General features: G+C 50.0%; 1 protein-coding gene across 1 annotated transcript; it reads right to left on the reverse strand.

The window, feature by feature from the left end:
- Positions 1-679: 679 nt before the first annotated feature.
- On the reverse strand, positions 680-56,217 carry LOC140399864 (phospholipase A and acyltransferase 3-like). Its single transcript, XM_072489328.1, has 6 exons — positions 55,966-56,217; positions 50,618-50,851; positions 28,203-28,308; positions 18,658-18,926; positions 7,530-7,682; positions 680-900 (listed from the first exon to the last, which is right to left on the reverse strand). The coding sequence occupies exons 1-5, from the start codon at positions 55,990-55,992 to the stop codon at positions 7,575-7,577; spliced, it is 744 nt and encodes a 247-aa protein (XP_072345429.1). The 5' UTR covers positions 55,993-56,217; the 3' UTR covers positions 680-900; positions 7,530-7,574.
- Between the last annotated feature and the right edge of the window lie 15,872 nt (positions 56,218-72,089).

Raw genomic sequence — 72,089 nt, forward strand, 5'->3', positions numbered from 1 at the left:
TCAGTGACAGAATCAGAGGGGGGGGGGTGTGTGAGGAGAATGTTTTTTTGACACAGCGAGTTGTTGTGATCTGGAAGGTTCTGCCTGAAAGGGCGGTGGAAGCAGATTCAAAAGGAACTTCCAAACGGGGGGATTGGGGAAATACTGGGAAAGGAGGAATCTGCAGAGCTGTGGGGGAAAGGGGGTAGTAGAAAAAAATGGATGTGTCTTTCAAAGGGATGATGGGATGAATGGCCTCATCCTGTGTTACAAGATTCTCAGAGGTGATTACTTTGTCACATCTGGTCATCCATCAATCAATATCCATCCAAACCCCATCCAACTAGTTCGAAAGCTAGAAATCTGCATTAAAAATAGAATTCTCCACTGATGCTGCCAGACTTGCTGAGCATTTTCCAGCATTTTCTGTTTATATCCCACCCGATTGCTGTTGTTTGTGGATTTCCTGCTATAACCCAGAAACCCATCCCCGGGAGTCACCGTTCCTTCTTGTGAATTGTAAACTCTCCGTGTTAGTTTCTGCTCCCCCTATTTCCTGGTTTCTCCCTGCGTCCCAGTGTCCTGTTGCTTTATTGTGAGTTAATATTGTTCCGGACTCACCTTTCCAATTCCCCGCTCTGTCCTTCTGTCCATCCCTGTGGTGTACTGACCTTATACGGATAGAATCCCAAAGAAATGGTTCAACTTCAGAAACTCTCCGACTGGGGCAGATCGGGAGAAATCATCTTTATTGCTAAGTAATTATTGAGAGATGTGTTGGAACAGAGTTTTTGCACATTTTCCACAGTAACTTCAACAGTGACAGGAGCAATACAAACTGCAGAGAGAGCCAGGGAAACAACAGCAACACCGCAAGCAGCCATTGACAGACTGTGAGCCACAGCGCAGGGATTTGGCGATCTGTGGAAAGAGATTGTATCAGTTAGAGAGACCGAAACAGGACTTCCGGGTGCGGCGATGACCAGCTGAGTCGCACGTTTCGGCAGCTCCCTGTGAAACGGACTTTTGGGCTCTTGATAGGAGCCCCAACGGCAATTTTAACGGCTGAAAACACCGTGCGGTAAACCAGAAGGGTGTTCCCCCTGGACACGGATGGAAAAAGGAGAGGAAAGTGGCCGGATTGCAGCGGATCCTTTGGAACAACGGCAAGGAAGGCAAGCAGAAACCAAGATGGCGTCGGAAGGTGGCAGTTTCATATGGGGCCCTGAACAACAAGAGTTTTTGAAACGCTGCGTGGAGGAGATAAAAAAGGAAATGAAGAAAGAGTTGTTGGCCCCGATATTACAGGCGATTGAAGGGCTGAAAGAGGAACAAAAGACCCAGGAGCAGGAGCTTCGGGTCGTGAAGGCGAAAGCAGCTGAGAATGAAAACGATATACAGGGCCTGGTGGTGAAGTCGGAGATACAGGAGGCACACCAGAAACGATCTGTGGAGAGGTTGGAGGCACTGGAAAATAACGCAAGGAGGAACAACTTGAGGATTCTTGGCCTTCCTGAAGGTGTGGAGGGGGCGGACGTCGGGGCATATGTGAGCACGATGCTGCACTCGTTAATGGGAGTGGAGGCCCCGACGGGTCCGTTGGAGGTGGAGGGAGCATACCGAGTTATGGTGCGAGGACCGAGAGCAGGAGAAGCTCCCAGAGCCATAGTGGTGAGATTTCTCCGTTTTAAGGATAGAGAAATGGTCCTTAGATGGGCGAAGAAAACTCGGTGTAGTAAATGGGAGAACGCGGTGATCCGCGTCTATCAAGATTGGAGTGCGGAGGTGGCGAGAAGGAGGGCGAGCTTTAATCGGGCCAAAGCGGTACTTCACAAAAAAAAGATAAAGTTTGGAATGCTGCAACCGGCAAGACTGTGGGTCACATATCAAGGGAGGCACCACTACTTTGAGACGGCGGATGAAGCGTGGACTTTTATTGTAGAAGAAAAATTGGAATGATTGGACTACGAAAATGAACGTTTGGACAAAGTGGTGGGACGAGTGGGGAGGGGGGGGGGGCGAAGAGGGATTGTATTGTATGATTAATCCTGCGGTATGGTAACTTTTCTTTCTCCCACAGGTGGTGATGGGGGGAGGTGGGGAGGGAGAGGAGATGGGGCGTTGGCCATGGGAGGCGGGGCCGAGGGAGAGGCGCGGGCTTGGTTCCCGCGCTATGATAATTATGGCGGGAATAGAGAAGCAGGAAGGAGGGGGCACCGCACGGGGCGAGCCGTGATCACGGGGGGAAGCCGAGGTCAGCCAGAGTTTGCTGACTTCTGGGAGCAACATGGGGGGAGTAATTACGCTAGCGGGGGGTCTAGCGGGGGGGGGGGGGGGGAGGGGGGAATTACTGGGTTGCTGCTGCTGGGGAAAGGGGGGAGTGGGTGCGGGAAAGGATGGGCGGGGGGGCACCGTCTGGGAGAAATACAGCCGCGTGGGAACTGGGCGAGAAGCTGGAAAAAGATGATGGCTAACCAGCAAGGGGGGGGGGGGGGGGAAGCCCCCCAACTCGGCTGATCACGTGGAACGTGAGGGGGCTTAACGGGCCGATAAAGAGGGCACGAGTACTCGCACACCTTAAGAAACTTAAAGCAGATGTGGTCATGTTACAGGAAACGCACCTGAAACTGATAGATCAGGTTAGGTTGCGCAAAGGATGGGTAGGGCAGGTGTTCCATTCGGGGCTGGATGCGAAAAACAGGGGGGTGGCTATATTAGTGGGGAAGCGGGTAATGTTCGAGGCAAAGACTATAGTGGCGGATAACGGGGGCAGATACGTGATGGTGAGTGGCAAATTACAGGGAGAGATGGTGGTGTTGGTAAACGTGTATGCCCCGAATTGGGACGATGCCAATTTTATGAGGCGAATGCTAGGACGCATCCCAGACCTAGAGACCGGAAAGCTGATAATGGGGGGAGACTTTAACACGGTGTTGGAACCAAGGCTGGATAGGTCGAAGTCCAGGACTGGTAGGAGGCCGGCAGCAGCCAAGGTGCTTAAGGATTTTATGGAGCAGATGGGAGGGGTGGACCTGTGGAGATTCAGTAGACCTAGGAGTAAGGAGTTCTCGTTTTTCTCCTATGTCCATAAAGTCTATTCACGCATAGACTTTTTTGTGTTGGGTAGGGCATTGATCCCGAGGGTGAGGGGAACGGAATATACGGCTATAGCCATTTCGGATCATGCCCCACACTGGGTAGACTTGGAGATAGGGGAGGAAACAAGAGGGCGTCCACCCTGGAGAATGGATATGGGACTAATGGCGGATGAGGGGGTGTGCTTAAGGGTGAGGGGATGCATTGAAAAGTACTTGGAACTCAATGACAATGGGGAGGTTCAGGTGGGAGTGGTCTGGGAGGCGTTGAAGGCGGTGGTTAGGGGGGAGCTGATATCAATAAGGACACATAAAGGGAAGCAGGAGAGTAAGGAACGGGAGCGGTTGTTGCAAGAACTTTTGAGGGTGGACAGACAGTATGCGGAAGCACCGGAGGAGGGACTGTATAGGGAAAGGCAAAGGCTGCATGTGGAATTTGACTTGCTGACCACAGGCACTGCAGAGGCACAATGGAGGAAGGCGCAGGGTGTACAGTATGAATATGGAGAGAAGGCGAGCAGATTGCTGGCACACCAATTGAGGAAAAGGGGAGCAGCGAGGGAAATAGGGGGGGTGAGAGACGAAGATGGAGAGACGGAGCGGGGAGCGGAGAGAGTGAATGAAGTGTTCAAGACATTTTATAAAAAATTGTATGAAGCTCAACCCCCGGATGGGAGGGAGAGAATGATGGAGTTTTTGGATCGGCTGGAAATTCCCAAGGTGGAAGAGCAGGAAAGGATGGGATTGGGAGCACAGATCACGGTAGAAGAAGTGGTGAAAGGAATTAGGAACATGCAGACGGGAAAGGCCCCGGGGGGACCGGACGGATTCCCAGTTGAATTTTACAGAAAATATTTGGACTTGCTCGCCCCGCTACTGACGAGGACCTTCAACGAGGCAAAGGAAAGGGGACAACTGCCCCCGACTATGTCAGAAGCAACGATATCGCTTCTTTTAAAGAAGGAAAAGGATCCGCTACAATGCGGGTCCTACAGACCAATCTCCCTCCTCAATGTAGATGCCAAGGTCTTGGCCAAGGTAATGGCAATGAGAATAGAGGAATGTGTCCCGGGGGTGGTTCATGAAGACCAAACTGGGTTTGTGAAGGGGAGACAGCTGAACACGAACATACGGAGGTTGTTAGGCGTAATGATGATGGCCCCACCAGAGGGTGAAACGGAGATAGTAGTGGCGATGGATGCCGAGAAAGCATTTGATAGAGTGGAGTGGGATTATCTGTGGGAGGTGTTGAGGAGATTTGGGTTCGGAGAGGGGTATGTTAGATGGGTGCAGCTGTTGTATAGGGCCCCAGTGGCGAGTGTGGTCACGAATGGACGGGGATCGGCATATTTTCGGCTCCACAGAGGGACAAGGCAGGGATGTCCTCTGTCCCCATTACTGTTTGCACTGGCGATTGAGCCCCTGGCGATAGCGCTGAGAGGTTCCAAGGGATGGAGGGGAATACTTAGGGGAGGAGAAGAACACCGGGTATCTTTATATGCGGATGATCTGCTACTATATGTGGTGGATCCAGCGGAGGGGATGCCAGAAATAATGCGGATACTTGGGGAGTTTGGGGATTTTTCAGGGTATAAATTGAACATGGGAAAGAGTGAGCTGTTTGTGGTGCATCCAGGGGAGCAGAGTAGAGAAATAGAAGACCTACCGTTGAGGAAGGTAACAAGAGACTTTCGTTACCTGGGGATCCAGATAGCTAAGAATTGGGGCACATTGCACAGGCTAAATTTGACGCGGTTGGTGGAACAGATGGAGGAAGATTTCAAGAGATGGGACATGGTAACATTGTCAATGGCAGGGAGGGTGCAGGCAGTTAAGATGGTGGTCCTCCCGAGATTCCTTTTTGTGTTTCAGTGTCTCCCGGTGGTGATCACGAAGGCTTTTTTCAAAAGGATAGAAAAGAGTATTATGGGTTTTGTTTGGGCCGGGAAGACTCCGAGAGTGAGGAAGGGATTCTTACAGCGTAGTAGGGATAGGGGGGGGCTGGCACTACCGAGCCTAAGTGAGTATTATTGGGCCGCTAATATTTCAATGGTGAGTAAGTGGATGGGAGAGGAGGAAGGAGCGGCGTGGAAGAGATTAGAGAGGGCGTCCTGTAGGGGGACCAGCCTGCAGGCTATGGTGACAGCCCCATTGCCGTTCTCACCAAGGAACTATACCACGAGTCCGGTGGTGGTAGCTACACTGAAGATTTGGGGACAGTGGAGACGACATAGGGGAAAGACCGGAGCACTGGGGGGGTCCCCGATAAGAAACAACCATAGGTTTGCCCCGGGGGGAATGGATGGGGGATATGGAATGTGGCAAAGAGCAGGTATAACGCAATTGAAAGATCTATTTGTGGATGGGAAGTTTGCGAGTCTGGGAGCGCTGACCGAGAAATATGGGTTGCCCCAAGGGAATGCATTCAGGTACATGCAATTGAGGGCTTTTGCGAGGCAGCAGGTCAGGGAATTCCCGCAGCTCCCGACACAAGAGGTGCAGGACAGAGTCATCTCAAAGAAATGGGTGGGGGACGGTAAGGTGTCGGATATATATAGGGAATTGAGAGACGAAGGGGAGACTATGATGGACGAACTAAAAGGGAAATGGGAAGAAGAGCTAGGGGAGGAGATTGAGGAGGGGATGTGGGCAGATGCCCTAAACAGGGTAAACTCGTCGTCCTCGTGCGCCAGGCTAAGCCTGATTCAGTTTAAGGTATTACACAGGGCACATATGACTGGAACACGGCTCAGTAAATTTTTTGGGGTGGAGGATAGGTGTGCGAGGTGCTCGAGAAGCCCAGCGAATCATACCCATATGTTTTGGTCATGCCCGGCACTACAGGGGTTTTGGATGGGGGTGACAAAGGTGCTTTCGAAAGTAGTAGGAGTCCGGGTCGAACCAAGCTGGGGGTTGGCTATATTTGGGGTTGCACAAGAGCCGGGAGTGCAGGAGGCGAAAGAGGCCGATGTTTTGGCCTTTGCGTCCCTAGTAGCCCGGCGCAGAATATTGCTAATGTGGAAAGAAGCCAAGCCCCCGGGGGTGGAGACCTGGATAAATGATATGGCGGGGTTCATAAAGTTAGAGCGGATTAAGTTCGTCCTAAGGGGGTCGGCTCAAGGGTTTACAAGGCGGTGGCAACCGTTCGTCGAATATCTTGCGGAAAGATAGATAGGGGAGAACAAAGAAGGCAGCAGCAGCAGCCCAGAACTTGGGGGGTGGGGGGTGGGGGTGTGGGGGGGGGGGGGGGTGGCCTGAGACAAGGCAGTTGCCAATTAGGGCTAGTTTTTATTTTTGTTATTTAATATTTATTTATTTGTTGTTGTTTTCTTTTGTTCTTGTTTAAATAAAAAAGGTCATTATTATCTGTATTGTTATAATGTTGTGTAAAGGATGCACAATGTACTGTGTTGGTTGACCAAAAATTTTCAATAAAATATTATTTAAAAAAAAAAGAGAGACCGAAACAGACAGCGCAGTGAAGATGATTTCAGAGACTCTGGGATCCAGCGATAGATAATCTCCCGAGTCATTGAGTACATGGACCCTAGTGACCTTCCCAGTCTGCCTCTTCCAGCTCACATGTCATCACTCTCCATTCTCTGGAATAACCAGGGAATTCTAACCTCACCCCATTTCCCCAGTCAGGTTCCTCAATTCCCTCCTGGTCAAACTGATAGAATTCTGCCATTCACCCCACCGCACCCCCCACTGCGCTCGCCCACTCCTCTCACCTGCTTCTTTCAATATGTTTCAGACTCTTGGATGGGCAGCTGCTGACTCGAAGACGAAAGGAAGACCAGATTCCCGCCAATCTATAATTCCCTGTGGATTTTGGGATGTACTCACCTGATGTGATACGATTGTACCATATTGAATGTCATGGACAGAGAGTGTTCACAACACAGTCTAATCCCAACACCAGCTCCCTCGCCACGAACCCTTTCATATCCCAGCCAGACTGATGCTGTGGAAATTCTCCGGATTGGTGATCAGTATTGGAGCCTAAAGGAAGCTGTCACATTCCCTTCATTACAAACAGTTAGTACACATCAAAACAGCGCCATTAACTGAACCGCTGGGGACTGGGAGGTTATGAAAGGCACTCGAGAAATATCGGCCTGTCTTTAATGGAGATCATTTATTCACATTCTTCAATGAATAATTACAAAGAATGTTGATTTAAATGGGAACATGGAGTTTATGAAGCAACTTAATGGCGGCGCAATGGTTAGCACCGATGCCTCACGGCGCTGAGGACCCAGGTTGGATCCCGGCCCCGGGTCACTCTCCGTGTGGAGTTTGCACATTCTCCCCATGTCCGTGTAGTCTCACCCCCACAACCCAAAGATGTGCAGGATACGTGGATTGGCCACGCTAAATTGCCCCTTAATTGGAAAATAAAATTGGGTACTCTAAATTTTTAAAAACAAAATGAAGCAACTTAATACATACGGTTAATCATCAGTCAGTGCTTCTGTCAACGTTCAAGAGGACAACCTAAGTTTGCCGCATCGCGGAAGTTATAATGGCCGCGATAGCACCAACAATACCAACAGCAGCAGCAGCAACACCAACAACACCAGCGCCAGCAACAGCATTTTCTGCCTGTGGAAAGAGATTGTATCAGTCAGAGAGACAGAAACAGACAGCACAGTGAAGATGATTTCAGAGACTCTGGGACCCAGCTATAGATAATCTCCCGAGTCACTGAGGTATGGCCCCTAGTGACCTTCCCAGTCTGCCTCTTCCAGTTCAGATGTCATCGCTCTCCATTCCCATTCTCTGGAATAACCAGGGAATTGGAGCCCCAGCCACCATGGCCCACCATTCCTCACATCACCATATCATGGAATCTCTACAGTGCAGAAGGAAGCCATTCAGCCCATCGAGTCTGCACTGACCCTCTGAAAGAGCACCCTACCTAGGCCCAGCCCCCCATAACCCGGTAACCCCACATAACCATTGGGCACTAAGGGGCAATTGATCATGGCCGATCCAACCTAACCTGTGGGAGAAAACTGGAGGACCCGGAGGAAACTCACGCAGACACGGGGAGAACATGCAAACTCCACAGAGTAACCCAAGGTTGGAATTGAACCCGGGTCCCTGGCGCCACGAGGCAGTAGTGCTAACCACTTTCTCCAACAACACATCCATTCATACAAACACAAATAAGCTATTGTGCATTCCCTTAGTGCCTGTCTGCTGGGTATTCTTGTGAGACAAGTTGAGGTCTGTTGTCACTTACCAGTTGTTCAGGGAATCCAAAACGATTAAACACTTCTAACTTCTCGATAGTCTTCTCTGATGAATTAGATTTCATCACGGTGACCTCTGGCCACTTGGTGTGAGCATCAAGAACATGTGTCCTTCAAAAGGTCCTGCAAATTCCACATTCACTCATTGCCAAGCCTCTTCAGGCCATTCCCATGGATGCAGCGTTGCTAAGGGTGGCAGTTTTCTTATCTTTGCACAAGAGGAACATATTCCAGCTTTCTCTTTAATTTCTGCTTCCAGTCCAGACCGCCAGAAATAACGCCTCGCTCTTTCCTTCATACGTAAAACTGTGCAATGGCCCTCATGTAGCTTCTCTAACACTCACTTTCTCAATGGTGGTGGAATGATCACTCTGAGCCCCCACAGCGGACATCCTGATGGTACTGACAGCTCTATTTCCTGGGGGAGGAGGGTTTCAGGTTAGGCGCTAGTTTTAAAGTCTTCCCTCGTAATACCATATCCATCATGTCTGGGAGTATCGGATCGCTCCGAGTGTATTCCCTCACTTGCCTAGAAGTGACTGGTGTATTGTCTCCTTGTTCAAAGTAGAAAATGTTCCTATTTAAGTAGTCTGACAAACTACCTGGTACTAATCTTGAAAGTCCATCCGTGTTCCTATGTAGACTTGATTGTCGATACTTCATGGTATAAGTGTGCAGACAAAAGCAGTGCCTATCTTTTGTAAGGGCCACGAAGAATCCAGCACGAGTTTTAAGGATACAAAGTAATAACGTTTATTTACTATAATAATATATACACAACAGTAGCAGTAACTTCCCTTGCTACCTTCTCCTTCCTGCTGGTTCCTGAACTGGCCAGCTTATTTATACTAGGAATTTCTCCGCCCCCCCCCCTCATTGGGGAAGCTCATACTCCCACAGGATTGTGGGATAGTCATTAGTCCCCAGCCAATCGTAAGTAGGCAGGTTATAACATCCCTCCCCCCCCCCAAAGTCCAAGGAATCCACCGAAGACCCTGGCGAAGGAAGGCGTCGAACTCGTTTGGCCGCAGGCCGGACGCCATTTGCACGCGGCGCTGGATCAGGCGGCGTGTAACGAGACGGAGACCGGCGCTTCCGTGATGAACGGCGCGGTTGTACATCCACGGCCTGTGGACCCGAGGATTCCCCCTCTGATGCATCCTGTGTCTCCATCTCGGAGTCAGAGTCTGCTGCCTCCGTCATGTCAGCGTCTCTATCTCCATTCGGTCCCGTAACGACCTGCGCAGGCTTCGAGTGAGGCACCAGTGGAAGATTTTGAGGACTACCTTCCCTTGTCTCTGGTCTTTGCGGCTGTTGAAATGAGCTCCGGGGACGGGGAATCTTTTGAGGGGATGATCTTCTGGACCGGACGTGGTCTACGTGTTTTCGCTGGAGACGACCCTGGGCTTGCACTTGGTAAGATATAGGGCCCGTTTGGCGAAAGATTACACCAGGAACCCATTTGGCACCACCAGCAAAATTCCGCACGAATACTGGGTCACCGGGTGCAAACTGCCGAATCGGACGATGCCGAGACAATCCCTGTCCCTGCCGTTCTTGTGTGCGGCGTACTTTTGCGCCAATGTCCGGGAAGACCATACTAAGGCAGGTGCGAAGTCTTCGGCCCATTAGGAGTTCTGCGGGAGCTACCCCAGTCACTGCATGGGGGTTAGACCTGTACGTAAACAAAAAGCGAGCCAGTCTCGTGTCCATTGATCCGGAAGACTGCTTCTTTAGGCCTCTTTTGAATGTTTGCACTGCACGCTCTGCCAACCCATTTGAAGCCGGGTGGTAAGGGGCAGTGCGGATATGGCGGATGCCGTTCATCTTTGTAAACCTAGCAAACTCCTCACTCGTGAATGGCGTGCCATTATCCGTGACCAGCACCTCGGGGAGGCCATGCGTACTAAATGATAAACGCATTTTTCAATTGTTGCGCAGGACGTTGTCCCCTGCATCTTATGCACCTCCAGCCACTTGGACTGGGCGTCAATTAGTAGAAGGAACATGGATCCCTGAAAAGGGCCTGCGAAATCTGCATGTAAGCGTGCCTGGCCATTCCCAGTGATGTAGGGGCGCGGCCGGCGGAAGCTTCTGATGCTCCTGGCAAATGGAGCAGTTTTGGGCCACCTTCTCAATGTCGGTGTCGAGGCCTGGCCACCAGACATAACTCCGGGCCAACATTTTCATCTTGGTCACGCCCGGGTGCCCATTGTGCAAGTCTGATAATATAATCTCCTGGCCTTTTTCCGGGACAATCACACGCGTCCCCCACACGAGGATGCCGTCTTCCACGCTGAACTCTGACAGCTTGGAGGAAAATGCCCGCAACTCGCCTGGGAGCTGTCTATGCTGCCCACCATACAGGACTATGTGCCGAACCTTTGACAAGACTGGCTCCGTCTGGGTCCACTCACGGATCTGTGATGCCGTGACAGGCAAGGTGTCCATAAAATTTAGGGTTGCAACCACCTCACCGGTCGTGGGGGTCGACATGGGGCCGGTCGATAAAGGCAATCGGCTCAGTGCGTCGGCATTTGCTATCTGCGTACCTGGTTTGTGCTCCAGAGAATACTCATATGCAGCAAGCAACAAAGCCCAGCGCTGGATCCGTGCAGAAGCAATGGGCGGTATTGGCTTATCCTCTCTGAAGAGTCCCAGCAGGGGCTTATGATCAGTCACGATAGTGAAATGGCGGCCGTACACATACTGGTGGAAGCGTTTCACCGCGAAAACCACTGCCAGGCCCTCCTTCTCGATCAGCGCGTACTTTTTCTCCGCTGCAGTCAATGTGCGGGAGGCGAAAGCTATCGGTCGCTCGGCCCCGTTCTCCATCTTGTGGGACAGGACGGCCCCAATACCATACGGGGATGCATCACATGTGACGAGTAAAGGCTTTCCCGGATCATAGTGGGTTAGTAACCCAGACGACGACAATTGTTGCTTTACCCGCCAGAAAGCGGTTTCTTGCGGCTGACCCCAAACCCAGGTGTGATATTTCTTTAGCAGCAGGTGCAAGGGGGCCAGCGTAGTTGCCAGATTGGGGAGGAACTTCCCGTAATAGTTTACGAGACCGAGAAAAGAACGAAGATGCGAAGTGTCAGTCGGGGTGGGGGCATGTTGAATTGCACGCACCTTCTCTGCGACGGGGTGCAGACCCTCGCGGTCCACCCGATAACCTAGGTAGACTACTACTTTTGCCTGAAATACGCACTTTGTGTGACGTAAACGGACTCCATCCTCCGAAAGGCGTCTTAAGGACAGCCTCCAGATTTTCCAAATGCTCTTGCTCCGACGTCCCTGTAATCAACACGTCATCTAGGTAGACAGCCACACGTGGTAAACCTCTCAAAATGCCCTCCATAACACGTTGAAAAATTGCGCAGGTAGAGGATACTCCAAAGGGCAACCGTGTATATTCATACAGGCCCCGGTGTGTGTTAATTGTTACATATGGTCGGGAGGCAGGGTCCAGCTCCAACTGCAGGTAGGCGTGACTCATATCTAATTTTGTGAATGAGAGTCCACCTGCAAGTTTCGCGTAGAGATCCTCTATGCGAGGCATTGGGTATCGGTCGAGTCGGGAAACTGTATTCACTGTAAGTTTATAGTCGCCACACAAGCAAACTGTGGCATCTGGCTTCATTACTGGTACAATTGGTGCTGCCCAGTTAGCAAAACGGACGGGCCTGATAATACCCAAACTCTCCAAACGAGTGAGCTCCCCTTCTACCTTCTCGAGCAAAGCGTAAGGCACTGGGCGCGCCCGGAAATAGCGCGGCGTGGCTCCTGGTTCAACTTGGATACAGGCTACGGCCCCTTTTATTTTCCCCAAACCAGGCTGGAATACCTCTGGGTATCGTCCTAGCACCTCAGTCAACCCTCCAGAAACTGTTTGGAGGATGTGCTGCCATTGCAACCGCAAATGGCGCAACCAGTCCCGACCCAACAGGCTGGGCCCATGGCCACGCACTACGATAAGTGGGAAACTCCCCTCCTGGCGTCCATAGACAACAGGGGTCATTGTAGTTCCAGCAACGTCCAGTGGTTCCCCCGTGTAGGTGGCCAACCTGGCCTGTGAGTCAGTTAATGTAAGGGTCTGTATACCCTGCTTGATGCGGTCGAATGTCCTCTGGGCGATCACGGAGACCGCTGCGCCAGTATCCAACTCCATCTCCAGCGGGTGGCCATTGACCCGTACTGTCACCTTAATGGGGGCCACACGGGGAGCTGCCACACAATGCAGCTGCAGGCAGTCGTCCTCCATCTCCACGTCCTCAGGAGTGGTCGCCACAGGTTCATCCACATGGAAGGTACGGCCTCTGGGCTGGTCCCAGTTACGGCCCCTGGGCTGGTCCCAGTTTCGGTCGGAACGACGGCGCCTCTGGCGTCCCCAGGACCGCCGTCCGCGACGGGGTCGGCGCCTACAAGTCTGACACGGACATGGCTCCTCATCCATTGGCTTTGGAGAAGGCTCCCTTCGGGGAGGAATGTCCGATGGCCACTGGCGTCGGTCCGGTCGTTGCCTCGCCCAAGGTACCGCAGGAGTGCGGGGGGGTGTTTTTGGGCGGAAAGGGTTGCGCCCCAAGGCATGCACTTCCATTCCCTGTAGCTCCTGTACTCCTCGCTCTGCGCTCTCTCGGGACAAGACTATTTGTATTGCCTGTTGAAAAGTCAATGTTGGCTCCGCTAACAACTTTCTCTGGGTTGCTGCATTGTTAATACCGCAAACCAAACGGTCGCGTAACATTTCTGACAAGGTCTCACCGTAGTCACAGTATTAAACCGGTAACGCTGGACTATCGTGGACGGGGTTGGGTTAAAGTGTTGCCCCACTATATTCACGAGTTCGTCAAACGTTTTGGTGTCCGGCGCAGCTGGGTACGTAAGGCTCCTAATCACCCCAAACGTATGCGGCCCGCAGGCGGTGAGCAATATGACCACCTGGCGCTCGTTTTCAGTGATATTGTTTGCCCGGAAATAGTAACGCATCTGTTGTGTGTACTGGTTCCAGCTTTGCAGCGCAGCATCAAAAATATCCAAACGTCCGTACAGAGGCATGGTATAATAGAAAACAACTTCCAACCTGTATCCAACAAAAATCCAGGGAGGTGGCTTCAGCAGTGTAGACAGCTATTCACTTTTACCTTCGTCGCCAGTTTTGTAAGGGCCACGAAGAATCCAGCACGAGTTTTAAGGATACAAAGTAATAACGTTTATTTACTATAATAATATATACACAACAGTAGCAGTAACTTCCCTTGCTACCTTCTCCTTCCTGCTGGTTCCTGAACTGGCCAGCTTATTTATACTAGGAGTTTCTCCGCCCCCCTCATTGGGGAAGTTCATACTCCCATAGGATTGTGGGATAGTCATTAGTCCCCAGCCAATCGTAAGTAGGCAGGTTATAACACCGTCTCTGCATTCTACTTGCTACAAGTGACAGATCCCGTGTGTGGCCAAAAAATGTTTGTTAATGGGCGATGGTCTGGCAGCAAGTTAAACGTTCTCCCATATAGGAACTGAAGGAATTTCTTTACTCCAAAGATGATCTCTAAAGCTTCCTTTTAAATCTGGGCATAGTTCCTTTCAGCTTCTCTCAATGTTCGAGACCCAAAAGCAACGGGTCTTTCTTCACTCAGCAGCATGATGTGGGCGAGCACGGCCCCTACACTGTAAGGGGACGCATCACAAGCTAACAGTAGGGGTAGAGTAAAATCAACATGCGTAAGAGCTTCAGATTTAAGTGACGCTGTTTTGGATTGCATGAAAGCATTATTGCATTGATCTGACCTCTTCCACTCCTTGTTCTGGCACAAGAGGTTATGTAACAGTTTCAGAATGGTTGCCAAGTTTGGAACAAATCTTCCACCGTTGTTCAACAATCGCAGGAAGGAATGTAACTGGTGAACAATATGAGGTACAGGCACCTCTGTGATAACCTTAACCTTTGAATGAGATTTGTGAAGACCCATGGAATCAATCACGTCCCAAATACTCATTGGAGGATTGGAAGAACTCACACTTGTCCTTACGGACTCCCAGACCATAGTCCCCCAATCTCTGGAGAGTGGCATTCAAATTTTGATCAGACAGGTGGTTGATGAGACGGTGGGGAAGCATTTTAGTGATAGCGACCACAACATGGTACAATTTCAGTTTGTTATGGACAAAGAAATAGACAAATTGCAAAGGTCTTGGATTGGGGAGAGCCGACTTTAGTAAAATAAGGCAGGATCTGGCCAAGATAGATTGGAACAAGTTACTGGTGGGGAGATCTACTGAAGAGCAGTGGGAGACGTTCAATGTGGAGGGTACAAGCCCAACATGTTCCCTCTCAGGCAATAGGAAGGAGTAACAAACCCAAGAAACCAGGGATAACCGGAGATATTCAGGATACAATGAGAAGGAAGAAAGAGACTTTTAATAAGTGCAAGGGAAGGAAATCAGCGGAGGCATTAATGGAGTACAGAAAGTGTAGGATGGAGCTTAAGAAAGCAATTCGGAGAGCAAAGTGGGGATATGAGGAATCTATCTGGTAAAAGTAGGGAAAATCCCAAGATATTCTAAGAGTATATCAGTGGGAAGAGGATAACTTGAGAAAAGGTAGAGCCCATTAGGGACCATGGGGGGAATCTGTGGGTGGATCTAGAGGACATCGGTAGAGTGTTAAATGAATATTTCACATCGATCTTCACCCAAGAGAATGAGGAGGCAGATTTGGAGCTCGGGAGAGAGACTGTGAGGTTACACACACGCGTATCTGTGTGTTCATACGTTTTAGGGTCTGGCTTCTCAGGCTGCACTAAACTATGGAGGAGATTAAACATTTTCCCCCCATCACGCTCAGGAAAGTGGGCAGCAGAACATCTTCAGCTATTTTGTTTGCCTGCGTAAAATAGTCAAAATGCTCCGTATAGGAGCTCCATTGCTCCACATTTTCATCATAGTTAAAAACTCCCGCCATTTTCTCTACGAATGGAGGTTTTCTGTATGCACACTTTGAAACGCGTTCCCAGCAGCTACCTCGAGTGTTCTTTCACACACGGCAAGAACCCGAGTTTCAGCCTCTTTTTTAACATACCCAGCTCTATAACTGCAGCAGAGTATGGTTACTCACGTCCACCTCGCCCGTTCGGTCTGGAGCACATGCAAAAGCCTTCTTCTCTAAATTTTCTTTTCCCAGCTTTTCTTTGACAAATTCCTCTTCCCAGGCAGCTGGCAATCATCATTTGAAGCCCTCGTCGCCAGTTTTTATTTTGTATAGTAAGAGTCTTCCAACATCAGGTTAAAGTCCAACAGGTTTGTTTCGATGTCACTAGCTTTCAGAGCGCTGCTCCTTCCTCAGGTGAATGAAGAGGTATGTTCCAGAAACATATATATAGACAGATTCAAAGATGCCAGACAATGCTTGGAATGCGAGCATTAGCAGGTGATTAAATCTTTACAGATCCAGAGATGGGGTAACCCCAGGTTAAAGAGGTGTGAATTGTGTCAAGCCAGGACAGTTGGTAGGATTTTGCAGGCCAGATGGTGGGGGATGAATGTAATGCGACATGAATCCCAGGTCCCGGTTGAGGCCGCACTCGTGTGCGGAACTCGGCGATTCTGCGTTGTCGCTCCTCCTGAAGGCCGCCTTGGAGAACGCTTACCCGGAGATCAGAGGCTGAATGCCCTTGACTGCTGAAGTGTTCCCCGACTGGAAGGGAACATTCCTGCCTGGTGAGTGTCGCACGATGTCCGTTCATTCGTTGTCGCAGCGTCTGCATGGTCTCGCCAATGTACCACGCTTCGGGACATCCTTTCCTGCAGCGTATGAGGTAGACAACGTTGGCCGAGTCGCACGAGTATGTACCGCGTACCTGGTGGGTGGTGTTCTCGCGTGTAATGGTGGTATCCATGTCGATGATCGGGCACGTCTTGTAGAGATTGCCATGGCAGGGTTGTGTGGTGTCGTGGTCACTGTTCTGAAGGCTGGGTAGTTTGCTGCAAACAATGGTTTGTTTGAGGTTGCGCGGTTGTTTGAAGGCAAGTATTGGGGGTGTGGGGATGACCTTGGCAAGATGTTCATCTTCATCGATGACACGTTGAAGGCTGTGAAGATGTCGTAGTTTCTCCACTCCGGGAAAGTACTGGACGACGAAGGGTATTCTGTCGGTTGTGTCCCATGTTTGTCTTCTGAGGAGGTCGGTGCGGTTTTTTCCTGTGGCGCGTTGGAACTGTTGATCGATGAGTCGAGCGCCATATCCCGTTCGTACGAGGGCATCTTTCAATGTCTGTAGATGTCTGTTATGCTCCTCCTCGTCTGAGCAGATCCTGTGTATACGGAGCGCTTGTCCATAGGGGATGGCTTCTTTAATGTGTTTAGGGTGGAAGCTGGAGAAGTGGAGCATCGTGAGGTTATCCGTGGGTTTGCGGTAAAGCGAAGTGCTGAGGTGACCGTCCTTGATGGAGACGAGTGTGTCCAAGTATGCAACTGATTTTGGGGAGTAGTCCATGGTGAGTCTAATGGTTGGATGGAACTTATTAATGTCATCGTGTAGTTGTTTCAGTGATTCTTCGCCGTGGGTCCAAAGGAAAAAAATGTCATCGATATATCTGGTGTATAACGTCGGTTGAAGGTCCTGTGCGGTGAGTAGGTCCTGTTCAAACTTGTGCATGAAGATGTTGGCGTATTGGGGTGCGAATTTGGTCCCCATGGCTGTTCCATGCGTCTGGATGAAGAACTTGTTGTCGAAGGTGAAGACGTTGTGATCCAGAATGAAGCGGATGAGTTGCAGAATTGCGTCTGGAGATTGGCAGTTGTCGGTGTTGAGCACTGAGGCTGTTGCAGCAATGCCGTCTGTTGCTAACTTGGCCTTAGTTTAATTGCTCTGTTTTATTACCTTTGCTCTTGAGTCGCCAGGTATCTTTATGATACCGCCACGTGGTTCAAGTCCGAGTAATGATCAATAATCCAATACACCGCTTAGTAAGATTTAAATCAAAGCACATTTATTATACACAGTAATCACTACTCATGCATAAATTCTACGTCTAAGCTACTTCTACGACTAACAGGCCTATACTTAACTTGGAACTGGCCCACCAGGTCAGGGAAATGAATGGCCTTTCGTTCGGGTTCTGAGCCTGCGGGATTCGAAGTTGGTACAGGTTGGTAGCTAGGAGCGCCTATCTCGTAGCGAGCGTTGAAGTAAGACTTACTGTTTTAAGCGGCTGTTGAAGAGCTGAAGAGCAGAGTGCTGGTGGAGGGCAGTTGAAGAGAAGAGAGCGACTTGAACTTGGGCTCAATTCTTATAGTTCCCAGGGGCTTCCCGCCTTTCGGGGCGGACCCTGTACCTGGTCCCAAGTGATTGGACTTTGTCCCAATCACTTGGTTCGATTTTCTCCAATGCTGGAGCGGTTCCCTGATCGATGGGCGGTCTTGAGGTGGTCGTTCACCTCCCTTTGTGTCGCCTTCTGCTGGCGCCCAAGAGTCTGGTTTGGCTTTGTGTGTCTAAATGTTGCTCATTGTTCCCGGGGATTGCTCATTAGTATGCAGATGGCTGGTGTTTTGTTATGCTGATGGTTACTGGTATCGATCTTGTCTGGCCTTCCCAGAGGTGAATACACAGTCAACCTGCAGCTGCTCGTTTTTGTCCTGTTGGCTGATTTTCCCATTAGCCTTTGCCGTTCGCCATTTTGAATCGGGAGTTAGCCATTTTAAGTGGCTACACGTCGTCATGGGGGATGCTGATATAGAGTGCTGAGACGTCCATTGTGACGAGGAATGTTCCTGGTTCAACTGGTCCATGGGTGCTTTTGTATATCAGAGAGTGACACTCGGGAGCACCGAGGGTTAAAAACAACGAGCTTTATTTACAGGTGTGTGTTCACTTAGGTGGCTGCTTCATCTCAGCCTCTTTCCCCGCGCGAGTGACTGCTGACATCATTTCTGGTGAATACAGCAATACATAACAGAGCAGAGCTTTGTGAAGCTCAGAGGAATAAATATAAATACATAACAAGACCCCGTCTGCAACCTCAACCTTCAGCGATTTGACACCTTCCCGATCTTCCTGTGGTCGCTCATCCCCTGTGACCCACACAGATCCTGACTACACTACCTTCTATAGTTCACACAGTGCCAGTTATCTGAGCTGGAGTCAGATTTAATAACGGGGTTTCTACATCAGTGGGGTGGTGTCACTCTCACCCTTCCTCCTGGGGCTGCTGTAACTGCTCAGATGTCTCCTTGTTCAGCAACAGATGGAAGAATGTCCATGACCAGAAGATCCTGCTAGTCTATAATTACCTGTGGATTATGGGATTGACTCACTCACCTGCCTCGATTCAGCTTTCCCGTAACAAAGCCATTTGACAAAGTGTTCACAGTTTGCTGCTGTTACGTTATACTTCTGTCTGTTTCCAACTTGCGCTTCGGCATTTTGTAGTATCTGGCGAACAGGTAACCTGTTCCTGATCTGATCAGCCGTGTTGTTGACACGGTATTTACTGGATCCAGCTACTGCAGAGAGACGCTCTTTTTTAACCACAGCAAATATTGTAGAACTGGACATTACATTGCTCGATGTTTCACCAGATCCTCCATCTAGAAAATGTATTAAAGCAGCAGTTTATTGAGACTGTTTTGATATATTAATGGAACAGTTTATTGAGTTTAAAAACATTCTGCAACAACTCATCAGGTCTGGCAGCATCTGTGGGGAGAGAAAACCAAGCGAACACACACAGAAAATAGAAGCAGGAGGAAGCCATTCAGCCCTTCGAGCCTGCTCTGCCAGAATCGAACGTTTCAAGTCCGTTTGACTTCGCCAGAGATAAAGATAGAGAAATGTGTTGGATTATTTACTGTACAAGAGAGGGTGGAGCAGAGTAGAATATCAGTGATTGGTGGAAGAGGTTGAAACAAAGATGTGTGGTCACGAGACAGATGAAGCATTCATGCCAGAGGAAGGTGCTAGGAGTTGCCAAAATGTAAGATATCAGAATGTGTTGACGGGAGCATAAAGGTCAGTGCCCAGTGAAAGCAAAACTGAGGAACACGTGACAAATGGCCCCAGTAAAGTGGAGGCGATTTGCATTGCGGCAAAAATTGTTTGGGATATTAAAGAAAATGTCAAGATGGAGGAGAAAGTTCCTAGTCTAAAGTTGTTGAGCCCAGGGGCTGTAAGGTGCCTAATTGGAAGATGAGGTGCTGCTCCTCCAGTTTGCGTTGGCTTCACTGGAGCATTGCAGCAGGCCGAGGAGAGACACGCGGACAATGGGAGCAGCGAATCCAGTGTACCAAATGGAGGGAGGTGCAAACAAAGTATTGCTTCACCTCAAAGGAGTGTTTGGGGCCTTGAACAGTGAGGAGTACGGGTGTAAAGAAGTGTTGCTCTTTCTAGCTTTAGTCTATTTGCTCTGTTTAGGTCACCTTTGCTCATGAGTCGCCAGGTATCTTTATGATACCGCCACGTGGTTCAAGTTCAGGTTATGATTAATAATACAGCACACCGCTTAGTAAGGATTAAAACAACGGTCATTTATTATATACAACAAGCAATATTAATACCCTAATACTACTTTCTATATAACAAACCAATCACTACTGGCCAATACTTAACTTAGGAAGAGCCCACCAGGTCAGGGAAACGAATGGCTTGTCCAATCAAATCTGGCCTGCGGGATTCAAAAGGGCTGCTACAGGTCGGTGGCTAGGTGTCTCTACCGGATAGCGATCGTTGAATTCAAACTTACTGCTGCCGGTGGCTGGTCTTCCGAAGGTCTCGAGCAGGCGAAGATGAGAGAGAGAGAGATCTGAACTTGGACCTTTACTTTTATAGGGCCCAGGGGCTTCCCGCCTCCCGGGGCGGGCCTTGACCCTGAGTCCCAAGTGATTGGATTCTGTCCCCAGTCTCTGGGGTCGATGTGTCCAATGGTGAGGCGATTCCCCGATCGGGGGGGGTGGTCGCTCACCTGTCTTTGTTTCGGCCACTGCAGGCGCCGACAGGTCTGGCCCGATATTCAATTGCTAATATGTTGCAATTCCAGGGGATAGCCGATTTAACTGGATGTCTGAGTTGATTAGGTGTAAACAGTCCTGAATGAAACTGCAGATACCTGTGTTGAAGGGCTGTTGATAGCCCTGAGTATCGATCTGGGCTACGTTCCCAGAGGTGAATATGCAAACCTGTCTGCAGCTGCCTTCGTGTGTCTTCTTGGCTGCTTTTCCCAGCAGTCTTTCGGGTTAGCCATTTTAAACTGGGTTTTGGCCAGATTAATCGGAACGCAGCCATTTTACATGGCTACAGAAGAAGGTGTTGCACCTTCTGAGATTGCATCGAAAGTGCTGTGGGAAGGGGCTGGGGTGTTGGGGGTGATGTAGAAGTGGACCAAGGTGCAACGAAGGGAGCGGTTTCTGCAGAATGCTGACGAGGGGGTGAGGGGAAGATGTGTTTGGTGGTGGCACCATGCTGGAGTTGGCAGAAATGACGGAGGATGATCCTTTGAATGTGGAGTTTGTTGGAGTAGAAAGTGAGGAAAAGGGGGACCCTATCATGGGACCCTATCATCTGTCAACCACTGTGGTGTGGGGGGTATCTCAGTTTAAAAATAGGGAGACATGTTAGAAGCTCCATTTTCAAAGGTGGCATCATCAGAACAGGTGCGACGGAGGCAGAGGAACTGGGAGAAAGGGACAGAGTCCTTACAGGAAGCAGGATGTGAGGAGCTGTAATTGAGGGAGTGTGATGAACGGTTACTGCCTTATCATCATGTAAGGTGATGTCCCCTTTAAGACCAGGCTTGGAACCCTGGGGGCTCCGCCCATCTGGGAGCCATACATAAAGGCCTGCCTCATGGTCTGTATAGCAGTCAGCTCTCGTCCAAATCTGTAGCATAGTTATTAGCCTAATAAAGCCTTCTTTACAGTTTAATCCCAAAGCATCATTATTGAGGGTACCTCAATTTATTAGGCTAAACTAGATTCAGGATGGACGCAGGCCTAAAACCAGAGAAGCTCAATCTAGAAGCACGAACGCCGGAGGCATAGGAAATTTTTAAATACTGGCTGCGGTGCTTCGAGGCCTACCTGGACTCCGCAGAGACTCCCATCCTGGGGCCACGCAAACTGCGTCTACTCCACGCCCGGGTGAGTCACAGAATCTCCGCCACGCTCGAAAAGGCGACGATTTATGAGGAAGCGATTGAGTTGCTCCGCAAGTGGTTTGTCAAACCCGTCAATGAGGTGCACGCCCGGCATCTGCTCTCTACCTGCCGGCAGCGCTCGGGGGAATCGCTCGACGAGTTTGTTGAGAAACTCACCGCGCTGGCCAGGGACTGTGACCATCAGGATGTGACAGGGTAAGTCCATATGAACCTGCACATCAGAGATTCTTTCGTGTCCGGCATCCGCTCAACCTACATCCGGCAGCAACTGCTCGAAAACGGGGCAAAAGACCTCCAGGAGACGCTAACGCTCGCCTCCTCGCTGGAGGTGGTCCGACATAACTTGGGTTCGTACCCCGCGGACTCTGCCAGCCCCCCCCTGGACTTCCTCAGACTCGCCCGTATTACAGGCCTGCGCCACGCGGCGACCCGCTCACCATGGGGGCACACCTTGCTACTTCTGCGGGCAGGGTCAGCACCCACGCCCACGCTGCCCAGCCCGCTCCGCGATCTGCAGCGACTGCGTGAAGAAAGGGCACTTTGCGAGGGTCTGCCTGGCCAGACCCAGGGGCCAGAAAAACAAAGAACAGCCGGCCCGAAAATCAGGCTCTCAGGCCCGTAGGCCTCGCAATGCTGCTGCGCACCGACCCAACACGTCCTCTTCTGACGCGTCATCAGCCTCGTGCGAATCATGGGAGCGGCCATCTGGTCGGCGGCCATCTTCTCGACCCGACACGTGCGACCAACGGCAGCGGCCATTTTACGACTCCAACTACCCGCGACTGGGTGTGATCACCCTCGATCAAACTCGGCCGAAACACCTGCAGAACTCCATGATGCAGGTCCAGGTCAACGGGCACGACACTGCATGCCTCTTCGACTCCCGGAGCACGGAGAGCTTTATCCACCCTGAAACGGTAAGGCGCTGCTCCCTACGCACCCATCCCACATCCCAAACCATAGCCCTCGCATCTGGGTCCCACTCGGTACAAATCACTGGGTACTGTATTGCGGATCTCTCGATCCAGGGTGCCAAATACACCCGTTTCAAATTTTATATCCTCCCTCACCTCTGTGCCCCCCTGCTGCTCGGACTGGATTTCCAGTGCAGCCACCGAGCCTGACACTGAAGTTCGGCGGACCCTTGCCCCCCCTCACGGTGTGCTGCCTTGCGACACTGAAAGTCGCACCCCCCTCGCTATTCGCTAACCTCACTCCCGACTGTAAGCCCGTCGCCACCAGGAGCCGGCGCTACAGTGCCCAAGATATGGCTTTTATCAAGTCAGAGGTCCAGCGTTTACTGGGAGAGGGGGTCATCGAGGATAGCAACAGCCCTTGGAGAGCGCAAGTGGTGGTAGTCCGGTCCGGGGACAAGAAACGGATGGTCGTGGATTATAGCCAGACCATAAACCGATTCACGCAGCTTGATGTGTACCCCCTTCCTCGCATCGCGGAAATGGTAAATCGGATCGCCCAATACCGAGTCTTTTCCACGGTCGACCACAAATTTGCCTATCACCAGCTCCACATCCGACCGAAAGACCGCCTCTATACTGCCTTCGAAGCAGCCTTCCGGCTCTTCCACTTCCTCAGGGTCCCCTTTGGTGTCACAAATGGGGTCTCCGTCTTTCAAAGGGCGATGGACCAAATGGTGGACCAGTACGGTTTGCGGGCTACATACCCGTACTTGGACAATGTCACCATCTGCGGCCATGATCAGCAGGACCATGACGCTAACCTCAAAAAGTTCCTCCAGACCGCCCGAGCCCTTAACCTGACCTATAACGAGGGCAAATGCGTTTTCCACACCACCCGGCTGGCCATCCTCGGCTATGGCGTGGAAGACGGGGTCCTAGGTCCCGACCCCGACCGCATGCGCCCCCTTAAGGAACTCCCTCTCCCCCGCAGCCTCAAGGCCCTCAAACGGCGCTTGGGGCTTTTCTCCTATTACGCCCAGTGGGTCCCCAAGTATGCGGACAAAGCCCGCCCACTCCTAAAGACCACCACTTTTCCCCTCTCGGCTGAGGCTCAATTGGCCTTCAACCGCATCAAGGCCGACATCATCAAGGCCGCCATGCACGCGGTGGACGAAACCATCCCTTTCCAGAGAGAGAGCGATGCATCAGACATCGCCCTGGCTGCTACCCTCAATCAAGGAGGCAGACCAGTAGCGTTCTTCTCTCGAACCCTCACCGCCTCCGAGATTCGACACTCTGCAGTCGAAAAGGAGGCACAAGCCATTGTGGAGGCTGTGCGGTGCTGGAGACACTACCTCGCCGGTAGGAGGTTTACCCTCGTCACCGACCAACGGTCGGTCGCCTATATGTTCGATAACATGCAACGGGGCAAAATAAAAAACGATAAAATTTTGAGGTGGAGGATCGAACTCTCCACCTACTCGTACGATATCAAGTATTGTCCAGGGGAGCTCAACGAGCCCCCAGATGCCCTGTCCCGCGGCACATGCGCCAACGCGCAGGAGGACCGCCTGCAAGCCATCCACAATGACCTCTGCCACCCGGGGGTTACCCGGCTCGTCCATTTCATTAAGTCCCCCAACCTACCTTACTCAACCAAGGAGGTCAAGGCCATGGTCAGGGCCTGCCAGGTCTGTGCGGAGTGCAAACCGCACTTCTATCGGCCAGACAAGGTTCGGCTCGTGAAGGCCTCGGGCCCCTTTGAGCGACTGAGCGTGGACTTCAAGGGGCCCCTCCCGTCCACCAACCGTTATGCCTATTTCCTTACCGTTATCGTTTCCCATTCGCCATCCCCTGCCCCGACATGACCTCAGCCTCCGTAATCAAGGCACTGCACAGCATCTTCACCCTGTTCGGTTTCCCTGCTTATATCCACAGCGACCGGGGTACATCGTTCATCAGCGATGAACTGCGTCAGTATCTGCTCAGCAAAGGCACCGCCTCGAGCAGAACGACCAGCTATAACCCACGGGGAAACGGGCAGGTGGAGAGGGAGAATGCTACCGTGTGGAAGGCTGTCCTTCTGGCCCTGCGGTCGAGAAATCTCCCAACCACCCGCTGGCAGGAGGTCCTACCCGATGCCCTACACTCCATTAGGTCACTCCTCTGCACGGCCACAAATGAGACCCCTCATGAGCGATTGTTTCTCTTCCCCAGGAAGTCTACCTCCGGGGTCTCGCTTCCACCTTGGCTGACGGCTCCGGGACCTGTTCTTCTCCGGAGGCACGTGAGGAGCCATAAAACGGACCCCCTAGTTGAAAAGGTCCGACTGCTCCACGCCAACCCCAGTTACGCCTACGTGGAGTACTCCGACGGCAGGCAAGATACGGTTTCCCTCCGGGATCTGGCGCCCGCTGGATCCTCCACCACAGACGCCCCTTCCCGCGCCGCTCCCCTGCAGGACCCGTCACCCCCTACAACACCCACTTCCGGCCCTACCACCCGTTGGTGAGCTCCTACCGTGCGCCCCCCACCCTTTACACACCCCGCCGGCGCCGGCTCCGCTACCCCCGGCCCTGCCTAGTTCCCCTGCCCCGACCCGGACCGAAGCTCCGACCGCTGTGCTCCCGGATGTGCCCTCAACCGGGACGTCCGTGACCGCCGCACCATCGCCCGAACTGAGGAGATCGAGGAGGACGATCCGGCCGCCGAGACGGATGGACCTATGATGGCACTTCATCCCCGCCGGACTCCTTTTTAAACGGGGGGCGAATGTGATGAACGGTTACTGCCTTATCATCATGTAAGGTGATGTCCCCTTTAAGACCAGGCTTGGAACCCTGGGGACTCCGCCTCTGGCTCCGCCCATCTGGGAGCCATACATAAAGGCCTGCCTCATGGTCTGTATAGCAGTCAGCTCTCGTCCAAATCTGTAGCATAGTTATTAGCTTAATAAAGCCTTCCTTACAGTTTAATCTCTAAGCATCATTATTGAGGGTACCTCAGGGAGACTAGGAGTTTCTTGGGCACATTGACATTGGGGGTGACAAGGTTTCGGAGGTGCTGGCAGGCTTAAAAGTGGACAAATCTTCAGGTCCGAATGAATTGTGTCCCAGGATGCTGTGGGGTGCGAGGGAGGAGATTGCAGGGGATCTGACCCCAAATCTTTAATTCCTGCCTGGCCACCGGGGAGGTGCCAGAGAACTGGAGAACAACTAATGTGGTCCCAGGGTAACTTGATAAGGTGGATTCAAATTGGCTGAGCTGTAGGAGACAAGAACGGTGATGACAGACGTCTGCTTTAGTGACTGGAAGTCAGTGTCCAGTGTCGGACCACAGGGATCTGTGCTGGGCCCCCTATTATTCATCATTTATATAAACAACATAGATGACTATGTGTGGGGGGGGGGGGGGGGGGGGGGGGGGGGGGTGATCAGTAAGATTGCGGATGACACAGAGATTGGCCGGGTGGTTAACAGTGAGGCTGAGAGTCCCGGGCTACAGGAAGATACAGACGGGATGGTCAAATGGGCAGAAACGTGGCAGATGGAATTTAACCCAGAAAAGTCCGAGCTGATACATTTTGGAAGCAGCAGTTTAACAAGGAAATATTCAATGAACGGCCTGACACTGGGACGTTCCGAGGAACAGAGGGAGCTTGGCGTGTTTGTCCATAAATCTCTGAAGGCAGAAGGGCAGGTTAATAGGGAGGTGAAAAAGGCTCATGGGACACTTGCCTTTATCAATCGAGGCATGGATTACAAAAGCAGGGAGGTCCTGTTGGAGTTGTATAGAACTTTGGTGAGGCCACAGCGGGAGTACTGTGTGCAATTCTGGTCGCCACATTACAGGAAGGATGTGATTGCACTGGAGGGGGTGCAGAAGAGATTCACCAGGATGTTGCCTGGGATGGAACATTTAAGTTATAAAGAGAGATTGGATAGGCTCGGGTTATTTTCTCTGGAGCAGAGAAGACTGAGGGGCGACCTGATCGAGGTGTACAAGATTATGAGGGGCATGGATAGGGAGCAGCTGTTCCCCTTAGTTCAAGGGACAGTTATGAGGGGGACACAAGTTCAAGGTTAGGGGCAGGAGGCTTAGGGGGAGTTTGAGTTCAAACCTTTTCTACCCAGAGGTTGGTGATGGTCTGGAATGCACTGCCTGGGAGGGTGTAGAGGCGGGTGACCTGACATCCTTTAAGAAGTACCTGGGTGAGTACTTGAAACGTCTTAACATTCAAGGCTGTGGGCCATGTGCTGGCAAATGGGATTAGATGGGCAGGTCAGGGTCTTTCATGTGGCGGTGGACCAAAGGGCCTCTTCTGCACTGCATTATACTGTCATTCTGAGGTGGCTGTGGGAGTCGGTAGGCTTTGTAATGAATGTTGGTGGTCAGTCTATCACCACAGAAGCTGCCAGACCTGCGTTCTTCCAGCATTTTCTGTTTCAGATTCCACACACGTGTTTGCTTTTTTTTAGTGTTTATTGAGGTTGTTTGAATATCCAGGGTCTTTACAGTTAGAGGGATGGGCTGTGGGTTAGTTACAGTTAAAGGGAATGTGTTACTGAAGCTGATTAAAAGCCTCCATTAGTTACAAGTTACAGTTCGCTGCTACCTTTAAGACTAAATATCCCAAGGTGTATCAACGAGGAGTGAAATGAAGAGCTGGGTTATTGATAAAAGCAAATTACTGTGGATGCTGGAATCTAAAACAAAAACAGAAAATACTGGACAATCTCAGTAGGTCTGACAGCCTCTGGGGAGAGAGAAGGGAGCAAACGTTTCCAGTCTGGACGATTCTGTCAAAGCTGGGTTATTGAGTTCAGGGAGCTGAGGTTAACATTATCACAGAGGGTTTAAAGTTAGTCAGCGTGGACTCAGACAGTAGCAGAGACAGGCTAGAGGAAGGGAGTGCGGGGAGGTCATTCCCACATTGAGCCAGTTTACCTGCATGCAGTCTAATTAATGCTGACCTCAAAATAATTGGGAGTAAGGTCACAACATCCCACTGGTTCCATCACTTGTGTCCGCTGCAGGGGTTTAGGGAGGGAATTCCAGAACTTGATGTCAAGACATTTGCCGCCATTGGCGAAGGAAGGAGGGGCTAGCAGCCAGGCAGCGTAGAGCTCCCAGCTCTAGCTGCCGACACGTCCCGGAGCATTGCCGGGTCCGTGGCGGCGCGAGGGGGTTCATGGCGGACTCAGCCCACGGACCTGGACCGCAAAGATAGTACCCCCTTCGGCTGCTCGCGCGCAACGGGCCCCCCCTCACTCTCCACAGTGCACCCAGCCCTGAATGAAACCCCCCCTGCCTGCGGATCGGCCCTCCCCGGACTGTGCCGGCCCTGGAATGAGTCTGCAGCCGCCACACGGAGTTCACGACGGGTGAGACCACAGTGCCCCACGCCGTTGGGAACTTGGCTGGTTGGGGACGGCGCATCGGCGGGGGGGGCCTCAGGCAATGTCCTGAGGCTGTGGGTAAGGCGGAGCATCGCGAAAGCGGCCCCCCAATTTGGGTGTCATCAGGGATTCTCCGCTCCCCTCGCCGAATGCGATTCCAGCGTCAGGGATTGGAGAATCCAGCCCAGGGTCTCAGAACGGTGTCACTGTAATTACACCCTCTTTCCAATGGTGACACAGCAGCACCTCCACTGGTGAAATATTGTAATTACAGTGTGATGTTTACATAGGCAGTCTCCATTGGAAATAATGGATTATGGACAGACTTCAGGTTCATAATTTTATTCTGTCAATAGAAAAGATCATTGAATCTAAGTAGAAAAATTCAGTAGCCTTTACCTGAAGTTAAGTGAATGACATATCCATTTCCGATATAGATAGCCCAGTGTTGGTAGGCACCTCGGAATATTTCAATTAAATCTCCAGGTCTGGGTTGAGAAGATGACTGGAAAGAAGACGGGGTTTACACTAGAAATCAACGTGACCATTTGAAAGTGAAGTTCCTGCAGTTACGGTCCAGAATAACAACTGCTCTGACAAATTGCATTTATTTAGAACCTTTAACGGAAGCGAAAGTAATTTGGCATGTCTGCATCGACTCTCACAAACTTCTTCAGATGTGCGATAGAGAGCATCCTATCCGGCTGCATCACAGCCTGGTATGGCAACTGCTCGGTTCAAGATCGCAAGAAACTGCAGAGTGTGGTGAACTCAGCCCAACGCATCACACAAGCTTGCACTCCCACATTGATTCTGTCTCCACCTCCCGCTGCCTCAGGAAGGCAGACAGCAGTATCAGAGACACCTCCCAGCCAGGCATTGTCTTCTTCCAGACCCTTCCATCAGGCAGAAGGTACAGAAGTCTGAAGACCCGCACATCCAGACATAGGAACAGCTTCTTCCCCACAGCTACAAGACTCCTCAACAACTCTCCCTCGGACTGATCTGTTATCAGGGAAACCCAAAAGCTTTCTATAGGTATGTCAGGAATAAGCGAATGACTAGGGTAAGAGTAGGGCCAGTCAAGGACAGGGATGGGAAGTTGTGTGTGGAGTCTGAAGAGATAGGCGAGATACTAAATGAATATTTTTCGTCAGTATTCACTCAGGAAAAAGAGAATGTTGTGGAGGAGAATGCTGAGACCCAGGCTATTAGAATAGATGGCATTGAGGTAAGTAGGGAAGAGGTGTTGGCAATTCTGGACAGGCTGAAAATAGATAAGTCCCCGGGACCTGATGGGATTTATCCTACGATTCTCTGGGAAGCCAGGGAAGAGATTACTGAGCCTTTGGCTTTGATTTTTATGTCATCATTGGCTACAGGAATAGTGCCAGAGGACTGGAGGATAGCAAATGTGGTCCCTTTGTTCAAGAAGGGGAGCAGAGACAACCCCGGCAACTATAGACCGGTGAGCCTCACGTCTGTTGTGGGTAAAGTCTTGGAGGGGATTATTTATTATTTTTTAAAAAATATATTTTATTAGAGTTTTCAAACACAATTTTTTCCCTTACAAATCAAAAAAAATAAAAATAAAGGTAACATGATAACTGCAACACAACATTGTGTAACTAACATGGTAAACGAACCAAATAACACAAAGTAATACTCCCCCCCCGCCCCCTCTCCCCCTCCAAAAACCCAAACAGTTTACCCCCCCCCCCCCCCCCCCGCTCCCTGAGTTGCTGCTGCTGGTCATCTATCTTCCCTCTAACGTTCCGCTAGGTAGTCGAGGAACGGTTGCCACCGTCTGGTGAACCCTTGAGCCGATCCTCTCAGCGCAAACTTCATCTGCTCTAGTTTTATGAACCCCGCCATATCGTTTATCCAGGCCTCCAGTCCGGGGGGTTTCGCTTCCTTCCACATGAGTAAAATCCTACGCCGGGCTACTAGGGACGCAAAGGCCACGACATCGGCCTCTTTCGCCTCCTGCACTCCCGGCTCATCCGCTACTCCAAATATAGCTAACCCCCAGCCTGGCTTGACCCGGACCTTCACCACCTTCGAGATCACTCCTGTCACTCCCCTCCAATACCCCTCCAGTGCCGGACACAACCAAAACATATGTGTGTGGTTCGCCGGGCTTCCCCCGCACCTCCCACACTTGTCCTCTACTCCGAAGAACCTGCTCAACCTTGCTCCCGTTATGTGTGCTCTATGCAGCACCTTAAATTGGATCAGGCTAAGCCTGGCACACGAGGAAGAGGAATTTACCTTGCTTAGGGCATCAGCCCACAAACCCTCCTCAATCTCCTCCCCGAGCTCTTCTTCCCATTTTCCCTTCAGTTCGCCCACCAACTCCTCCCCCTCTTCTCTCATCTCCCGGTATATCTCTGACACTTTGCCCTCCCCGACCCACACCCCCGAAAGCACCCTGTCCTGGATCCCTTGTGTCGGGAGCAGCGGAAATTCCCTCACCAGTTGTTTTGTGAACGCTCTTACCTGCATATATCTAAAGAAATTTCCCCGGGGCAGCTCATACTTTTCCTCAAGCGCTCCCTAGCTCGTAAACGTCCCGTCTATAAATAAATCTCCCACTCTCCTGATTCCTACCCGGTGCCAGTTCTGGAATCCTCCGTCCAGCCTCCCTGGGGCAAACCTATGGTTGTTCCTGATCGGGGACCACACCGAGGCTCCCAGCACACCCCTCTGTCGCCTCCATTGCCCCCAGATACTTAATGTTGCCGCCACCACTGGGTTCATGGTAAATTATTTTTGGGAGAGCGGTAGTGGCGCCGTCACCAGCGCTTTTAAACTCGTCCCTTTGCAGGATTTCATCTCCAACCTTTTCCACGCCACTCCCTCTCCCTCTATCATCCATTTACGAATCATCGCCACGTTGGCGGCCCAGTAGTAGTCGCCCAAATTCGGCAACGCCAGTCCCCCTCTGTCTCTGCTACGTTGTAGGAACCCCCTCCTTACCCTCGGGGCCTTCCTTGCCCACACGAAGCTCGTGATGCTCCTATCTATTTTTTTAAAGAAGGCCTTAGTGATCAGTATAGGGAGACATTGGAACACAAATAGGAACCTCGGGAGGACCATCATCTTAATTGCCTGCACTCTGCCCGCCAGTGACAGCGGCTGCATGTCCCACCTTTTGAAATCCTCTTCCATTTGTTCCACCAGCCGTGTCAGATTGAGTCTGTGTAAGGTTCCCCAGCTCCTGGCTATCTGAATCCCCAGGTGTCGGAAGTTTCTTTCCACTCTCCTTAGTGGTAGGCCATCTATCCCTCTACTCTGGTCCCCAGGGTGTATCACAAATAGCTCACTCTTTCCCATGTTAAGCCTATATCCCGAGAAATCTCCAAACTCCCTCAATACCTGCATGACCTCTGTCATCCCCCCCACTGGGTCCGTCACATACAACAGTAGGTCATCCGCGTAGAGTGACACTCGGTGTTCCTCTCCCCCTCTAATCACCCCTCTCCATTTTCTGGAGTCTCTCAGCGCTATGGCCAGTGGTTCAATTGCCAACGTGGACAGTAATGGGGACAACGGGCATCCCTGTCTTGTTCCCCTGTGTAGTCGAAAATACTCCGACCTTTGCCGACCTGTGACCACACTTGCCGTTGGGGCCCCATAGAGGAGTTTAACCCAGCTGACAAATCCGTCCCCGAACCCGAACCTCCTCAGCACCTCCCATAGATACTCCCACTCCACCCTATCAAATGCCTTCTCTGCGTCCATTGCCGCCACTATCTCTGCCTCCCCCTCTGCTGGGGGCATCATTATCACCCCTAATAGCCGTCGCACGTTGACATTTAGTTGTCTCCCCTTTACGAACCCTGTCTGGTCTTTGTGCACCACCCCCGGGACACAATCCTCTATCCTCGTTGCCAGCACCTTTGCTAGCAACTTGGCGTCCACATTTAGCAGTGAGATAGGCCTATAGGACCCGCACTGCAGCGGATCTTTATCCCGCTTCAAGATTAGCGATATCGTCGCCTCCGACATTGTCGGGGGTAGGGTCCCCCCTTCTCTGGCCTCGTTAAAGGTCCTTACCAGCAGCGGGGCCAACAAGTCCACATATTTTCTATAGAATTCCACCGGGAACCCATCTGGTCCCGGGGCCTTCCCTGCCTGCATGTTCCCCAGCCCCTTGGTAACCTCGTCCACCCCAATCGGCGCCCCCAGGCCTTCCACCCCCTGCTCCTCCACCCTCGGAAACCTTAATTGGTCCAAAAACTGCCGCATCTCCTCTTTTCCCTCCGGGGGTTGGGACCTATATAGTCTCTCGTAAAAGGTCTTAAACACCTTGTTTATCTTCCCTGCTCTCCGCACCGTAGCTCCCATTTCATCCCTAATTCCCCCTATCTCCCTCGCCGCTGTCCTCTTTCGCAGCTGATGGGCCAACAGGCGACTCGCCTTTTCCCCATATTCATATCTCATCCCCTGTGCCTTCCTCCACTATGCCTCCGCCCTCCTTGTGGTCAACAGGTCGAACTCCGTCTGGAGTCGTCGCCTCTCCCTGTATAGTCCTTCATCCGGGGCCTCCGCGTATTCTTTATCTACCCTCAAGATCTCCCCCAGTAGTCTTTCCCTTTCCTTGGCCTCTATTTTCCCCTTGTGGGCCCTGATGGAGATCAGCTCTCCTCTGACCACCGCCTTTAGTGCTTCCCATACTACTCCCACTCGGACCTCCCCGTCGTCATTGGCCTCCAGGTACCTTTCGATACATCCCCGCACCCTTCCGCAGACTCCCTCATCCGCCAGTAATCCCACATCCAGTCGCCAGAGTGAACGCTGCTCCCTCTCCTCTCCTAGTTCCAGGTCCACCCAGTGTGGGGCATGATCCGAAACAGCTGTTGGTTGAGTACTCAGTTCCTTCCACCCTCGAGATCAGTGACCTTCCCAAAACAAAGAAATCTATCCGGGAGTACACCTTGTGAACATGGGAGAAGAAGATCTCTTTGGCCATCGGCCTAACAAATCGCCACGGATCCACTCCCCCCATTTGGTCCATAAACCCCCTAAGCACCTTGGCCGCTGCCGGCCTTCTTCCGGTCCTAGATCTAGATCTATCTAACCCTGGATCCAACACGGTGTTGAAGTCCCCCGCCCCCCCCCGCATTATCAGGTTTCCTACCTCCACGTCCGGGATACGTCCCAGCATCCGCTTCATAAATCCCGCATCATCCCAATTCGGGGCATATACGTTAACCAACACGACCTCCATTCCTTCCAGTCTGCCACTCACCATCACATATCTGCCTCCGCTGTCTGCTACAATGTTCCTAGCTTCGAATGACACCCGTTTCCCCACCAGTATGGCCACCCCTCTGTTCTTTGCATCCAACCCTGAGTGGAACACCTGTCCCACCCATCCTTTCCTTAACCTAACTTGGTCCGCCACCTTCAGGTGCGTCTCCTGAAGCATGGCCACGTCTGCCCTCAATCCTTTCAAGTGCGCGAACACTCGGGCCCTTTTAATCGGCCCATTTAGGCCTCTCACGTTCCACGTGATCAGCCGAACTGGGGGGCTGCCTGCCCCCCTCCCCTGTCGACTAGCCATCACCCTCTCTAGGCCAGTCCCACGTCCCGGTTCCGCGCACCCACCCGTTCCCCAGGCGGCGCATTCCCGCCCCGACCACCTTTTCTTTTACCAGTTCCTCTTCGATCTCTGCAGCAGCAACCCAGTTATCTCCCCCCCCCACCCCCCCCCCCCCCGCTAGATCCCCATCTAGCATGATTACTCCCCCCATATTGCTTCCGAAAGTCAGCTGACTTCAACTGACCCCGGCTTCTCCCGCTCTCTCCTTGACCCCCCCTGTGTGGGGAACTCCCATCTACCTTGCACCTATCTTCCCGCCATCATCTTTCTGGCGCGGGAACAAGAACAATAAGCCCCGTGTTCTCTAGAGCCGTCCCGCCCCCCGTGGCGCAGCTCCCTCTGCCGCCCCACTCCCATTCCCCATCCCCCGCCTATGTCTCTTCTTCCCCCCCACCGGCGCCCACATTTCTTAGTGCCCCCCCCTCCCCAATTTACATCTCTATATACATCAGCATTGTCGTTTCCCCTCCAACATCAGTCCCTCAGTTCTGATCCAGTTTCTCGTTTTTAATGAAGTTCCATGCTTCTTCCGCCGTTTTGAAGTAGTGATGCCTCTCCTGGTGCGTGACCCACAGTTGCGCCGGCTGCAACATCCCAAACTTCACCTTCTTGTGTAGCACCTCCTTGGCTCGATTAAAACTCACCCTCCTTCTCGCTACCTCCGCACTCCAATCCTCGTACACCCGTACCACCGCATTCTCCCATCTACTACTTCGTACCTTTTTGGCCCATCTCAGAACCACCTCTCTGTCATTGAAGCGATGGAATCGCACGATCGTCGCCCTAGGTGGTTCTCCCGCCTTTGGTCTCCTCGCAGGGACCCGATGGGCCCCTTCCACTTCCAAGGGGCCCGAGGGGGCCTCAGCTCCCATTAGTGAGCGTAGCATCGTGCTCACGTAAGCCCCGCCGTCCGCTCCTTCCACTCCCTCGGGGAGACCCAGGATCCGAAGGTTCTTTCTCCGTGATCTGTTTTCTAGGACTTCAATCCTTTCAATGCACTTTTTGTGGAGCGCCTCGTGCGTCTGCGTTTTGACCGCCAGGCCCAGGATCTCGTCCTCGTTGTCCGTCACCTTCTGCTCCATCACGCGGAGCTCCATCTCCTGGGTCTTTTGTGCCTCCTTAAGCCCCTCAATTGCTTGTAGCATCAGGGCCAGCACCTCCTTCTTAAGCAGCTCCACACACCGTCTCAAAAATTCGTCTTGGTCCGGCCCCCATGTTGCCTGGGCTCTCTCCGCCGCCATCTTGCTCCTTTTTCCTTCTGCCCCTGTCCTCGAGGATTCTTCGCGATCTTGCCGCAAAGATATTTTTCTTTTTCGTTGGGGGGGACTCCCTGTTGTCTCACCCCACACCGGGTTTCGTCCCGAAAAAATTCCCCGTTGGGGCTCTTAAAAGAGCCCGAAGGTCCGTTCGAGCTGAAACGTGCGGCTTAGCTGGTCATCGCCGCAGCCGGAAGTCCTTGGAGGGGATTATAAGAGACAAGATTTATAATCATCTAGATGGGAATAATATGATCAGGGATAGTCAGCATGGCTTTGTGAAGGGTAGGTCATGCCTCACAAACCTTATCGAGTTCTTTGAGAAGGTGACTGAACAGGTAGACGAGGGTAGAGCAGTTGATGTGTATATGGATTTCAGTAAAGCGTTTGATAAGGTTCCCCACGGTAGGCTCTTGCAGAAAATACGGAGGCTGGGGATTGAGGGTGATTTAGAGATGTGGATCAGAAATTGGCTAGCTGAAAGAAGACAGAGGGTGGTGGTTGATGGGAAATGTTCAGAATGGAGTTCAGTTACAAGTGGCGTACCACAAGGATCTGTTCTGGGGCCGTTGCTGTTTGTCATTTTTATAAATGACCTAGAGGAGGGCGCAGAAGGGTGGGTGAGTAAATTTGCAGACGACACTAAAGTCGGTGGTGTTGTCGACAGTGCGGAAGGATGTAGCAGGTTACAGAGGGACATAGATAAGCTGCAGAGCTGGGCTGAGAGGTGGCAAATGGAGATTAATGTAGAGAAGTGTGAGGTGATTCACTTTGGAAGGAATAACAGGAATGCGGAATATTTGGCTAATGGTAAAATTCTTGGAAGTGTGGATGAGCAGAGGGATCTAGGTGTCCATGTACATAGATCCCTGAAAGTTGCCACCCAGGTTGATAGTGTTGTGAAGAAGGCCTATGGAGTTTTGGCCTTTATTGGTAGAGGGATTGAGTTCCGGAGTCAGGAGGTCATGTTGCAGCTGTACAAAACTCTGGTACAGCTGCCTTTGGAGTATTGCGTACAGTTCTGGTCACCTCATTATAGGAAGGACGTGGAAGCTTTGGAACGGGTGCGGAGGAGATTTACCAGGATGTTGCCTGGTATGGAGGGAAAATCTTATGAGGAAAGGCTGATGGACTCGAGGTTGTTTTCGTTGGAGAGAAGAAGGTTAAGAGGAGATTTAATAGAGGCATACAAAATGATCAGGGGGTTAGATAGGGTGGACAGTGAGAGCCTTCTCCCGCGGATGGAAATGGCTAGCACGAGGGGACATAGCCTTAAACTGAGGGGTAATAGATATAGGACAGAGGTCAGAGGTAGGTTCTTTACGCAAAGAGTGGTGAGGCCGTGGAATGCCCTACCTGCTACAGTAGTGAACTCGCCAACATTGAGGGCATTTAAAAGTTTATTGGATAAACATATGGATGATAATGGCATAGTGTAGGTTAGGTGGCTTTTGTTTCGGTGCAACATCGTGGGCCGAAGGGCCTGTACTGCGCTGTATTCTATGTTCTATGTCTCCCTCATTGATTCCGTTTGCCAGCAGCATTGGCAACACCAGCAGCAGCATTGGCAACACCAGCAGCAGCATTGGCAGCACCAGCAGCAGCATTGGCAGCACCAGCAGCAGCATTGGCAACACCAGCAGCAGCATTGGCAACACCTGCAGCAACATTGGCCACACCTGCAGCAGCACTGGCAACACCTGCAGCAACTTTGGCAACACCAGCAGCAGCAGCATCACTAGCCACATGCAGAGCCACACGAGCAGCAGAACAGAAACCAACACCAGCAAGACAAGGAATCAATTGATGAACTCTCTCACCTCCTCCATCACCATGTCTACCATCTCCATCACAACCCCTATCTCCTCCATTGCCAAGCCTACCACCTACAACACCACTCCTACCTATATCACAACCCCTGCCGCCTTCCTCACGATGCCTACCTCTATCGCAATGCCTACCAACTCCATTACCACCTCCATCACCACACCCACCATGTCTACCACCTCCATCACATCCCCTACCTCCTCCATTGCCAAGCCTACCACCTACAACACCACTCCTACCTATATCACAATCCCTGCCACCTTCCCCACCACGCCTACCTCCTCTATTGCAATGCCTATCACCTCCATCACAACCCCTACCTCTTCTATCACCATTCCTACCACCTCCATCACAACCCCTACCACCTCTATCGCAATGCCTACCACCTCTATCACCGCACCTACCTCCTCTATCGCCATTCCTACCACCTCCATCACAACCACCACCTCCTCTATTGCCATTCCTACCACCTCCGATACCACGCCTACCACCTCCATCACCACGTCTACCTCCTCTATTGACATTCCTACCACCTCTATCACCACACCTACCTCCTCTATTGCCATTCCTACCACCTCTATCACCACGCTTACCTCCTCTATTGCCATTCCTACCACCTTTATCACCACGCTTACCTCCTCGATCACCATACCTACCACCTACATTCCCATGCCTACCACCTCCAACACCACATCTACCTCTATCACAACCCCTACCACCTCCATCACCACGCCTACCTCCTCGATCACCATGCCTACCACCTCCATCACCATGCCTACCACCTCCATCACCACACCTACCACCTGCATCACCATGCCTACCACCTGCATCACCATGCCTACCACCTCCATCACCATGCCTACCACCTCCATCACCACACCTACCACCTGCATCACCATGCCTACCACCTCCATCACCATGCCTACCACCTCCATCACCATGCCTACCACCTCCATCACCACACCTACCACCTGCATCACCATGCCTACCACCTGCATCACCATGCCTACCTCTATCGCAACCCCTAGCACCTCCATCGACATGCCTACCACCTCCATTACCATGCCTACCTCCTCCATCACCATGCCTATCACCACCCCTACCTCCTCCACCATAACCCCTACCTCCATTACCACCCGTGCCTCCTATACCACCGCCAATGCCGCCACCACCACGAACAGCTCCAAGGTCACGTTGGATTTCCTCACCCTGTGAAAAGAGATGGGTATCAGTTAGTGATGGAAACAGATTCATCAGTGAAGATGTTTTCAATGACTGTGATCCCATTTATTTCTCTATACACACACATACATAGTCTGAAACGTTAACTCTGTTTCTCCCTCCACAGATGCTGTCAGTCCTGCTGAGTATATCGAATAACCTGCTGACTGGGAGACCAATCGGATTCCTGTCCGTCAGTAATGAAATGAAATGAAAATGAAAATTGCTTATTGTCACAAGTAGGCTTCAAATTGAAGTTACTGTGAAAAGCCCCTAGTCGCCACATTCCGGCGCCTGTTCGGGGAGGCTGGTACTTGTGGATTATGGGATCTACTCTCCTGCAACATCCTAACTCTGCCGCAATGAAGCTCATCGACAAAGTCTTTACAGTTTACTGCTGTTGGTTTGGACTTGACTTTCTCTCCATCCTTTGCTTCAGCATTTTCCATCATCTGGTCAACAGCTAATGGTTTCCATCTTGTGTCCAAAGTGTTCTTGATGCAGTAACAATCATTTCCAACAACCTCAGAGAGAAGCTCTCTTTAATGTGTGGCAGCTACATTTACTGAAGACACAAAGACAGGTAGGAAAGTAAACTGAAGAAGACATAAGGAATCTGCAACGGGACGTAGCTAGATTAAGTGAGTGGGCAAATATTTGGCAAATGGGGTGTCATGTGGGGAAAATGTGAGCGTGTCCACTTTGACACGAAGAATGGAAAGTCAATAAATTTTTTAATACAGTGAAGACCTACCCAAAAAAGCTCTGTTGATCTTGTATTAAACCCACGTGCATCAGCAGTCTATTTCTTTTGTCCTATTAGTCTAAAGATCCAGCCAGTTTACAAAAAGAAATCTGGCGACGAGAAACGGATCAGAGAAGAAAATATATTTTCAGAAGAAAGAGAAAAGCCAGACTTTGACCAGCAAGGTAGAGTTCCATGTAGAAGAGTCATAGAATTTACAGTGCAGAAGGAGGCCATTCAGCCCATTGAGTCTGCACTGGCTCTTGGAAAGCCCACTCCTCCACCCTATCCCCATAACCCAGTAACCCCACCTAACCATTTTGGACACTAAGGGGCAATTGAACATGGCCAATCCACCTAACCTGCACATCTTTGCAGCTCGTGAGTAATATAAGACAGCTGATGAATGTGGTGATGAATCCGTTGAGAGCTCTGGTACTGGAGGTGGTGGTGTCCATGGACGCGGAGAAAACATTTGATCGGGTGGAGTGGCGGTACTTGTTCGAAGTTTTGGGAAGGTTTGGGTTTGGCCGAGATTTGTGACATGGATGCGGTTGCTGTATGTGGCGCCAAGAGCGAGGGTGAGGACGAATGATATGAGCTCACGAAGCTTTGACTTACACAGGGGTACGAGGCAGGGGTACCCGCTGTCGCCGCTGCAGTTTGCGCTGGCCACAGAGCCAATGGCAATGGTTCTCAGGTGGTTGGCAGAGTGGCAGGGGATAATGAGGGGACAGAGGGAGCATCGGGTGTCGCTCTATGCCGATGACCTCTTGCTGTATGTTTTGGATCCGTTGGAGAGTACGGGAAGGATTATGGGCCTGTTAGGGAGGTTTGGAGGGTTCACGGGATACAAGCTGAATGTAGGGAAAAGTGAGGTATTCCCGGTGAATGAGCTGGCACAGCGGGCTAATTTAAGGGGGATGCCATTTACGGTAGTGAGGGATAGGTTTAGTACTTGGGGATTCAGGTTGCGAGGGAATGGACGGGGCTTCATAAGTGGAACTTAACGAAGCTGGTGGAGGAGGCCAGGGAGAGTCTTAAGAGGTGGGAGAAACGTGGGTTTGAGCCGGGGGGGATGGATACAGGAGGTGGAGGGAAGTGGGACTGGTCAAGGTGAGGGATTTGTATTTGGAGGAAGGGTTCGCCAGTCTGGAGCAGCTAAGGGAGAGGATAGAGCTGCCGAGGGGCAGTGAGTTCAGGTACCTGCAGGTTAGGGACTTTGCACGAAAGATCTGGAAGGGGTTCCCTAGATTGCCGGGATACACCCTGCTGGAGCGACTGCTGCTTCCGGATGTGGAAGGGGAGGGAAGAATTGGGGATCTATATAAGTGGCTGGGGGAGCAGGGTGGTGAAGATCCAGGAGAAATGGGAAGCGAAGTTGGGAATGGAGATCAATTGGGGAGTATGGGGTGAGGCACTGCAAAGGGTAAAGGGGACCTCTTGTGCAAGGATGAGCCTGATACAGTTTAAGGTGGTGCACAGGGTGTATATGACTCGGGCGAGAATGAGTGGGTTCTTTCAGGGGGTAGCAGATGAGTGTGAGAGGTGTGGGCGGGGGCCAGCGAATCATGTGCACATGTTTTGGGGTTGTGAAAAATTGGGAAGATTCTGGGCGGGAGTGTTGGCGGTCTTAGCCAGGATAGTGAAGGAGGGAGTGGACCCGGACCCTTTGGTGACGATATTTGGGGTTTCAGAGAAGCCGGAGCTCATGGAGAGGAGGACGGATATCTTGGTCTTCGCCTCTCTGATTGCCCGCCGATGAATTTTGCTGGAGTGGCTGTCGGCATCGTCACCGGGGGTAGCAGCTTGGTTGAGTGACCTGTATGACTTCCTGCGGTTAGAGAAGATAAAGTATGAGTTAAGGGGCTCAGCAGAAGAGTTTTAGAAAAGATGGGGGATGTTTTTGACCGTGTTTGAGGAGCTGTTCGTCGCAGGGGGGTGGGGGGATGGGTGATGGGGAGGGGGGGTGAAAAAGAAAAATCTGTACAAACTGTATAGCTGATTGTTGGGAAGAATGTTTCCCGGGGTGTTTATTTGCTGTAACCTACTTTGATACAAGTTTGAATAAAATGCGTTTTAAGAGGATTGTTGGAGGAAACCGGAGCACCCGGAGGAAACCCACGCAGACACGGGGAGAGCGTGCAGACTCCGTACAGACAATGACCCAAGCCGGGAATCGAACCTGGGACCCTGGAGCTGTGAAGCAACTGTGCTAACCACTGTACTACCGTGTGAAGAGTGGAGCTGCTTCACCAGATCGATCGATCGTCAGATTAACAGAAGGTCTGAAATTGCACCTGGTGTTAGAACAGGTAAGGTTTGTGGGACAAAAATTCTAAATGATAATAATAATAATGAGGGGCTCGTACCAATTTTAAGATGGCAATCTGAGGAGTCAGGCCGCAGGGCTCACCATATGCAATACAGTAAGACACAGAGGTAGAGTGGGGCAGAGATCAAAGGATTCTCACAGCTTGCAATGCATCATAAAGCGATAACAAATTGTTGGTTCAACTTTTTTTTAGCTAGACCATTAATTTAAGGGAAGTGGGAAGACCATTCCGATACTGAAAAATATGGGGAAATTTGGGCACGATGGAATCATTTGATGAAGATTCAGAGAACTGGAGATAAAGATTCCATTTATGGGGCGGCATAGTGGTTAGCACTGCTGGCTTACAGCACCAGGGACCCGGGTTCAATTCCTGCCTTAGGTAACTGTCTGTTTAGAATACGGAGACGAGACCTGCCTCCTGTTCGCTCACCAGCTGCGAAAGCAGGCAGCCACGAGGGAAATAGCACAGGTTAGAGACAACAGAGGCAAACTAATAGCAGAGCCGGAAAAGGTCAACAAGGCATTCGAGACCTTCTACCGGGGGCTGTACACCTCCAAGCCCCCTCCGGTGACTTGGGGATGAAACAGTCCCTTGATGGACTGGACATGCCAGTTGCAGGGGAGGATAGGAAACAACGTCTGGAAGCACCATTAGAACTGGGAGGGGTCATGGAGAGCATCACCTTCATGTAGGCTGGGAATGAGCCGGGCGAGATAGATCCCCGGCAGAGTTCTACAAATAATTCATGACAGCACTGGCCCCACACTTGTGGGAGCTGTCATGCACACTCCCGGGGAAGCGTGCACCAACATGGTTGCACACAAGTTGGACATTCATGGAGTGGAACCCCTTCCTGTTAATGAAGGGCACTCCCTGGTGACGCGTGCAAGGCAACATGCGTGCCATCTATTAGCCCTTGGGCCTGTGGCATCCCGACAGAGTGGAAGATCCTGCTGCCTGGTCATCTTGTTGGGCTTGGTCCAGGTCAAAGGTTATATTGTCAGATGCTTGGGCAATCAGTGTGGCAGGGGGATGGGAACCAATGCAGGAAGTCGGAAGGTAGTAAAACAGGGACAGAAACAAAAGGCAGTAAGGGGGAAAGTGTAAGGCAGAGAAGCCATAGTCAAAAATCAAAAAGGGCGACAGTACAAGGTACAGTGGCTGAGGGGAGCTCAGTGAATAGGACCAGGAATACTAAAAGGAATAAAACGGGAAGTGAAAGCATTAATGGTAAGCGACGCGGCAGGTTGTTACATGAAGATATGGGTTCAACGACAAGGAAAATTAGGAGAAAAGTTAAGAGGAAATATAACTTAGGAGAGGTTACTGATCGAGGTGTTAAGATTCAAAACAGAGGTATAAAAGCCAACATAAGTGTCCTTTACCTGAATGCTCGTAATATTCGGAATAAGGTAAATGAGTTGATGGTGCAAATCATCGGCAATGACGATGATTTAGTGGCCATTACTGAAACATGGTTAAAGGATGGTCACGACTGGGAGTTAAATATCCGAGGGTATCAAACTATTCGGAAGGACAGAGTGGATGGTAAGGGTGGTGGTGTAGCTCTGTTATTTATGGATGACATCCGAGCAATAGTAAGGGATGACATCGGTGCTATGGAGGATAAGGTTGAATCCATTTGTGTGGAAATCAGGAATAGTAAGGCGAAAATGTCACTGATAGGAGTAGTCTATAGGCCACCAATTAGTAACATTATGGTGGAGCAGGCAATAAACAAAGAAATAACTGATGCATGTAGAAATGGTACAGCAGTTATCATGGGGGATTTTAATCTACATGTCGATTGGTTTAACCAGGTCGGTCAAGGCAGCCTTGAGGAGGAGTTTATAGAATGTATCCACGATAGTTTCCTAGAACAGTATGTAATGGAACCTATGAGGGAACAAGCGGTCCTAGATCTGGCCCTGTGTAATGAGACAGGATTTATTAATGATCTCATAGTTAGGGATCCTCTCGGAAGGAGCGATCACAATATGGTGGAATTTAAAATACAGATGGAGGTGAGAAGGTAAAATCAAACACTAGTGTTTTGTGCTTAAATAAAGGAGATTACAATGGGATGAGAGAAGAGCTAGCTAAGGTAGACTGGAAGCAAAGACTTTATGGTGAAACAGTTGCGGAACAGTGGAGAACCTGCCAAGCGATTTTTCACAGTGCTCAGCAAAGGTTCATACCAACAAAAAGGAAGGACGGTAGAAAGAGAGAAAATCGACCATGGATATCTAAGGAAATAAGGGAGAGTATCAAATTGAAGGAAAAAGCATACAAAGTGGCAAAGATTAGTGGGAGACTAGAGGACTGGGAAATCTTTAGGGGGCAACAGAAAGCTACTTAAAAAGCTATAAAGAAGAGTGAGATAGATTATGAGAGTAAACTTGCTCAGAATATAAAAACAGATAGAAAAAGTTTCTACAAATATATAAAACAAAAAAAGAGTGGCTACGGTAAATATTGGATGAGAAGGGAGATTTAATAATGGGAGATGAGGAAATGGCTGAGGAACTGAACAGGTTTTTTGGGTCGGTCTTCACAGTGGAAGACACAAATAACATGCCAGTGACTGATAGAAATGAGGCTATGACAGGTGAGGACCTTGAGATGATTGTTATCACTAAGGAGATAGTGATGGGCAAATTAATGGGGCTAAAGGTAGACAAGTCTCCTGGCCCTGATGGAATGCATCCCAGAGTGCTAAAAGAGATGGCATGGGAAATTGCAAATGCACTAGTGATAATTTACCAAAATTCACTAGACTCTGGGGTGGTCCCAGCGGATTGGAAATTAGCAAACGTGACACCACTGTTTAAAAAAGGAGGTAGGCAGAAAGCGGGTAATTATAGGCCAGTGAGCTTAACTTCGGTAGTAGGGAAGATGCTGGAATCTATCATCAAGGAAGAAATAGCGAGGCATCTGGATGGAAATTGTCCCATTGGGCAGACGCAGCATGGGTTCATAAAGGGCAGGTCGTGCCTAACTAATTTCGTGGAATGTTTTGAGGACATTACCAGTGCGGTAGATAACGGGGAACCAATGAATGTGGTATATCTGGATTTCCAGAAAGCCTTTGACAAGGCGCCACACAAAAGGTTGCTGCATAAGATAAAGATGCATGGCATTAAGGGGAAAGTGGTAGCATGGATAGAGGATTGGTTAATTAATAGAAAGTGAAGAGTGGGGATTAATGGGTGTTTCTCTGATTGGCAATCAGTAGCTAGTGGTATCCCTCAGGGATCAGTGTTGGGCCCACAATTGTTCACAATTTACATAGGTGATTTGGAGTTGGGGACCGAGGGCAATGTGTCCAAGTTTGCAGACGACACTAAGATGAGTGGTAAAGCAAAAAGTGCAGAGGATACCGGAAGTCTGCAGAGGGATTTGGATAGGCTAAGTGAATGGGCTAGGGTCTGGCAGATGAAATACAATGTTGACAAATGTGAGGTTATCCATTTTGGTAGGAATAACAACATAAGGGATTATTATTTAAATGATAAAATATTAAAACATGCTGCTGTGCAGAGAGACCTGGATGTGCTAGTGCATGAGTCGCAAAAAGTTGGTTTGCAGATGCAACAGGTGATTAAGAAGGCGAATGGAGTTTTGTCCTTCATTGCTAGAGGGATGGAGTTTAAGACTAGGGAGGTTATGCTGCAATTGTATACGGTGTTAGTGAGGTCACACCTGGTGTATTGTGTACAGTTTTGGTCTTCTTACCTGAAAAGGACGTACTGGTGCTGGAGGGTGTGCAGAGGAGATTCACTAGGTTAATCCCAGAGCTGAAGGGGTTGGATTACGAGGAGAGGTTGAGTAGACTGGGACAGTACTCGTTGGAATTTAGAAGGATGCGGGGGGGATCTTATAGAAACATTAAAAATTATGAAGGGAATAGACAGGATAGATGCGGGGAGGTTGTTTCCACTGGCGGGTAAAAGCAGAACTAGGGGGCATAGCCTCAAAATAAGGGGAAGTAGATTTAGGACTGAGTTTAGGAGGAACTTCTTCACCCAAAGGGTTGTGAATCTCTGGAATTTTAAAGAAAAAGATAGATACCTTTCTAAAGAATAAAGGGATTAAGGGTTATGGTGTATGGGCCGGAGAGTGGAGCTGAGTCCACAAAAGATCAGCCATGATCTCATTGAATGGTGGAGCAGGCTCGAGGGGCCAGATGGCCTACTCCTAGTTCTTATGTTATGTTCCTATGTAACCCCCTCCAGGGACACATTATCTTTCCCCAAAATTCTCCCATAGATCGCCAAGATGACCCCCCACTCCAGCCCCATCACCGACAATACCCCCTCCAACAACGAGGAGAGAGGTACCACCAGAAAGGTGCCTGAAAACCCTCCCCCACAAGATCCCAGACTTCTCCCCCAGCTCCTCCAGACTCGCAAACCGCCCTTCTAAAAACAGGTCCTTCATTGCTTCACCCCTCGCTCCTCCCATCCCCGAAACCTAGAATCCATCCTTGCCGGTTCAAACCCATGGTTCCTTTGATCGGCATCAACTTTGACCCTGCCCGAAACCTGAAATGCTGCCAAAATTGCCGTCATATTTTCAGCATGGCCACCACAGCCGGACTCCCGTAGTACCTCCCTGGAGCAAATGAGAGTGACGCCATTGCCAGTGCCCACGACCCCTTGCAAGAACCTGGCTCTATCCTCACCTACAAAGCCCCCGACTCCCTGCTTCAACCCCGCATCTTCTCCGCATTTGCCTCCCAATAATAGTAGAACAGGTTTGGAAGAGCCAATCCTCCCCGACTGCTGCCCTCTCTGAAGCACCGTCCTAATCTCGCCACCTTCCCTGCCCACACAAATGATGAGACCAATCTGTCCACTCCGATAAAAAACGATTTCGGCAAAATGACCGATAGGTACTGAAATAAAAACCGCAGCAAAATATTCATCTTAACCTCTTGCAACCGGCCTACCAAAGAGAGGGGAAGGTTTTCCCACCTCAGGAAATCCGCTTTGAGTCAGCCCGCCAGACTGGTAAAGTTCAACTTGCGGACCGGAGCCCAGTCCCACAACACCTGCCCTCCCAGATACCTAAAGTGGCAAAGCCCCCACCCCAACTCCCGCCCCTGGAGAAGACATCACCCTGGCGGGAAGGAGTAGGGAAAATCCCAAGGCGTTCTACACTTATGTGAGAAATAAGAGGATGATCAGAATGAGATTAGGGCCAATGAGGGATAGTGGAGGGAACTTGTGCCTAGAGTCTGAGGAGATGGGGGAGGCCCTAAATGAATATTTTGCTTCAGTATTCACGAGAGAGAGGGACCTTGTTGCTCATGAGAACAGTGTGAACTAGGTTAATAGACTCGAACAGGTTGATATTAAGAAGGAGGATGTGCTGGACATTTTGAAAAGCATCAGGATAGATAAGTCTCCTGGGCCTGACGGAATATACCCAAGGTTACTACGGGAAACGAGGCAGGAGATTGCTGCGACGTTGGCGATGATCTTTGCGTCCTCACTCTCCACTGGAGTAGTACCGGACGATTGGAGGGAGGCGAATGTTGTTCCCCTATTCAAGAAAGGGAATAGGGAAATCCCTGGGAATTACATACCCAAAAGTCTTACATCTGTGGTGAGCAAAATATTGGAAAGGAGTTCCGAGAGATAGGATTTATGATTATTTAGAAAAACATTGTTTGATTAAAGATAGTCACCTTGGCTTTGTGAGGGGCAGGACATGCCTCACAAGCCTCATTGAATTCTTTGAGGATGTGACGAGACACATTGATGAAGGTTGGGCAGTGGATGTGGTGTATATGGATTTCAGTAAGGCATTTGATAAGGTTCCCCATGGTAGGCTCATTCAGAAAGTTAGGGGGCACGGGATACAGGGGAATTTGGCTGTCTGGATACAGAATTGGCTGGCCGAAAGAAGACAGCGAGTGGTAGTGGATGGAAAGTATTCCGCCTGGAGGTCGGTGACCAGTGGTGTCCCGCAAGGATCTGTTCTGGGACCTCTGCTCTTTGTGGTTTTTATAAATGACTTGGATGAGGAAGTGGAAGGGTGGGTTAGTAAGTTTGCCGATGACACGAAGGTTGGGGGAGTTGTAGACAGTGTCGAGGGCTGTTGCAGGTTACAACAGGACATTGACAGGATGCAGAGCCTGGCTGAGAAGTGGCAGATGGAGTTCAACCTTGATAAATGTGAAGTGATTCATTTTGGAAGGTCGAATTTGAATGCTGAATACAGGGTTAAAGGCAGGATTCTTGGAAGTGTGGAGGAACAGAGGGATCTTGGGGTCCACGTATATAGATCTCTCAGGTTGCCACCCAGGTTGATAGGTTGTTAAGAAGGCGCACGGTGTGTTGGCTTTCATTAACAGGGTGATTGAGTTTAAGAGCCGCGAGGTTTTGCTGCAGCTTTATAAAACCCTGGTTAGACCACACTTGGAATATTGTGTCCAGTTCTGGTCGCCTCATTATCGGAAGGATGTGGATGCTTTGGAGAGGGTGCAGAGGAGATTTACCAGGTTGCTGCCTGGACTGGAGGGCATGTCATATGAAGAAAGGTTGAGGGAGCCAGGGCTTTTCTCACTGGAGCGAAGAAGGCAGAGAGGTGACTTGATAGAGGTGTACAAGGTGATGAGAGGCATGGATAGAGTGGATAGCCAGAGACTTTTCCCCAGGGCGGAAATGGCTGTCACGAGGGGACATCATTTGAAGGTGATTGGAGGAAGTTACAGGGGAGATGTCAGAGGTTCTTTACACAGAGAGTGGTGCGTGTGTGGAATGCACTGCCAGCAGAGGTGGTGGAGTCAGAGTCATTAGGGACATTTAAGCGACTCTTGGACAGGCACATGGACAGCAGTAAATTGAAGGGGTGTAGGTTAGATTGACCTTAGATTAGGATAAATGGTCGGCACAACATCGTGGGCCCAAGGGCCTGGACTGTGCTGTACTGTTCTATGTTCTAAAACACTAATTTTCCCCCAAATTTAATTTGTAACCTGAAAAAGCCCCAAATCTCCTCAGCAGTCCCATTATATCCGTCACTGAAGAGCCCGGGTTGGAGATACACAGCAACAGATCATCCACAGACAGAGATGTCTTATGCAGCAAGCGGCTGGCCTCCCCCCCCCCCCCCCCATACTCATACACGGCCCCCCTCGCCTGCCACAACTGCCGAACTGCCTTTCCTATGGAAAGCAGGTCAAACCTCGCCTGTAACTCCTTCCTCCTCACTAGAAGAGCTGGAGTTGGATCCTCCGCATACCTCCCATCCACCTCCAAAATTTCCTCTCCCAGCCGCTGCCGCTCCTCTTAACTCCCTGTCCACCTGAGCCTTAAACAAGATAACCTTGCCTCTCACTACTGCTGTCAACGCTTCCCATACCACTGACGGCAAAATCTCCCCATTCCTATTAAACCCTATGTAGTCCTCAATCACCATTTTGGCACAAACTTTTGAGTCCGCCAACAACCCCACATCCAGCCTCCAGGCAGGCCTCTGTACCGACCCCTTCTCCAGGACCACATCCACCCAATGTGGAGCACGGCCCGAGAAAACAATCGTCGATTATTCTGCCTTTCTCACCCCAACCAACAGCGCCTTCCCCATGACAAAAACGTCAATCGTTGAATACACATTGCACACTGGGGAATGAACGAGCGTTCCCTATCCCGAAGTTGCAAAAACCTCCACGGGTCTGCTCCTCCCATCTCCCTCATAAACCCAGCCATTACCTTCGCACCTTCCACCCTGCATGGGGTCAGCGAACGCGGCTTGGACCTATCCGACTTGGGATTCAGCACTGCATTCAAGTGCTGTATTAACTGGTGCATATCCAAATTCGGTGTGGCAGCCAACATTTCATAAATCCTATGTTGTCCCAATACAGGGTGTATATGCCAACCTGTTATGGGCCAGGGTTTAGAGAACCCCAAAGTATATCATGGAGTTCACCTGACCCACAACATTTACTAGATTGTGGTATGGGGAGCACACGGCCCACTCTACAGGTGTGGGACAGCAGAAATGGAAAAGTATTTTTGAAAGCAAAACAATGTTTATTCCGTGAACTCTTAAGTTCATCTTTTTAAAACACAGTGAACATCTTAGCAACCATTAATTCAAATACAATCCCCAAAGACTACAACACTAAGTAATCCTTAATAACTTCCCAAACAACATCCAGAAGAACAAAGAAACACCTTTTAACAGAAGCACTGTGTGCAATTCTGGTCACCACATTATAGGAAGGATGTGATTGGACTGGAGGGGGTGCAGAGAAGCACTACTGAGAACATTTATAATTCTGAATTCACAAATGATCAATGGATAGTCTTTTCATGGCAGAGAGATCAACAGTGCACCTGCTCTGTCTGGCTTCAGCTCCAACACTGAAACGAAACCAAAAAAACACAGACACGCCCAAGCTTTTCTCAAAGTGAAACTAAAAAAACGGAGCCAGAGCTCAGCTCCACCCACACTCTGACATCACTGCAGTGACATGAGCAGCCAAACATTCCTTAAAGTGACATCCTCATGGCACAACCAGCACCACCAACCTCCCCTCAAAGCATTGATATTATTGTTGCGTTCCTACTCCCCCGCTGGTCAGCCACTACCTTCCCCATCTGGAACCTCACCCTATTACCGACCAATAGCTCAACCCCCTGCCCCTCCCCGGGCCCTACTATCAAAGTCCGAATGGAACACCTGACTCACCCACCCCTTCCGAAGCCTCACTTGGTCCTTCACCCTCAGATGGGTCTCTTGCAAGGGCACCATGTCGGCTTTCAAGCTCTTTAAATGCAAGAAGACGCTAGCTCGCTTTACCTGTCCCCAGCCACCGCATGTTCCACATCACCAGCCGGATCGGGGGTCTTTCAACTCCTCGCCCCTCTTATCCGCTACTCCTGGCTCCGCTCGACAGGTGGGATTCATCCCTACCCCTATGTCAGCGACAATCCCCTCCTCCCCTTCCCAGAAACTCCCCAGCAACTTCCTCTTGACATCATCAGTATCATCCCCATCCCCCCACCATTCACACCTCCCAGGCCCATTGAAACCTGTCCATACAGGGGTTCCAATGACCTCGGTCCCTCCCTCCACCGCGCTCCCGTTCACCAGCCAACTTACGTTTGCTGGCATGGTGGCCCCCTGCCAGAGCCCCATCCCCCACATAGAGAAAACCAACACCAAAGCCCCCCACAACCAAACCTTTCAAACTCCTAACACAGGGGCAGCACGGTGGCACAGTAGTTAGCACTGCTGCCTCACGTCGCCGAGGCCCCAGGTTCGATCCCGGCTCTGGGTCACTGTCCGTGTGGAGTTTGCACATTCTCCCCGTGTCTGCGTGGGTTTCGCCCCCACAACCCAAAGATGTGCCGGGCAGGTGGATTGGCCACGCTAAATTGCCCCTTAGTTGGAAAAAATGAATTGGGGACTCTAAATTTATTTTTAAAAACTCCTAACACAGTAATTCCTCAAACCCAAGAGAAACAGACCCCAACCAATTGGTTCACTCCCGCGCATGCGCCGCCCGGCAATGTCATTTCTGCGTCAGCAGGCGGGGCACCAAAGGCCTTTCCCGCCAGCTGGCGGGGCGTAAATCAGTCCGGCGCGGGCCTAGCCCCTCAAGGTTAGGGCTCGGCCGCTCAAGGGGCAGAGGATTCCTCACCTTTGGGGCAGCGCGATGCCGATCTGATTCGCGACGTTTCTGGCGCCGGTCAGCGGACATCGCGCCGATTGCGGAGAATCCCGCCCCAGGTTCATACTTTTATTCTGTCAATAGAAAAGATCATTGAATCTAAGTAGAAAAGTTTAATCCCCCTTACCTGAAATAAAGTCAGTGACATATCCATCTCCCGTCGGCGGGGTGAAACAGAAATGTGGCACGGCAGGACGGAGAATCTAGCTCCTGGTCTCAGAACGGTGTCACACCCTCCTTCCAGTGGTGACACTGCACCACCTCCACTGGTGAAATGTTGTAATTGCAGCGTGACGTTTACATCGGCAGTCTCCATTGGAAATAATGGATAATGGGCAGACTTCAGGTTCATACTTTTATTCTGTCAATAGAAAAGATCATTGAATCTAAGTAGAAAAGTTTAATCCCCCTTACCTGAAATAAAGTCAGTGCCATATCCATCTCCGACATAGATGGTCCAGTCTTTAAATGCATGATGGGATATTTCAATCAAATCTCCAGGATCAGGGAGAGGATTTGGTTGGAAAGAAAATAGTTTTGACATTAGATGTCAGTACAGCTATTTGAAAGTGCATTTATTTACAGATCTTTGGGTTGTAGTGGTTAAGGTGCAGATTAACAATAGAACTAATGACTTAATCGCCTCAATCTCCGATATTCGAGGAAATACAAGGTCAGTCTGTGCAACTTGTTCTTGTGCATTAATCCTTTTGGGCACTGGTGTAATTCTGGTGACTTAGCACTCGCCCCTCGACGGTCAATATATCCTTCCTGAATTGCAGTGCCCAAAACTGAAGGCAGTTACCCCGAAGGGGGATCTGAACACATCTCTGGATCATGTGTAATGTAAAGTCCACTCCTTTGTATTCCACTCTCATTGTTTCAATGGCCAACAATTAAGCTGGGCTTTGGTGAGATCACACCTGATGTGCAGTTTGGACTTGCTTCGCTAATGGACCTGCCTTAGAGAGAGAGGCAGTGAACGTTCACTAGATTGATACTGGAGTTTAGAGGGCTGTATTATGAGGAGAGGTTAAGGCCTGTAAAATGTTGTGGGTTCGCTGAATCACTGACAACAAGGACTTCCAACGAAGGTAGTTTATTCCTGAAGTCAGCAGCTCTACACAACATTTGTGCTCTTCCCAATGTCCTGGGGATAACCTCTGTGCTGCCGTCTGTAACCTCTTTTTGTCGCTGTGTCATCACGTTGTCACGTGACCACTCGGCCTACCGCTTCTCTGTTTAGTTGGGGCACCCTGTGGCATGGGATGTAATGGATTAAGCTGTAGCAACTGGTGCATAGCCCATCACAGCTCCTTCTCTCTCCCCTGTCCCCCTCCCCTCCCCCGCTCTTCTATGCCCCCTCCCCTCCCCCTCGCTATCTCCCCCTACCCTCCCTCTCCATCTTCCCCTCCCCCTCTCCATCTCCCCACTCCACCTCGGCACTCGTCCCCCTCCCCCTACTCCCCCTCCCCACTCCCCCTCTCCATCTCCCCCTCATCTCCCCACACCCCCTTGGCACTCTTCCCCCTTCCCCTCTCCATCTCCCCCTCCCCCTCGACACTCTTCCCCCTCTCCATCTCCCCCTCATCTCCCCACACCCTCTCGGCACTCTTCCCCCTCCCCCTCTCCATCTCCCCCTCCCCACTCCCCCTCAACACTCTTCCCCCTCCCCTCTCCATCTCCCCACTCCACCTCGGCACTCGTCCCCCTCCCCCTCTCCATCTCCCCCCACCCCATCTCCCCCCACCCCCTCGGCACTCTTCCCCCTCCCCCTCTCCATCTCCCCCTCGCCACTCCCCCCCCCCCTGCTTTCCAGCTTCTCCCCATTAGGAACAATGACACCTCATATTGATGTGGAACACTGTGAGGAAGTGACTGGGAGGGAGAGTGGGATCAGAAGGGACAGTCCAGGAAGGACAGAATGAATTAGAAAAAGGTGGGTGAGTGAACAGAACGATGGTGGATGAAATTGAAGATGGAGACGTGGAAAGTGTTCCCACAGGAAGGTCAATGACCCGAGAGTCCAGGGTGAAACATAGAATCAGAGATTTACAGCAGGAAACGAGGCCATTCAGCCCAGCGTCTCTGTGCTGGGCATCACGGAGCAATCCAGCCGATTCTCACCTCCAGCTCCTGGACCTGGTATTTGTGAAATGTAATGAGTGTTTCTGCCTCTATCACCCTTTCACACAGTGAGTTCCAAACCCTCACCCCCCTCAGGGGGAGGCATATCTCCTCTAAACCTCCTCCCTCTTACCCTAAACTCATACTGAAACTGAAATAGATCCTGGAGTCTCAAAATCCCAAAGCTAAATCAAGGCAGGAAATTAAATTGAAATGTGTGTTCCCATTTACTCCATCTATTTCTGTTTTAATAAGTGAATGGGCTCTGGGATATTGCATTAACAATGATATTTATAGAGTTAAACACCCGGGTCCTTTGTCATTTATATATTCAGCACATTGTGAAATTTCCAGGACTTGGTTTGCAATAAGTAATGGAAGAGGTTAATTGCTGTAAGTTTCGTTTTCCCATAAACAGATAAAGTTTCGTTTCCCTCCAGCAAGAGGAGGAACTATTTTTAGACAACGACCTAGGAATTGCCCACGGTTAAACAGAGTTTCTGCAATAGTGGGAGATCAACGGAAAAGATATTTAAAACAAATGAGCATAATGCAAAGCTGGGTGTTGTTTGCACTTAACTTTGCTTCATTAAGATGCCTGTTGAAAAGCAGAAGTTAGTTAGTGTGTGGAAGTCGGATAAAAGTTTCTATTGCCAATTTAGACTGGATTGCTATTATGTACAATTATTAATATGCTTTATGAATCACAGAATTAGGGCAACACGGTGGCACAGTGGTTAGCACTGCTGCCTCACGGCACCGAGGTCCCAGGTTTAATCCTGGCTCCGGGTCACTGTCTCTGTGGAGTTTGCATATTCTCCCCGTGTTTGTGTGGGTTTTGCCCCCACAACCCAAAAAGATGTGCAGGGTAGGTGGATTGGCCACGCTAAATTGCCCCTTAATTGGAAAAAATGAATTGGGTACTGTAATTTTTTTTCCAAATGAATCCCAGAATAATACAGCACAGAAGCGGCCCATTGAGTCTGCACCGACACATGAAAGGCCCTGACCTCTCTACCTAATCCTACTCCCATTGGCCAGCCCTTGGCCCAGACCCTCGAATGTTAAGACATGCCAAGTGCTCACCCAAGTACTTTTTAAAGGATGTGAGGCAACCCGCCTCTATCACCCTCCCAGGCAGCGCGTTCCAGACCATCACCACCCTCCCAGGCAGCGCGTTCCAGACCATCACCACCCTCCCAGGCAGCGTGTTCCAGACCATCACCACCCTCTGGGTAAAAATGTTTTTCCTCAAATCCCCCATGAACCTCCTGCCCCTAACCTTGAACTTGTGACCCTTCAACTAAGGGGAACAGCTGCTCCCTATCCACCCTGTCCATGCCCCTCGTAATCTTGTCCACCTCGATCAGGTCGTCCCTCAGTCTTCTCTGCTCCAGAGAAAATAACCCGAGCCTATCCAATCTCTCTTTATAACTTAAATGTTCCATCCAAGGCAACATCCTGGTGAATCTCTTCTGCACCCCCTCCAGTGCAATCACATCCTTCCTGTAATGTGGCGACCAGAATTGCACACAGTACTCCCGCTGTGGCCTCACCAAAGTTCTATACAACTCCAACAGGACCTCCCTGCTTTTGTAATCCATGCCTCGATTGATAAAGGCAAGTGTCCCATGAGCCTTTTTCACCTCCCTATTAACCTGCCCTTCTGCCTTCAGAGATTTATGGACAAACACGCCAAGCTCCCTCTGTTCCTCGGAACGTCCCAGTGTCAGGCCGTTCATTGAATATTTCCTTGTTAAACTGCTGCTTCCAAAATGTATCAGCTCGGACTTTTCAGGGTTAAATTCCATCTGCCACTTTTCTGCCCATTTGACCACCCCGTCTGTATCTTCCTGTAGCCCGGGACTCTCAGCCTCACTGTTAACCACCCGGCCAATCTTTGTGTCATCCGCAAACTTACTGATCCCCCCCCCCCCCCCCCCCCCCCCCCACATAGTCATCTATGTTGTTTATATAAATGATGAATAATAGGGGGCCCAGCACAGATCCCTGTGGTATGACACTGGACAATGACTTCCAGTCACTAAAGCAGACGTCTGTCATCACCGTTCTTGTCTCCTGCAGCTCAGCCAATTTTGAATCCACCTTTCGAACAGCAGAAATGAATAGTAACAGACCAGCTGGAAAAATGGAGCCCCTGAGATCAGTCCAGAGATGAGATGGGCGGCATGGTCGCACAGTGGTTAGCACTGTTGCTTCATAGCGCCAGGGTCCTGGGTTCGATTCCCGGCTTGGGTCACTGTCTGTGCGGAGTCTGCACGTTCTCCCTGTGACTGCGTGGGTTTCCTCCGGGTGCTCCGGTTTCCTCCCACAAGTCCAGAAAGACGTGCTTGTTAGGTGAATTGGACATTCTGAATTCTCCCTCTGTGTACCCGAACAGGTGCCGGAATGTGGCGACTAGGGGCTTTTCACAGTAACTTCATTGCAGCGTTAATGTAAGCCTACGTGTGACACTAATAAAGATTATTATTATTAGATGGAAGGGAGTTTTCAGACCAGTCACGCGAAAGAACCGAGGGTAAGATAAGAAAAGGCGGAAGTTGGTCTGATTGATCAAGGACAGAGGATATGCGCAAAGGCTCAAGAAGCTAATGGGCGGTGGATAACGCTGAAAGTTGCTTTTAGGCAATGTACTCAACTTTTTATTGGGTATTTCCAAATAAAGAAATCTTTCCTGGCAATAAGGTCTTACCAATGCTTCACCCCTAAAAAAGAGTATGAAATAAGAAACTTGGGAATGTCTCAGTGGCAGTTAGCTTGTGGAGAAGAATTTGCAGGTCTCCAGCCCAACAATCCAGAATAATTTAGAAGAGTGGGCGCAGCAAGAAGGGATGTGGATGAAATAAAGAGCTGTCTGAACACGCCTGCTGTCCTGATTAAACACTGATTAAACTCAACACGACCACCATATTGGCTTGTCAATCCTGATTGATTTACTAATTGGTAATGTCATGAAATGCAAACATTTTTTTTTAAATTAAAATTTTTTAGAGTACACAATTCATTTTTTCCAATTAAGGGCAATTTAACGTGGCCAACCCACCTACCCTGCACACCTTTGGGTTGTGGGGGCGAAACCCACGCAGACATGGGGAGAATGTGCAAACTCCACATGGACAGTGACCCAGAGCCGGATCGAACCTGGGACCTCAGCGCCGTGAGACTGCAGTGCTAACCACTGTGCCACCGTGTTGCCCTCTGATATGCAAACATGCAACCAAGGAACACTCAGAATAGGACACAACCAATGGACAGTCAGGACATTCAGAGGTGGCATCACCACAAGGGGGCATGACATAAACACTATAAAAAGGATGAGGCACTCACTCCGTGTCTCTTTCCACAGACAGACATCTCGAGAGTTAGACAGGGTTCATCAGCAGCATCACACCCCAGCACGTGGCTTAGAGCAAGCTGGTACAGTTAGCCTGAGTTACTGCAGTTAGATTGGCAGAGAGTCAAACTCATTTGAGAACCGTGTTAATAGTTCAATAAACACGTTGAACTAATTTCAGAGTCTGGAGCATCCTTTAGTTAAGACTGCATCAAGTAGCAGCCTGGGTTATCCGAAGCAGCATAACACAACAGGTAACATCTACAAATTGAAAAGATTAAAATCAGTACACCTGTATGGAGATGTTATCAATATGAAGACTGTTGGACAAAAAAACCTGGAATTAAAGGCATTAGAACTGGAAAAGAGCAAAAATGTGCAGGATCAACTTACTTGTTGAAGATCAGTTTTTGTTTATTGAGAGCAAGTGTTAGGCAGCGGTAAACAATCTCTCACCCTCGGAGTTTCACAAACACTTCCGGACTGTATCGGCCATATTGTGTGTTCTCTGCACCAATCGTTGACGATCTATATTTACATCGATATTTATGTTTGTTGTCTGAATTGATGTCACTATCAAAACGCTGAAATCGATCTCACTTTCTCTCAGGACAGCCAGGTTCTTGTAGCTAAACATTTGCATAAAGACCTGTTGATCATTCCTCTCCCATTCCAGGTTAGCACCTGTTTATGTTCCTGACTTCCTGCTGCTGGATTTTCTCATCTGAGAACAACAACTCCACTGTACAGGTGCGATGGGAAAGGGTTTGCATTTATTTTATTTAAAAAAAATATATATTTTATTAAAAGTTTTCAAACAAACATTTTTCCGTTTTTACAACTCAACAAGGGATTATACATTAACTGGTAAATAACATTATTTAAATAATATAGTGAACTAACAACAAAAACTAAAAAGAAAAACACATAGCAAAAACACAGAATAGTGCTCCCCCCTGGGTTGCTGCTGCTGTCATTTCTATCTTTACTTTTCCTTATCGTTCCGCGAGATAGTCAAGGAACGGTTGCCACCGCCTGGAGAACCCCTGAGCCGATCCTCTCAACGCAAATTTTATTCGTTCCAATCTGATGAACCCTGCCATGTCGTTTATCCAGGCCTCCACGCCCGGGGGGTTTCGCTTCCTTCCACATGAGTAGAATCCTACGCCGGGCTACTAGGGACGCAAAGGCCAAAATATCGGCCTCTTTCGCCTCCTGCACTCCCGGCTCTTCTGCAACCCCAAATATAGCTAACCCCCAGCCTGGCTTGACCCGGACCTTCACCACCTTTGAGATTACCCTTGCCACGCCCCCCCCCCCAGAACTCATGCAGTGCCGGACACGACCAGAACATGTATGTGTGGTTCGCCGAGCTTCCCGAGCACCTCCCACACCTGTCCTCCACCCCGAAAAACCTGCTCAGTCTTGCTCCCGTCATATGTACTCTATGTAGGACCTTAAATTGAATCAGGCTAAGCCTGGCACACGAGGACGAGGAATTTACCCTACCCAGGGCATCCGCCCATAGCCCCTCCTCGATCTCTTCCCCCAGCTCTTCTTCCCATTTTCCCTTCAGCTCCTCTATCATCGCCTCCCCCTCGTCCCTCATCTCCCGGTATATTTCGGACACTTTGCCCTCTCCAATCCATGCTCCCAAAATCACTCTATCTTGGATCCCCTGCGTCGGGAGCTGCGGAAATTCCCTCACCTGTTGCCTTGCAAATGCCCTCACTTGCATATACCGGAAGGCGTTCCCCGGGGGCAACTTATATTTTTCTTCTAGCGCTCCCAGACTTGCAAACGTCACGTCTATAAACAGGTCTCTCAGCTTCCTAATTCCTGCTCATTGCCAACACTGGAACCCCCCCATCCATCCTCCCTGGGACAAACCTGTGGTTATTCCTTATCGGGGACCACACCGAGGCACCCGTCACTCCCCTGTGTCGCCTCCACTGCCCCCAGATCCTCAAGGTTGCCACCACCACTGGGTTTGTGGTGTACCTTTTCGGGGAGAACGGTAGCGGCGCCGTCACCAGCGCTTTTAGGCTCGTTCCCTTACAGGACGCCATCTCCAGCTTCTTCCACGCTGCTCCCTCTTCCTCCCTCATCCACTTACAGACCATCGACACATTGGCGGCCCAATGGTAGTCGCTCAAACTCGGCAGCGCCAGTCCTCCTCCGTCCCTACTGCGCTGCAGGAACCCCCTCTTTACTCTCGGGGTCTTTCCTGCCCACACAAAGCTCGTAATGCTCCTGTCTATTTTTTTTAAAAAGGCCTTTGTGATCAGAATGGGGAGGCACTGAAACACGAAAAGAAACCTAGGGAGAACCACCATTTTAATTGCCTGCACTCTGCCCGCCAGCGACAGCGGCACCATATCCCACCTCTTAAAGTCCTCCTCCATCTGCTCCACCAGTCGGGTCAGATTAAGTCTATGCAGGGTTCCCCAGTTCCCGGCCACCTGGATCCCCAGGTATCGGAAGTTCCTTTCCACTCTCCTCAGTGGCAGAGCATCCCCTTCCCTGATCCCCGGGGTGCATTACAAAAAGCTCGCTCTTCCCCATATTTAGTTTGTATCCCGAGAACTCTCCAAACTCCCTAAGTATCTGCATTACCTCTGGCATCCCCTCTACCGGGTCCGCAACGTATAGCAGTAGATCATCTGCGTAGAGCGACACTCTGTGTTCCTCTCCCCCTCTAAGCACCCCCCTCCACTTCTTAGAATCCCTCAGCGCTATGGCCAGTGGTTCAATTGCCAACGCGAACGTAACGGGGACAGTGGACACCCTTGTCTTGTACCCCTGTGTAGCCGAAAATACCCCGATCTTTGCCGGTTTGTGACTACGCTTGCCACCGGGGCCCCATATAAGAGTCTGACCCATCTAATAAACCCCACACCGAACCCAAACCTCTTCAACACCTCCCACAGGTAGTCCCACTCCACCCTATCGAATGCCTTCTCTGCATCCATCGCCGCCACTATCTCTGCCTCCCCCTCCGGTGGGGGCGTCATCATCACCCCCAGCAACCTTCGTACATTAACATTCAGTTGTCTCCCCTTTACAAACCCTGTCTGATCGTCATGCACCACCCCTGGGACGCAATCCTCTATCCTTGTCGCCATCACTTTTGCCAGCAGTTTGGCATCTACATTTAGGAGTGAGATAGGCCTGTATGACCCGCATTGCAGCGGGTCATTATCTCGTTTCAAGATGAGCGATATCGTCGCCTCCGACATTGTCGGGGGTAGCATCCCCCTTTCCTTAGCCTCATTAAAGGTTCTCGCCAAGAGTGGGGCCAACAGATCCATATACTTCCTGTAGAATTCCACCGGAAACCCGTCTGGTCTGTTGCTCTTTTTAACCTTAGTCTATTTGCTCGGTTTACGTCACCTTTGCTCATGAGTCGCCAGGTATCTTTATGATACCGCCACGTGGTTCAAGTTCAGGTTATGATTAATAATACAGCACACCGCTTAGTAAGGATTAAAACAACGGTCATGTATTATATACAACAAGCAATATTAATACCCTAATACTACTTTCTATATAATAAACCTATCACTACTGGCCAATACTTAACTTAGCTGCTCGGGGTGTTTGGTGTAGCTGTGATAGTGCCGTCTGCACAGCTCTGAGGCGAAATTGCACAGGAGCCTGGACTCTGAAGAAAAGTGTCACATCTCAGACATTACAACAATTCCTACGTCTCAATTAATTCAATTTAATCTTTTAAATGATACACTTTTGAAGAGAGACAATTACAAAACGTGGTTGTGCTGGAAGGATGGATTAATTTGGAGATCTTCAGCATTGAGGAAGGAATGAGAAACAGAGTTAGTTCTCAGCTTGATGAGTTTTATCAGTCAAGAGATACATCACCATACAGAGTTTAACATCAAGGTAATCAACACGCTATTGTCCCAACTTCTCATTTCAATATCAGCAGCCAGCAATGAAATACCACCAATAAAGTTTCCCCTGGCAGGTTGATGGAAAAAGTGAAGTCGTATGGGGTTCAGTGTTTACTAGCTAGATGGACAAAGAACTGGCTGGGCAACAGGAGACAGAGTAATGGTGGAAGGGAGTGTCTCAAAACGGAGAACGGTGACTAGTGGTGTTCCAAAGGGATTCGTGCTCGGACCACTGTTGTTTGTGATATACATAAATGATCTGGACGAAGGTATAGGTGGTCTGATTAGCAAGTTTGCAGATGATACTAAGATTGGTGGAGTTGCAGATAGCGAGGAGGACTGTCCGAGAATACAGCAAAATATAGATAGATTGGAGAGTTGGGCAGAGAAATGGCAGATGGAGTTCAATCCAGGCAAATGCGAGGTTTGTATTTTGGAAGATCTAATTCAAGAGCGGACTATGAGAAGTCTTTGGCAGGTAGGATCAAGGATAACCCTAAAGCTTTCTATAGATATGTCAGGAATAAACAAATGACTAGGGTAAGAGTAGAGCCAGTCAAGGACAGTAGTAGGGAGTTGTGCTTGGAGTCCGAGGAGATACGAGAGGTACTAAATGAATATTTTTCGTCAGTATTCACACAGGAAAAAGACAATGTTTTTCGAGGAGAATACTGAGATTCAGGCTACTAGACTAGAAGGGCTTGAGGTTCATAATGAGGAGGTGTTAGCAATTCTGGAACGTGTGAAAATAGATAAGTCCCCTGGGCCGGATGGGATTTATCCTAGGATTCTCTGGGAAGCTAGGGAGGAGATTGCTGAGCCTTTGGCTTTGATCCTTAAGTCATCTTTGTCTCCAGGAATAGTGCCAGAAGACTGGAGGATAACAAATGTTGTCCCCTTGTTCAAGAAGGGGAGTAGAGATAACCCCGGTAACTATAGACCAGTGAGCCTTACTTCTGTTGTGGGCAAATTCTTGGAAAAGTTTATAAGAGATAGGATGTATAATCATCTGGAAAGGAATAATTTGAAGGGTAGGTCGTGCCTCACAAACCTTATTGAGTCCTTTGAGAAGGTGACCAAACAGGTGGATGAGGGTAAAGCAGTTGATGTGGTGTATATGGATTTCAGTAAAGCGTTTGATAAGCTTCCCCACGGTAGGCTACTACAGAAAATACGGAGGCATGGGATTCAGGGTGATTTAGCAGTGTGGATCAGAAATTGGCTAGCTGGAAGAAGACAAAGGGTGGTGGTTGATGGGAAATTTTCAGACTGGAGTCCAGTTACTCGTGGTGTACCACAAGGATCTGTTTTGGGGCCACTGCTGTTTGTCATTTTTATAAATGACCTGGAGGAGGGTGTAGAAGGATGGGTGAGTAAATTTGCAGATGACACTAAAGTCGGTGGATTGTGGACAGTGCGGAAGGATGTTACAAGTTACAGAGGGACATAGACAAGCTGCAGCGCTGGGCTGAGAGGTGGCAACTGGAGTTTAATGCAGAAAAGTGTGAGGTGATTCATTTTGGAAGGAATAACAGGAAAACAGAGTACTGGGCTAATGGTAAGATTCTTGGCAGTGTGGATGAGCAGAGAGATCTCGGTGTCCATGTACATAGATCCCTGAAAGTTGCCACCCAGGTTGAGAGGGTTGTTAAGAAGGCGTACGGTGTGTTAGCTTTTATTGGTAGAGGGATTGAGATTCGGAGCCATGAGGTCATGTTGCAGCTGTACAAAACTCTGGTGCGGCCGCATTTGGAGTATTGCGTGCAATTCTGGTCGCTGCATTATAGGAAGGATGTGGAAGCATTGGAAAGGGTGCAGAGGAGATTTACCAGAATGTTGCCTGGTATGGAGGGAAGATCTTATGAGGAAAGGCTGAGGGACCTGAGGCTGTTTTCGTTAGAGAGAAGAAGGTTAAGAGGTGACTTAATTGATGCATACAAGATGATCAGAGGATTGGATAGGGTGGACAGTGAGAGCCTTTTTCCTCGGATGGTGATGTCTAGCACGAGGGGACATAGCTTTAAATTGAGGGGAGATAGATATAAGACTGATATCAGAGGTAGGTTCTTTACTCCGAGAGTAGTAAGGGCGTGGAATGCCCTGCCTGCAACAGTAGTGGACTCGTCAACACGAAGGGCATTCAAATGGTCATTGGATAGACATATGGACGATAAGGGAATAGTGTAGATGGGCTTTAGAGTGGTTTCACAGGTCGGCGCAACATCGAGGGCCGAAGGGCCTGTACTGCGTTGTTATGTTCTATACAGTCAATGGAAGAGTCCTGGGGAAAATTGATGTACAGAGATATCTGGGAGTTCAGGTCCATTGTACCCTGAAGGTTGTAACGCAGGTCGATAGAGTGGTCAAGAAGGCATACAGCATGCTTGCCTTCATCGGACGGGGTATAGAGTACAAGAGTCAGCAGGTCATGTTACAGTTGTATAGGATTTTGGTTAGGCCACATTTGGAATTCTGCGTGCAGTTCTGGTCGCCACATTACCAGAAGGATGTGGATGCTTTAGAGAGTGTGCAGAGGAGGTTCACCAGGATGTTGCCTGGTATGGAGGGTGCTAGCTATGAAGAAAGGTTGAGTAGATTAGGATTGTTTTCATTGGAAAGACAAGAGGTTGAGGGGGAACCTTATTAAGGTCTACAAAAGTACGAGAGGTATGGACAGGGTGGATAGCAACAAGCTTTTTCCAAGAGTGGGGGTGTCAATTACAAGGGGTCACGATTTCAAGGTGAGAGGGGGAAAGTTTAAGGGAGATGTGCGTGGAAAGTTTTTTACGCAGAGGTGGTGGGTGCCTGGAACGCTTTGCCAGCGGAGGTGGTAAAGGCGGGCACAATAGCATCATTTAAGATGCATCTAGACAGATATATGAACGGGCGGGGAACAGAGGGAAGTAGATCCTTGGAAAACAGGTGACAGGTTTAGATAAAGGATCTGGGTCGGCGCAGGCTAGGAGGGCCGAAGGGCCTGTTCCTGTGCTGTAATTTTCTTTGTTCAACAATGATGGATGTAGCTATTGTTAAGTAATGGGTTAAGTGACATTGCAATTAGTTGTCTCATTTATGTTAAGTATCCATTAATTGACACTGATATGTGAAGGGGCTTCAGGGTGGCCTCTGTCAGGTGATGTATAGTGAGAGTTTTGTGCAAAGGCTGTTGGAAGGAAATAAATGTGTGTTTGTGAAAAAGGAACAGAACTTTAGACTCTTCATATCACAGCAACTAAAATGTCTAACAATTGGTAGCAGAGGATGGTTGCTGTGTAGATGTGAAGGTTTGAAAGATACAACTTTCCAGATCAAACCAAGGAGTGAGTGAGAAAAGAAAAAAAAAAGGGATATATGGCTGAACCGAGGATAAAGATGGCTGGATATGACTATCCTCCCTTATTCTCTGAAAGGGAATCGTACGACCAATGGAGAAGTGCAGTAGTTATGTGGACTAAGGTAACTGCTTTCGGAAAGAGAAAACAAGGTATGACATTGGCTCTCTCTCTACCGTATGGCAGTAAAATCCGAAACAAAATGCTTTCTGAGCTGGAATTGGAAGAGTTAGACTCAGAAGAACGTCTGGAGACTTTATTACATTATATGGATAAGATTTATAAGAAAGATGACTTGTTAAGTGCGTATGAAGCATGGTCGGATTTTGATAAGTTCCGGAAAATGGAGGATATCTCCATGGAAGACGAGATAATGGAATTTGGCAGACTATATAAAAGGCTGCAGAAACACAACCTGGAATTTCCACAGTCTGTGTTGGCCTTTAAATTACTTGACTGTGCTAGAGTGAGCAACATGGATAGGCTCCTGGTTTTGACAGGAGTTCAGTTTACTGATAAGGAAGTTTCTGGGGAAACATTCGATTCCGATGGCTCTGATGACCCAAATAGGTCAGCCTGCAATAAGGCAGAATATGGAAGATACACTACTAACAGGATGGCGAAATCGTATGGCTACGAACAGGGCTCAAGACTATAGAAGGAGACCGAGACAAGGAAATTACGAAGACAGAAACCCAGTTAGAACCTACAATAGGAAGATGAACCCAGAAATACACGGGGCATGATAAATCGATGTTTTGGATGTGACTCAATACCATTATGCTTTCAACTGTCCAACTCGATATGAAGCGACACATGACACGGAAGAGTCAGAAGAGGAAAAAGATAGTGACCAGAAAGAAGGCATTGTCCTATTGACAAGCAGTTTTACGCCGGTAATGAGGGTGTTGGTTGCAGAATCCTTCAACTGGAGGCTGGTCATCCAAAATGGACGGGATTTTAGGATTTCTACCAAACCCTAATTGATAAGAACTATAGCCCCCAACCATCCGCAATGAATTCTTTGCATGTCCTGTGTCGTCGTGCCTTGCCTGTCTGTCCCCTGTGTGCTAGAGTCCTGTTTCGTTGTGTCGTGCCTGTCTGTTCCCTGTGTGCTAGTGTCCTGTGTCGTTGTGTCGTGCCTGTCTGTCCCCTGTGTGCTAGTGTCCTGTGTCGTCGTGTCGTGCCTGTCTGTCCCCTGTGTGCTAGTGTCCTGTGTCGTCGTGTCGTGCCTGTCTGTCCCCTGTCTGCTAGAGTCCTGTGTCGTTGTGTCTGTCTGTCCCCTGTGTGCTAGTGTCCTGTGTTATGTCGTGTCTGTCTGTCCCCTGTGTGCTAGTATCCTGTGTTGTGCCTGTCTGTCCCCTGTGTGCCTGTGTCGTCGTGTCGTGCCTGTCTGTCCCCTGTGTGCTAGTGACCTGTGTCGTTGTGTCGTGCCTGTCTGTCCCCTGTGTGCTAGTGTCCTGTGTCGCCGTGTCGTGCCTGTCTGTCCCCTGTGTGCTAGTGTCCTGTGTCGTCGTGTCGTTCCTGTCTGTCCCCTGTGTGCTAGTGTCCTGTGTCGTGCCTGTCTGTCCCCTGTGTGCTCGTGTCCTGTATTATGTCGTGTCTGTCTGTCCCCTGTGTGCTAGTGTCCTGTGTTGTGCCGTGTGTAGCACACAATGACTTACACAAGTCGAGAAGTGATGAAGTCTATCGAGGCTTTATTAAGCAAGACTTGTTCCCCAGCAGCTCAGTTTCAGAATGCGGCTGCTGGGAAAACTCGAGCTCTATAGCTCATCATTGCCGATACACTGTCCCGCTCCATCACCGGGCCTAGTGAACCACCGAACGTCATCCGGTAAATTGAGTCACAGGTTGAGTCACAGGTGCAGCTGAATACAGCAAAATATAAATAGATTGGAGAGTTGGGCAGAGAAATGGCAGATGGAGTTCAATCCAGGCAAATGCGAGGTGATGCATTTTGGAAGATCTAATTCAAGAGCGGACTATACGGTCAATGGAAGAGTCCTGGGGAAAATTGATGTACAGAGAGGTCTGGGAGTTCAGGTCCATTGTACCCTGAAGGTGGCAACGCAGGTCGATAGAGTGGTCAAGAAGGCATACAGCATGCTTGCCTTCATCGGACGGGGTATTGAGTACAAGAGTCGGCAGGTCATGTTACAGTTGTATAGGACTTTGGTTAGGCCACATTTGGAATACTGCGTGCAGTTCTGGTCGCCACATTACCAGAAGGATGTGGATGCTTTAGAGAGGGTGCAGAGGAGGTTCACCGGGATGTTGCCTGGTATGGAGGGTGCTAGCTATGAAGAAAGGTTGAGTAGATTAGGATTGTTTTCGTTGGAAAGACGGAGGTTGAGTGGGGACCTGATTGAGGTCTACAAAATGATGAGAGGTATGGACAGGGTGGATAGCAACAAGCTTTTTCCAAGAGTGGGGGTGTCAATTACAAGTGGTCACGATTTCAAGGTGAGAGGGGGAAAGTTTAAGGGAGATGTGTGTGGAAAGTTTTTTACGCAGAGGTTGGTGGGTGCCTGGAACGCTTTGCCAGCGGAGGTGGTAGAGGCGGGCACAATAGCATCATTTAAGATGCATCTAGACAGATATATGAACAGGCAGGGAACAGATGGAAGTAGATCCTTAGAAAATAGGCGACAGGTTTAGATAAAGGATCTGGATCGGCACAGGCTGGGACGGCCGAAGGGCCTGTTCCTGTGCTGTAATTTTCTTTGTTCTTTGTGTGCTAGCATCCTCCCGGCATAGAACATAGAACAATACAGCGCAGTACAGGCCCTTCGGCCCACGATGTTGCACCGAAACAAAAGCCATCTAACCTACACTATGCCATTATCATCCATATGTTTATCCAATAAACTTTTAAATGCCCTCAATGTTGGCGAGTTCACTACTGTAGCAGGTAGGGCATTCCATGGCCTCACTACTCTTTGCGTAAAGAACCTACCTTTGACCTCTGTCCTATATCTATTACCCCTCAGTTTAAAGTTATGTCCCCTCGTGCCAGCCATATCCATCCGCGGGAGAAGGCTCTCACTGTCCACCCTATCCAACCCCCTGATCATTTTGTATGCCTCTATTAAGTCTCCTCTTAACCTTCTTCTCTCCAACGAAAACAACCTCAAGTCCATCAGCCTTTCCTCATAAGATTTTCCCTCCATACCAGGCAACATCCTGGTAAATCTCCTCTGCACCCGCTCCAAAGCCTCCACGTCCTTCCTATAATGCGTTGACCAGAACTGTACGCAATACTCCAAATGCGGCCGTACCAGAGTTCTGTACAGCTGCAACATGACCTCCCGACTCCGGAACTCAATCCCTCTACCAATAAAGGCCAACACTCCATAGGCCTTCTTCACAACCCTATCAACCTGGGTGGCAACTTTCAGGGATCTATGTACATGGACACCTAGATCCCTCTGCTCATCCACACTTTCAAGAACTTTACCATTAGCCAAATATTCCGCATTCCTGTTATTCCTTCCAAAGTGAATCACCTCACACTTCTCTACATTAAACTCCATTTGCCACCTCTCAGCCCAGCTCTGCAGCTTATCTATATCCCTCTGTAACCTGCTACATCCTTCCACACTATCGACAACACCACCGACTTTAGTATCGTCTGCAAATTTACTCACCCACCCTTCTGCGCCTTCCTCTAGGTCATTGATAAAAATGACAAACAGCAACGGCCCCAGAACAGATCCTTGTGGTACTCCACTTGTGACTGTACTCCATTCTGAACATTTCCCATCAACCACCACCCTCTGTCTTCTTTCAGCTAGCCAATTTCTGATCCACATCTCTAAATCACCCTCAATCCCCAGCCTCCGTATTTTTTGCAATAGCCTACCGTGGGGAACCTTATCAAACGCTTTGCTGAAATCCATATACACCACATCAACTGCTCTACCCTCGTCTACCTGTTCAGTCACCTTCTCAAAGAACTCAATAAGGTTTGTGAGGCATGACCTACCCTTCACAAAGCCATGCTGACTATCCCTGATCATATTATTCCTATCTAGATGATTATAAATCTTGTCCCTTATAATCCCCTCCAAGACTTTACCCACTACAGACGTGAGGCTCACCGGTCTATAGTTGCCGGGGTTGTCTCTGCTCCCCTTTTTGAACAAAGGGACCACATTTGCTGTCCTTCAGTCCTCTGGCACTATTCCTGTAGCCAATGATGACATAAAAATCAAAGCCAAAGGTCCAGCAATCTCTTCCCTGGCCTCCCATAGAATCCTAGGATAAATCCCATCAGGTCCCGGGGACTTATCTATTTTCAGCCTGTCCAGAATTGCCAACACCTCTTCCCTACGTACCTCAATGCCATCTATTCTATTAGCCTGGGGCTCAGCATTCTCCTCCACAACATTATCTTTTTCCTGAGTGAATACTGACGAAAAATATTCATTTAGTATCTCGCCTATCTCTTCAGACTCCACACACAATTTCCCAACCCTGTCCTTGACTGGTCCTACTCTTTCCCTAGTCATTCGCTTATTCCTGACATACCTATAGAAAGCTTTTGGGTTTTCCTTGATCCTTCCTGCCAAATACTTCTCATGTCCCCTCCTTGCTCGCCTTAGCTCTCTCTTTAGATCCTTCCTCGCTACCTTGTAACTATCCATCGCCCCAACCGAAACTTCACACTTCATCTTCACATAGGCCTCCTTCTTCCTCTTAACAAGAGATTCCACTTCCTTGGTAAACCACGGTTCCCTCGCTCGCCGCCTTCCTCCCTGTCTGACCGGTACATACTTATCAAGAACACGCAGTAGCTGATCCTTGAACAAGCCCCACTTATCCAGTGTGCCCAACACTTGCAGCCTACTTCTCCACCTTATCCCCCCTAAGTCACGTCTAATGGCATCATAATTGCCCTTCCCCCAGCTATAACTCTTGCCCTGCGGTGTATACTTATCCCTTTCCATCATTAACGTAAACGTCACCGAATTGTGGTCACTGTCCCCAAAGTGCTCTCCTACCTCCAAATCCAACACCTGGCCTGGTTCATTACCCAAAACCAAATCCAACGTGGCCTCGCCTCTTGTTGGCCTGTCAACATATTGTTTCAGGAAACCCTCCTGCACACACTGTACAAAAAACGACCCATCTATTGTACTCGAACTATATATTTTCCAGTCAATATTTGGAAAGTTAAAGTCTCCCATAATAACTACCCTGTTACTTTCGCTCATATCCAGAATCATCTTCGCCATCCTTTCCTCTACATCCCTAGAACTATTAGGAGGCCTATAAAAAACTCCCAACAGGGTGACCTCTCCTTTCCTGTTTCTAACTTCAGCCAATACTACCTCGGAAGAAGAGTCCCCATCTAGCATCCTCTCCGCCACCGTAATACTGCTCTTGACTAGCAGCGCCACACCTCCCCCTCTTTTGCCTCCTTCTCTGAGCTTACTAAAACACCTAAACCCCGGAACCTGCAACATCCATTCCTGTCCCTGCTCTATCCATGTCTCCGAAATGGCCACAACATCGAAGTCCCAGGTACCAACCCACGCTGCCAGTTCCCCTACCTTGTTTCGTATACTCCTGGCATTGAAGTAGACACACTTCAAACCACCTACCTGAACGCTGGCCCCCTCCTGCGACGTCAAATCTGTGCTCCTGACCTCTATACTCTCATTCTCCCTTACCCTAAAACTACAATCCAGGTTCCCATGCCCCTGCTGCATTAGTTTAAACCCCCCCAAAGAGCACTAACAAATCTCCCCCCCAGGATATTTGTGCCCCTCAGGTTCAGATGTAGACCATCCTGTCTGTAGAGGTCCCACCTTCCCCAGAAAGAGCCCCAGTTATCCAAAAATCTGAAACCCTCCCGCCTGCACCATCCCTGTAGCCACGTGTTTAAATGCTCTCTCTCCCTATTCCTCATCTCACTATCACGTGGCACGGGCAACAACCCAGAGATAACAACTCTGTTTGTTCTAGTTCTGAGCTTTCATCCTAGCTCCCTGAAAGCCTGCCTGACATCCTTGTCCCCTTTCCTACCTATGTCGTTGGTGCCAATGTGGACCACGACTTGGGGCTGCTCCCCCTCCCCCCTAAGGACCCGGAAAACACGATCCGAGACATCACGTACCCTTGCACCTGGGAGGCAACATACCAAACGTGAGTCTCTCACGCTCCCACAAAATCTCCTATCTGTGCCCCTGACTATAGAGTCCCCAATTACTAATGCTCTGCTCCTCTCCCCCCTTCCCTTCTGAGCAACAGGGACAGACTCCGTGCCAGAGGCCCGTACCCCATGGCTTACCCCTGGTAAGTCGTCCCCCCCACAAGTATCCAAAGCGGTATACTTGTTTCTCAGGGGAACGACCGCAGGGGATCCCTGCACTGACTGTTTTTTCCCAGTCCCTCTTACAGTTACCCACCTATCTCCAATCTTTGGTGTAACTAATTCCCTGAAGCTGCTATCTATGACCCCTTCTGCCTCCCGAATGATCCGAAGTTCTTCCAACTCCAGCTCCAGTTCCCTAACTCGGTCTTGGAGGAGCTGGAGATGGCAGCACTTCCTGCAGGTAAAATCAGCAGGGACACTAACAGCATCCCTCACCTCAAACATCCTGCAGGAGGAACATTGCACTCCCTTCCCTGCCATTCCTCTAACTTTCTACCAAGATCTGGCTAACAACTAAATTAAATTTTTATAAAAAATAATAATAATATAATAAAATATGGTACTTACCTCAGACCAATGGGTTTTATTATTAGGTTAGAGGAGGAGGGCGGGTGGGAGACACTACACGTGTAGTGTCTCGGGTTTCCTCTCCACCAGAATTTATTGGTGAGGGTCTTCCCAGACGTCCGCGGGTCGACTTCCTGATCCCGCCTAAAAAACTAATTTAAAAAAAAAGAAAAATTCTCAGCTCCTGCTGAAATTGACTAACCAGCCAGCTCCACTCCCGCCGAAATCGACTGGACTGCCCCTGCAAAGAGAAGTGCTTTTAAAGGTTGACTTACCTCCCAGCAACCTCCTTCCGCAGTGCTCCCGCTGAAACTGACTCACCAGCTGCTCTCACGCCGCCGAAATCGACTGGCCTGCCCCTGCAAAGACAAGTGCTTTTAAAGGTTGACTTACCTCCCAGCAACCTCCTTCCGCAGTGCTCCCGCTGAAACTGACTCACCAGCTGTTCTCCCACCGCCGAAATCGACTGGCCTGCCCCTGCAAAGAGAAGTGCTTTTAAAGGTTGACTTACCTCCCAGCAACCTCCTTCCGCAGTGCTCCCGCTGAAACTGACTCACCAGCTGTTCTCCCACCGCCGAAATCGACTGGCCTGCCCCTGCAAAGAGAAGTGCTTTTAAAGGTTGACTTACCTCCCATCTGATGAGAAGGTGATTCGTATCCGTGAGGAGACACCCAAAGACCCCCTCTTGCAGCATGTTATGCAACACCTAGCCAATGGCTGGCATAAAGGGCAGTGCCCTCAATTTTTCATGTAAAGGACGACCTGATGGTGGTTGATGGTATCCTCCTCAAACTGGACCGGATTGTTATTCCACACAGTCTCCGGAGCTTGGTGCTCCGTCAAATCCATGAGGGCCACCTGGGTGTGGAAAAGTGCAGACGCAGAGCCAGGCAGGCTGTCTACTGGCGACCTGTCAATGCTTCCAGCCTGCGCAGAGTAAGGAAACACTTCAGCAGCATGAAATCAAAACCTCTCCGTGGTCCAAGGTTGGCATCAACCTCTTTCATGCAAATAGTCGTGATTACATGTTAATCATTGATTACTTTTCCAATTACCCTGAAGTCATGAAGCTCTCAGATCTCACATCGCGTACCATCATCAAGGCCTGTAAGGAGACGTTCTCCAGGCATGGTATCCCACTCACTGTCATGAGTGACAATGGCCCGTGCTTCAGCAGCCATGAATGGTCTCTGTTTGCCCAGTCGTATCAGTTCAAACACGTCACTTCCAGCCCACACTATCCGCAGTCAAACGGAAAAGTTGAGAAAGGGGAGCACATAGTGAAGCTGCTCATCTGCAAGGCCGCGGATTCTGCGTCTGACATTCACCTTGCGCTGCTTGCGTACAGGGCGACCCCACTGTCCACTGGCATGTCGCCGGCTCAACTCCTGATGAACAGGGACCTGCAAACGACACTTCCAGCCATACACATGCCCAACCCGGATCACCCTCCGGTCCTGCAGAAGGTGCAGCAGCTCTGAGACCGGCAAAAACAGGGCTATGATGCTCATGCCACCGATTTACCCGTGTTATCCCCGTCAGACACTGTTCGGGTCAAGATCCCTGATGGTGTCTGGTCAGCTGCAGCTGTTGTTTTTCTACAGGCTGCCACCCGCTCGTATGTTGTGCGTCTGGCTGATGGTTCTGTTGTGCGACGAAACAGACGGGCACTGCGCAAAGTTGCCTGCCCGCAACCACATTCTTCTCCGTTTCCTTCTGTTGTCTTGCCACCTCCTGATACCTCGACTCACGAGGCCACCAGTCAGGCTTCAATCCCGCCCATCAAGGCGCTGTCGTCCCCACCACCACCTCTCCGGCGGTCGACCAGGATCAGACGCAAGCCCCAGAGACTGGACTTATGAACATTTGTTCTGTTTGCTATGTTCTGTGTTCTCGCATTAGACAGTGTTGTGGATTTAGGTTATTCCGGACCTGATAATGCTCTATTACTTACCTGTGCCCTAGGTTAACCCATCAAAAGAGGGAAACCAGTTTTCCTGCCAAAACTCAGAATAGATCTCACGAAGGGAGAATGCTTTTCCAGGTCTCAGACAGTTAAACAAGGTCTCAGTTACTTTTTATAGGGAGAGTTCAGATTCGTCACTCATAACTAAATCGATACCTCTTGAGGTCGTGGGTCCTA

This window comes from Scyliorhinus torazame, chromosome 24 (genome assembly GCF_047496885.1).
Source record: "Scyliorhinus torazame isolate Kashiwa2021f chromosome 24, sScyTor2.1, whole genome shotgun sequence".
Lineage (NCBI taxonomy): Eukaryota > Metazoa > Chordata > Chondrichthyes > Carcharhiniformes > Scyliorhinidae > Scyliorhinus > Scyliorhinus torazame.

Excerpts from the sequence above, each read along its gene's own strand:
- LOC140399864 (XM_072489328.1), bottom strand. The coding sequence starts at position 55,992 with ATGTCTGTCTGTGGAAAGAGACACGGA. Across the intron at positions 28,309-50,617 it reads TGTCACTGACTTTATTTCAG|TCATCTTCTCAACCCAGACC; the intron begins GTAAGGGGGATT and ends TCTTCTTTCCAG. Across the intron at positions 18,927-28,202 it reads TGTCATTCACTTAACTTCAG|ATGGAGGATCTGGTGAAACA; the intron begins GTAAAGGCTACT and ends TACATTTTCTAG.